At 49.2% G+C, this 56014-nt stretch overlaps 1 protein-coding gene and 1 long non-coding RNA gene across 7 annotated transcripts; one reads left to right on the plus strand and one right to left on the minus strand.

Moving 5' to 3' along the window:
* Positions 1 to 5694: 5694 nt before the first annotated feature.
* On the minus strand, positions 5695 to 7551 carry LOC120617284 (uncharacterized). The gene is made up of 3 exons (XR_005656869.1): positions 7441 to 7551; positions 6031 to 7335; positions 5695 to 5948 (listed from the first exon to the last, which is right to left on the minus strand). It is a non-coding gene; the product is annotated as an uncharacterized LOC120617284 (long non-coding RNA).
* Positions 7552 to 12170: 4619 nt separating this feature from the next.
* CEP43 (centrosomal protein 43) lies at positions 12171 to 40941 on the plus strand. Of its 6 annotated transcripts, XM_039881469.1 has the most exons (14): positions 12173 to 12369; positions 12944 to 12997; positions 16270 to 16324; positions 16792 to 16880; positions 17533 to 17670; positions 20077 to 20157; positions 22278 to 22337; positions 24140 to 24235; positions 28941 to 29167; positions 31084 to 31196; positions 32439 to 32507; positions 36715 to 36754; positions 37633 to 37729; positions 38948 to 40941. In XM_039881469.1, exons 1-14 carry the CDS (start codon positions 12268 to 12270, stop codon positions 39026 to 39028), a joined length of 1302 nt encoding a protein of 433 aa, XP_039737403.1. In that variant the 5' UTR covers positions 12173 to 12267; the 3' UTR covers positions 39029 to 40941. The 6 variants fall into 6 exon arrangements, with proteins under 6 accessions (XP_039737425.1, XP_039737442.1, XP_039737403.1 ...); XM_039881472.1 differs by lacking the exon at positions 24140 to 24235 and having other exon boundaries at positions 12174 to 12369; XM_039881480.1 differs by lacking the exons at positions 22278 to 22337; positions 24140 to 24235 and having other exon boundaries at positions 12175 to 12369.
* Positions 40942 to 56014: the final 15073 nt, after the last annotated feature.

Below are 56014 nucleotides of genomic sequence, written 5' to 3' on the forward strand. Positions count from 1 at the left end.
CGCCCGGGTTCCCTCATTTGTGGACTAGAAGCAATATTCTCTCCCGGCGCGTCATGATGATTGAAAGGGAAAATGTCAGCTGTGGCTAAGTGTGAGCCCAATGTGCCTGGTGCACGTCTAGGGCTCAGCGCTGCTTCGTCTCTTATTGCAGGATGTCTGGACGCTCCCCTGGGAGGGAAGGACAGCCAGGGGGTCCTGCTGGGAACTCTGAAGAGTCTACCTCCGGCCCGAGCTTGGAGTTGGGGTTTCACTTCTAGAGCTTGGGGGTTAAAGGCGTGAGAGGAGTGACTTTGTGCCCCGTCTCGGCTGCATCCGTGTAGGATGCTCAATAGCTTTGTCATGCCTTCAGGACCCTTCCCTTTGCCGCTCCTTTACAGTCTAAGTTATTTTTATACTGAGAAAGTTGGGACACATCGGCCAGGCTGCCCTGGTATCAATTTGGTGAAACTGGTTTCTTCTGAGATATGGCTTTGACAAAACAGGGACAGGAAAGGAACAAAGAAAGCCACTCCAGCGTTTCTCACAGTACGATTTTTCTTGAAATGTCACTTTAATAGGTGGAACCACAGGGACAGAGAGTAGGGCTAAATCAAGTCAAACAGCATGACACTCTGAAATACAGGGATGTGTTACCTTTCTTCTTTGATGACAAATGTTAGACCTCAAGGCCAAGGCCAAGGAATCATCTCCAAATTTGTACCTAAAAAGTCTAATTACTTTTGATATTTCTGACTCCTATCATAAAAGACTCTGAAAAAGAAAAAGAAAAAAAATGAGTTTACTCGCTCACGCATACACACGTGTGCATGCCCCGCACTCACACACTCCTACGTGGTATCAGGAAAGGTTGTTTATTTGGACCGTTTCCAAAAATTATTTCTCTTAAAAAAAAATAAGTAGACGTCCGAGATTTTACTACACAGCTGAGCTGCTTTTCTTTAGACAAACACTGTGTTCCAATAGTCGAATATTACATTGACAGTTGATGTAGTAGATATTCAATAAATACTTGGTCTTGACCAATAGTTTTTAGGAGCTGCTATAAATACATCATCATCATCGTCATCATCGTAACAACAACAACAATGTCCAGACATGGTGGAAAGAGCGCTGACTCCAAAGCCAGCCATGACTGGCACCAGTGCTGTCTTCATTTCCAGCTGTGTGGCCTTGGACAAGTTCATGTGAGGTGCAGCCGTGAGCCCTAGGAGAGTGCCAGGCAGGTGGGTTCCTTCCACCGACCCCGACCTTCTTCCTAGGAAGACCCGCTGAGTGAGCTGGGCAGAGGGACCCCGCAGGCTACGCAGGAGGTGGCCTGCAGAGAGGACGTGGAGCTGGCTGTGGATGTAAGTCCCATCATAACTATTCCTTCTATAGAAGCGTTTAAAAGTCGATGTTTCAAAATCTCAACTCTTTCAAACGGGAACAGGCTCCCTCTTCCCCCAAAGCAAACGGGAGCTGTGGACCTCATCCGGCGTCGCCCCTCGGTTCTGGGTCCAGTTTTCCTTGCCGGGGCCCACTTCCTTTCTTGGGGTGCCCGCCCCCTCACCACCACCACCACCATGCACCCAGATCCAACCACCAAGAATGCTATTTTCTCACTTTCTCTTTTCTTCCCCTGTCTTTAAGTGTTTAAAATGGAAGGGCGAATGAACACCTCACTGTAATACTGTGGCCCTTCATGTTTTCCCAAAGTGGCCATGGCGTTCTTTCCAGCGCAGGGACCCTTCCAGGCAGATGGCAGAGAGAGGCACTGTGTGTCTTCTGAGGTCAGGCGGCCACCTCCAGCTTCCTCTCCCGTGACTGAGAATGCTCGCTGTGAGGGAACCAGCCAGCAGGCCGTGAGGAAGTGTTCGTTCGCTGTGTGTTGGGGGTGGGGGAGAGGGGAGAGGGCGTGGAAAGGCCCTAACAGGCTCAGAAGGAAATTGGGCTCCTGTTAGAAAAATGGAATGATTTTTGAGAATCAAGAGAAATAATAATTGCAGTGGGTTGAAATACATTGAATACGTTAAAATCCATGAATGCTTAATGATAACTCCTAGGGAAAAAAATCCCATAAAATTATATAAATTATACACATTTTCTAAATTTTATAAATTTCCCTTTGGTCACCTTTAGAGACTGCAAGGGAACCCACTCATTAGTCTGAAAACTTGTGAATCAAGAGTAAGAATCACTCATTTATTCTTCCCTTCCTATATGAAATGCATTTCAGGTCATTCAAATCATTGATGAGGGACAGCTCTCGTTCTACAATTCCAGCTAAAAAACAAACAAACAAACAACGAAGAAGGAATAATAGTATTACAATATTACCACTTCGTAGCCTCCCTCCCCCAAGAAAAAAATAACGAATCTGTGTGACAATCACCAAAAGAAGCCAAACCATCAGCAGAAAAGCCGAGAGGGGAATTTACATGGACAGATCAGTCCAATGTCCCCTGAAGCTGTGGTCAAGGTTGACATCATGGAGAGACGACCAGACATGACCTCTCCTGAGCTGATGCCACAGGAAATACACAGCACCGCCTGGGACATACCCCGCGTAGTCCAGCATGTCTGTGTATTTTGGGGGGTGATCGTTTGGTGCTCTAGCTTCAGATTTTCTTTTGTAAAGAAATATAAATTTTGCAAATTTCGCTTTTATAATTAAAAAATGTCCCTTTTTGTATTATAACACGTTGGCCCCAAATTCCATGTCAGTTAATACACATGTTGCTACCTACTCCTGCCTTATTTTGTTCAAAGAACCCTGGTTTCCCTTAGTGGAAATTTGCATTTGGAGACCACGGGCCTGGCGGTTATCGCTGTGGAGTTAGTTAGGCCCTGCTTCCTGCAGCGGACGGAGCTAGGAAATACGTTTTGTTTGTCCATTTCTTTGTTTTTCGCTTGTCTTAAAGAAAATACGTCATGGGTTCATACCAACATATCTAATTTAGGATGACAGAGCTTTCTTATTTAGTCTTATTATTTTGACATATCTTCGCATCTCCCTTTAATCTCTTTCCAAGCATTTAATTGGCCACAGATTAAAAAGGGGACTCTATTTAGTCTAAATACTATCTTGCTCCTTCTTCAAAACAGAGGCAGTCTTCACAGTAATCTACCCTTTCCCCCGGGGCCGATTCTGGCCTGGGAAGCCGATTAAACACGGAGTGTTTCACCTGCCCCTTATTAATACTACTGACTCCCAACTTGCCTTAACCGGCTTAAACAGGACTGCAGCATAATTTGGCTTTCATCTTCCCTTAAGAAGTGTGTTGTGGGCGGCCTTTGACTCATGTTAATACTGACATGCTGCTTGAACATCAAACACAGCAGGGGGAGGACTGGGTCCTGGGGAAGGGAGGGAAGGCTGCTTCCTGCCAGACCAGCCCAGGAGGGGAGCCTGGAAGTGCCCGCAATGAAAGGGCCTCTGGGCAAGCGGGTGGGGCTCCCAGACCCAGCTTCTCCCAGTCAGCCTCCGGCTGTCCCAGTGGAGGGAATAGGTGTCACCTCAGCCACGCCGGGAGCTGCCGCCCCTCCTGCGCTCCATCGAAACCTGCATCGTGGCGACGATACTGGGTGGCACATTTGGAAGCTGTTAAGGAAGTAGGTCTAGGAAGTTCTCATCACGAGAAAAAACCATGTGACTCTGTGTGGATAGGCGTTAACAGACGTATCGTGGTGACCGTTTTGCAGTCCAGCTGACCCTTAAACAACACGGTTCGAACTGTGTGGGCCACTTCTATGCAGGTTTTTCAACAAATACTGTGAACCTGTTTCCTCTTCCTTATGTTTTTCTTGACAATATTTTCTCTAGTTTACTTTGTTGTACAAATACAGTATATAATACATAGAACATACAGCGATGAGTTAATCGACTGTTTATGTCAGACGTAAGGCTTCCGGTTAGCGGTAGGCTGTTAGTAGTTAAGGTTTGGAGGAGTCAGAGGTTATGTGCAGATTTTGACTGTTAGGGAACCCGAACCCCCACATTGTGCGAGGGTCAGCTATACTGTATACACAAATATCGAATCATTATGTTGTACACCTGAAACTCATATGATGTTACACATCAATCATAGCTCAATAAAAAAAAACAACCTTATACTATATTTATCAAAGCACAACTCACATTTCTTGTTTTTCTTGAAATTTGCCCCTTTCACCTAATCCCTCTAGTTCCTTACCTGAACTTTCTCTTGCCGTCTAAAGCCGGTGACAATACCCCCTTGCGTATTGGCGTCAGCACTAACACGAAATTATAAACTCAGGACAGAGCCGTGCCTCATAATTCTTGCAGGCCACGACTCTGCTGTGACCAGGGTAGGCATTTAATAGGCACTTGCCAATTTATCGTGTTAGCCTCGCTTCATCCATTGGGCTGAAAGCAATTTGTCTACAGAGGTCCCCCCTATATCTGCTAAAATAATAATAATATAATACATTTACACAGCGATTTCTGGATTAGAAAAGACGTTACTGTAATGATCTTATTTAGTCTCTAACAACACGGAAGGTGACAAAGTGGGGGTGTGTACCTCTTTCCCAGAGGAGGGGGGTGGCCTTGAGAGGCTCGGCTTGTGTTGAAGAAGACAGTTCCTCGGCGGGTAAGCCCAGTGTCCAGAGTCCCCCAAGACTTTTCTCCCTCCAGGCGACAGTGGTTCTAGAAAGTACTTAAGAAATGTTAACTAAAAATTGGAAATAATGCAAGAGGGTGATCGCAGGTCCTTCCCGTGTCCCCTGGGCCATCGTTTGACGGGCCTGGCCAATGGTTACTCTGTTCTCGGTGACAGCGGTCCTCAGACGCCTTGGTCTCAGGACACCTTATTCCCTTAAACTTATTGGGGACTCCAAAGAACTTTCGTTTATATGTGTTATATTTAATAATATTTACCCTATTTGAAATTAAAACTGAGGACATTTAAAACATGTGTTAATTAAGTTTAACATGAGGGGAAACCCATTGCCATAAATAACATATTTTTTAATAAAAATTCGTATATTTTCCAAAACAAAAGCAATTTAGCGGAAAGAGTGGCATCATTTTTACATTTTTGCAAATCTCCTAAATGTCCGCTTTAATGAAAGAAAATATTTGCTTCTGCATTCAGGCCATTGCTATAGGTTGCCTGGTTAAAGTCTATAAAGAAAATTCAACCCCACTCAGACATGTAGTTGGAAAGGGGAAGAGTATTTGAATAGTCTTTTAGATGCTGTATAAAAACTCTAAAATGTATAAAAGATCAGCTGCCGTGTGTAGCATGACACTGGATGAACGAACTCTGCACGCCTGGGAGCCGCGGCTCTATCTGGAGCTCGATCCGGCTTTCATCCCTGTGTAGTAGGCAGAGTAAAGGTCCCCAAAGACATCCACGTCCTACCCCGCTCCCCCCAACCTGGGAATATGTTACCTTACATGGCAAAAGGGACGTTCGCTGATGTGATTATTAGGGACATTGAGGGGGAACTACATCGACAGCAGAGGGACAGACGCCCTGTGGCAAGGCCCCAGGCCACCGTCGCTGGCTTCCCAGATGGAGGAGGAGTCCGTGAGCTGGAAAAGTCAAGGAGCATTTTCTCACCCGGAGCCTCCAGGGTGGAGCGCGGCCTGGAGGTGCATAACCCCGGCTGGAACAGGTTTTGCTTCCCCAGCTAAGGGCGCACAGTTTTATTTCATTAACTTTGTAATTTATTTATGAAGCTGTTTATTAATTTTATTAAGAGGTCTCTTTTGCTGAGAGCGGCAGAGGCGGTGCGACTCCGTGAACGGTCTTCGCGCCCACGCACGCATGTCCTTTGCTGAGTTGGCACGTCACTCTCGTGGTCGTGCTCCGTAGGCTGTGACCCACCCAAGTTCCATTACCGCTAACGGCGACATTTACCACGGCAGTTGGGACCCGGATCCCGTCCCTTGGAAGTGTCGATGACGGAAAGCACGTGAGGGGAGCCCGGAAGTGAGGAGCCTGAGTTAGGAGAAGCTTTGATCAGAGACCGCTCGCTTCCTGCCTGGCAGAGGCGCGCACTGCAGGCCGGCTACCAGCTTACCTGAGAAAACCCGAGGGCGCCTCGGTGGACAGGAGACTTTGAAAGTGGCTCTAGGGAGCAAGCCCTTGACCCTAGGGGTGATAAGTTGGATCTAGCTGCAAACGGGTTTGGCGTTTCTTTCACAGAGGCCTTGGGGAGAGGAACTGCTTCTTGGGGCGGGTTCAGGGGCTTGTGCGGCGGAAGCCAGAGGCTGGCCCTGAGCACCTGCTCATGCTTCCTCCGCTCCAGGCGTCCCTGTGTGCAAATACTAAGTAGTTACTGTTATTAAATATTAATCCACGTATGCCGCACTGAATTGTATGCAAAGCCGAAAGTGAGCAGTGTGGGGGTGGAAAAGGTCCACCTCTGGACCCGGCTTTGCCCCCACTTACTAGCCTGGGCTTCTGGAGCCGGCGGCTTAGTCCTGGGTGTGGTCTCCTTGGTTGCAGGCGCCCTGTGGCGCTCACACATCTGTGACTGAGTCAATGATGTCGTGCACGGAAAAGTGCCGAGTGAAAGCAGGTTGTAAGTCAGACTGTCTCAGTGACAAGCAGCACCGTTGCCCCAAGCCCAAATCTGTGAGTCTAGACCCAGCCAGGCGGCCGGCCCCCACTGCCACCTGCACTGCGTCAGTCACACCTGCACTGCGTCAGGCACGCACGCACTGTCAGCTCTCCGAGAAACGCCCTGCGCTCCTCGCCCTCCTCCCCAGGCTCATGTCCCTGTCCCTTTGCTGCAGAAGAAACCGCTCGCGCTTTGCGGCAGGAGCCAACAGGGATTTTGTGGGGTGGAAGGGCCCGGCCCAGGGCTGTCCTTGTTCCACAGCACGCGGGGCCCCTCCTGGGAAGAGAGGCTCAGTGGGCTTCGATTGGCTCACATGGCCGGGGCTGGAGGATGCCCGGCCAAGCTGTGCACCCGGGCCGGGGTGGCTGCAGGATGGCCCGGCCAGGACTGCCGGCCAGAGCCTCTACCCGTGTCCCCTCCACGTGCTCGGGTTCCCCCCAGCGTGGCCGGCGACCAGGAGGGGTCCCGTGGGATAAGTGCCCACGGAGTGCCAGATGAAAGCTGCAGGCCCCTCCCCGGCCCACTCGGAAGTCACGTGGAGTTCCTTCTCTGCTCCGCTGGTGGAAGTGGTCGCCAGGGCCTGACGCCAGAGGAGATACAGACTCCAGCTGCAGTGAGGCTCAGGGAGAATCCGGCTGCATTTGAAAGCGGCCCGCGGTAGGGGAGGGTAGGTGACGCCCCTCGAGACTCGCTGAGGTTACGCTCCAGGCCCGTCCCTGTCGCACTGCTCTGGGCCTTTCCTCTTCCAGTCCATCCACACCCCTGTGTGAACGCGTCTTTTGTCTCCTTTCGGATGCTCTGACCTCCAGGGAGTTGGTGACGCCGAAGAGGCCGTCCCTCCCAGGGCTAGAGAGAGTGGAAACTCACCTTAGATCGTGCCTTTCACGTGCAAAGCAGCCGGCCGCAGCCCACAGGCCTACCGCCTCCTCCCTGGCTCTCCACTAGCTCCCTGCCCTGCTCAACAAGGGCGGGGCCCAGACGCCCCAGAGCCTGCTGGCGGCGTTCAAACCTGCCCGTCCTAACCCTGCCGCCGCTGCCTCACCGGGTTCTTCCCACGGAGGCCGCAGTACGGGCACTCGGCCACGTGTCCCCACTGCCTGCCTCCTGACCCACCAGGGCTTCCCCGTGTGGCACTTATCCACACCTCCACTGTCACATGGACGCATTGCTGCACCTGTGTATTTCTCACAGACGATTTACAAGTGTTTGTCTCAGCGGGGCACAGCCCTTTTAGGAAAGAGGCCTTTTGCTTTCTTACTTATTTCCCCCAAGGGGACACCCAACACAGAGCAAGACAGGGCTGTGTTGGTGGGATGATGACGGTGTCATTGTTTGGAGACGATATTTTTCAATGAGCACCCACACACGCGGTGTGTGCACGTGCTGTGTGCGCGTGTGTGCATCTGTGCGTGTGTGAGCACCCACACATGTGGTGTGTGCATCTGTGCGTGTGTGAGCACCCACACACGCGGTGTGTGCACGTACTCTGTGTGCGTGTGCATCGGTGCGTGTGTGTGCATATCGCACAGGCAAAGGTTTTTGCAAGAGGAACCGGATGACAACTAGAAAATCTCTAAGTGTTTCACTCTTAGCCTCTGCCGTAGCCCTCCCTCCTATTTCAGTCCGGCTTGCTCAGATGTTTGAGTGGATCTTAGGATAGTCGCCTCGACAAACAAACAGCACAGAAAAATCGAGTTCTCTGTACCTTAAGGTTGATACCAATTTTATGTAATTTAAGTAATTTAAAGCTGAATTTCTCAGCCTACAATTAGGGTTTTAAAGTGTCCACTTTGCAATTAAAATAGTACAAGAATCTAACGGTTTTAATTAATTTATCTTAGCCCTGATATACTGGCCAAGTCTGAACTTGAATGTTAAAGACACTTAGGTAGTGGGTTAAATGGCTCCAAGTAGCACAGCTATACGAAGTCCTTGTAAAATCCCCCATTCTTCAAGTATGAGTGGTACACGCTTCTGAAGCACTGAGGCTGTGCATTTGCAAGGCTTGAATGTACCATTGACTGACAGCTACTGCTTCTGCAACAACCAGTTATGTGCAGACGTGCACTTAGCAACAAGACAATTAAATTCATAGCGAGGGCTACGGATTGTAAAGCTAAGAGTAGGACCGGGGAAGTGGAGGGGCAGGAAACCGCTTTCACATCGTTCTCAGCGTTGAGAAACGGCTGATGTGAGGGTGCCGTTTAAGTGCAGAGTCCTTTAGCTGACCGCATCAGCTGTCCACTTCCGTCACATCTTCAAGCCGTTAATGACAGTAATGTAGAACAGGCCCCAGTTGTCCTGGTGCACACTGCCCCCTGGTGGCAACAAACGTGTCTTCCGGAGGGTAGAGTCACCTTTCCTCTCTCCCATTCTTTACCTCCTTCATTCAATTATTTTCTTCTGAGTAATTTTCAAACTTAGATATAGGTGAGTCCCAGCCAATTCAAAATCACTATCACCATCATCACCACCACCCCCCGCCGTACCACCACCACCATCGTCATCACCACCACCACCCCCGCCATCCGCACCGCCACCGTCGTCATCGTCATCGCCACCACTGCCACCACCACCACCACCACCACCATCGCCACCACCGCCGCCATCATCACCACCACCGTCATCGCCCGCCGCCATCACCATCGTCGCCGTCATCATCACCACCACCACCACCACCCCCACCGTCGCCGCCACCCTACACCATCATCATCACCACCAGCACCACCACCACCAGCACCGCCATCACCACCGCCATCCACCACCGCCACCATCGTCATCGCCACCACCATCGCCATCATCGCCATCATTATCATCACCACCTGCCACCACCCCCACCATCACCACCACCCCACCATCATCGTCACCACCACCATCACCACCACCACCACCACCATCACCACGCCCCACCATCATCACCACCACCACCACCACCACCAGCACCACCACCACCAGCACCACCACACCATCATCATCGTCATCTACAGATCGCGGTTCTCCGGCCCCTGAAGTTTAGTAACAAATGGTGGGAACGCGATGCGGGCTCCATTCAGTGGCATGGATGGCAGCTCTTGGTGGAGGACGCTCTGAATACACACTGCCATGCTGGGTAATAACAGCTTCGCAAAAGAAATATGTTGCAATCTCTGCCTGACTTTTAGAAAACTACATTCCTTTTTTAAAAATGTAGAATAATGTGATTTTATTACTTCTTTTATGACATGGCATGTAGCAACAGATTCAAGGAATTTTGAGCTATTCCACATAGCAAGAAGTTAATGAGATATTTCTCCTCGATATCCAATGAAATAATGGAATTTACACAGCAAATTTGGGTTAGAATGCCTCCTAAATGATTAGCCTTCTTTTTGAGTAGAGTCCTGGCCCATCTTATTGCTCCCCTGGTTCCTGGACTAGTTTTGTTGCCTCTAGAGTCACTACATCCAACTTAACCCATCCCTCGTTGCTTCTGGATGCTTCTAAAACCCAAATGAGCAAATGTCACATTCCTTTAAAACTGTTTATTTAGTACGCTATTTCACACTTTCAAGATAAAAGTCAAACTCATTTTATTGGTGGCTGAAGCCCTTGGTCATCTGGCTACTTCCTGTGTCCTGCCGGGTGCCCCACTTGCGGTCCTTGCACAGAGCACATTGCCCTGTGGCCCTTGGCCTTGGCGTTCTGGTCTGTTCGATTCTGGAATGCCCCCTTCTCTTTCAGGCATCAGGAAACCTCCCACTGGAACTGTGTTTATGTGTCATATTAAGTGTCATCTCCTCCATGAAGCCATCCATCTCCCTTCTTGGCCGACAAGCTGCTCCTGTCCCCCTTTCAGAGACTTCACCCAGGCGTCTAGACCTGTCATTGGTCTGGGGTCCCTGAGACTGCCAGCTCCTGGCCTGCAGGAACTGGGTCCTGTTTCCTCACCACCTAACAGATCTGAGTTCAATCCAACGTGCCGAATAAATGGATTTCAAACTCTCCTCTGGATATGCAAACATGGGGATTCCGCTGACACCTGAAACTCTTCCCCAAATAACCCATCGTCACCTGCGTGGGGCCAGCTGCCCCTGACTCTGCTTCTGCCACTGACACTAACTTTGGTTTCTGTTCCGTTTTCTCCCCCCGCCCCCATAACACTGGCTCCCCCACCTGAAGTCCTATTCTACGGTCTCCTCCCCTTTTTTTCCGGATCCACTGGTTCCCATTTTCTCTTGGTGTCCTAATTCCTACAGATCAGACCCATGCCCGGCCTCGTGGGCCACCTTCCCAGCCCTTCTCGCCTGCACGTGCACCTCGCATTTGGGATGACCTTCCTTCTGCCACATTCGCATGCCATCACTCTCCTCCTTCAGGCTGATCTCAAAACCCAACTTCTTAAGGGGTCCTTTCCTGTTCTCCGAAAACAGCTGGGATTTCCAACAACCTTTCGCAATACAAAAACTCCCTGAGGTGGGTTAATACTTCACAACGGAGAGGGCTGGGGCTTGGGAAGGTCTAGAGGCTTTGGGGCTTAGCGAACGGTATAAGTCCTCAGATTCAGGAAGCTTCCTGAAGGCAGGGGTGTGATAGCAAATGTTAAACGTCTGGCTCTCTTTAAAAATAAAAAGCCGTAATTTATAGTATTTGTCAATCTCCAGGGTTTTCTACCTTAGTGGATTTCAAGCTACCGGTGCGTGTCTGGCTCGCAACAACGGCTTCCGCACCACACCCCAGGTGGATAGACCGCTGGCTTGAACCCGTCATTCTTTCTTCAGCGCTTTTCTAGCATCAAAAAAAAAACAACAAAACTTCTTCGGCCCCCTCTATCTTAACAGACTAGAGAGTGCACCAGTCAGTGCCCCTTCCATGTGGGTCCCCTCCCACTTTGTCCTAACAGCAAAGCCACCGCGCTATATCAGGGTCACCGCCACGCCACTTACACCAGCAGCGGGTCCTTTTTGCCACCTGGCTGGTCAGGAGTCCGAGCCCCATCCTAGGGTCTGCTTCACACGAGCAGGTCTGGGGTAACTGTCTTGGTTTGAGTGCCCCGGAAGCAGAGCCGGAGGCAAGGGTAGAGTGTAAGCAATGTATTTGGGAGGGGACCCCGAGAAACACTAGTAGGGAAGTGGGGAAACTGGACAAGGCCTGGAAGGAAGCACCAAGTTCACTTCCGTAGGCAACGTAATTTTAATAGCGTTGCAACAGGTGCGGCGTCGCCGAGGGGCCCGGCACCCCGCCCCCAACCCCCAGGTGGTTCGGGGTCCAGGCTGCGGCCATCGCCACGCCGAGGACTGAGACCCACGACCGGCCAGAGACCCCCGTCGCCCCAGGCCGGGCTCCCACACCGGAGACCACGCCCGGGGTCCAGACCGCAGCCCCCGCCCTGAGGCCGCGCCCCTCAGCAGCAACCCCAACCCCGCCTTTCCGCTGCGCCACCCGCCCCGCTCGGCGCCAAGCAACCGCCTCTGCAGACTCCGAGGCCCCGCCCCCGGCGCCCACCCACGTGCCGAGGCCCCGCCCCCGGCGTCCGCCCGCGTCCTGAGGCCCCGCCCCCGGCGTCCGCCCGCGTCCTGAGGCCCCGCCCCCGCCGTGGGGGCTGGCTGCGCACCGGCGCCGGGGGCGGGGCCTCGGCAGCGTAACCGCGCGCCGCGAGAAACCGGCCGCGGCCGTTGGCCGTTGGCGCGGCTTGGGCGGTTGTCTTGGAGAAGCAAGATGGCGGCGACGGCGGCCGCGGTGGTGCCAGAGGAGGACACGGAGCTGCGGGACCTGCTGGTGCAGACGCTGGAGAACAGCGGGGTCTTGAACCGCATCAAGGTGGGCCGGGCCGGGCGCGCCCGCGGGCGCGGGGCCTGTGTGGGCGGGGCGTCACAGAGGGACGCGGGCGCGTCGGCTGGCAGCCCGGGCGGGATCCTGGCCCGGGGACAAGGTGGCGACCTCGGAGGTCGAGGGTCACTCGGGGAGCCCTGGGGCCGCGCGGCGCGTGCAGGACAGGCGCCCGACCACGGGCGTCCGGGCGGGGGTGTCTCCCGCGGTTCCCCGGGCGTCTCATCCGGTCGCCCCCTCCGGTCGCCGTGACCAACGGGCTGCCGGCCTGGCGGGGTGCTTTTCCGAGTGTCCATCGCAGACGCTGTGGGGACGAGTGGGCGCGGCCAAGGACGGGGAAGCCGGCTGGACCGGAGGACCCGCGCCGAGACAGCGACCCGTCGGGACGCCTCCGCACGCGTCCGGCCGCGCTCCGCTCCCGCCCACCCGCAGCGGCGTCTCGCTGCTTTGCGCTTTTGCTAAAGTGGCGTGGGTGGTGCCTGGGGGATGTACGTCGGGTGCTTTTCTTGTGAAATTGTCTGGAAGCAGTGTCGGTTCCATCACCCCCTCCCCTTTGTTTTAAAAGGCCGAACTCCGAGCAGCTGTGTTTTTAGCACTAGAGGAGCAAGAGAAAGTAGAGGTATGAATCTGCACGTTTTAATGTGACCGTTTTCATTTACGTTTCATTTTTAACTATGTAAAAGCCGTTCTGCAATACTGCTTAAGGTGGTGCATAGCCAAGGATAATTTCTAACTAGTAAAGACTACATTTGTTATAAAGGGAGAGTCACAATTATTCTTTTCGTGTATAGTTCAGAATTTGGGAACAATCTCAAGAAAGTTTAGGACCTTGGTAACTCTGAGGCCAGTACTATCTTCAGTGTCATAGATCCCCTCTCGCAGGGGAGACCTGAAACACAAGATCGCAGCGGTTTTTGAAGAAAAGCTTCTGCTGTCACAGTGTTTACTGCAGGATTCCTGAGGACCTTGAACACGCTTGTATGCATTGTGAATCCCCACCGGGTGGGGGTGATGTGGATGCAGTTTTTCCCAAAACTATCAGGCCACCCACTTATTTTTAAATGATGTAGTCTTTATCTTACTGTCCCAAGTCCACCCAGCTCTCTGTATTTAAGCGTACTTAGTTTTTTCTCTACCAAGTCCCACCGCCGTCCTGAGTGGATATGCGGGAAAACGTCCACACGAATCGCTCCACCATCGCGGTCTTCTTGGTTTTCTGTGACATCTCCTCGCCTCTCCCTTCTTTAGACCTAGATGCCTGCTCCTTTTTTACTTCCTGAAGCTCAGCAGTTCTCGTCCAGGCATCAGGCTTCTTCGCTGCCTTTCGGTCCTGACCGGTCTGGTCCCCATGGTCCATATCTCAAAAACCTTGGCTACCTTGCCTTCTAGCCATACTTGGTCTGGAAAAAATCCTGATGGTCATTTAATTCAGCAAACTCAGCCCCTTCCCTGTTTGTACACGTGCACGCTAGAGCAGAGTCACCCAAGCCTGTGGATTGCTGTGTCACTGCACTGTGGGCACAGCCTGAGCGAGATCCTGAGCAGCCCCGGGCGCTGCCCTGCGCGGCGACAGCGCCCACTCCAGCCCGCCTCGTCCCCCGCCCCACCCGCTTTTCACTCTGGACCCGCGCGGTCTTGCCTCTTCCCTTCGCGGGCAGGTGAAGCAGTGGCCTCCAGCCTCCCTGCGTCCGTGTGTGTCTGGCTGCCCCCTTCCCGCTCCGTGGAGGGCTCTGTGTCTTGGCCAGGCGTGCTCTGGGTTTCCCTGGCGACCATCGAGATTTGCTGCGTCTTTGGCCCCTTCCTCTTCGCTTGCTTCTCTCTCGAGTGGAAACAGGTTTCTATCTCAAGGAGAGAGCTGTTTCCCTTGGGTCGTGCTCTGCTTCTGATACTCTATGTTTTTCCTTCACAGCCAGCTTTCAAAAGAGTGAGCGCGTCTCATGCTGTTTTTCGTGTTCTGACGCCCTTCAGTCCGCAGCATCTTAAATCCGTCTCTGCTGTGCCTCAGGTGTTTCTTCTGCTGCGGTCAAGAAGAAGCCGAATTGAGTGTGTCTCAGTCCTTACCTGCCGCAGGCGCTCTTTGTGGCGTTTGACATTCTTAATTCCTCCTTTCTTCCTGAAAATCTCCTTGGACTTCTGGGACTTTCTGTTCTGCCGTTTTTCTTGTCCCTCGTCGGCGGCTCTTCGGTTTCTTCTGCGCGATCTTTTCCCCGTGCGCCTCCCTCGACTTCTCGCAGCGGTGACTCGTGGTTCCCATTCTGCGTTCTGTCCCTGGCAGACCTTAGCCACACAGGACCTTTAGCCCCGAGTCCCTGGTCCATAGCTGCCTCTCCACTGTGCTTCACACCTGTGTGTCAAGACTGTCGGCCACAGGACGACCGCCGCTGCTGCCTTAGTGGCATGGGACGCTACCTGACCGGAAGCAGAAACCCCGGGAGACCGCCTCCTTTCCCACGTCCGGGCTTCATCGCAGCCATGGTTCCCTGTGTAAGGTCGGTTTCTCGGCCGGGTCATTCCTGTTATGCCTGTGCCTAGCTGCATGTATGTCTCTTCTCTCCTGTCATTCCTCCCGGCCTTGCTCCTGACACCACCTCCATCGGGCTCCTGGTTATTGTCCATGAGACATCTCAGTCTTTGCCTCCCTCATTTTCCCTCAGTGCTTCAGCTGGCTTCTGTCTTCACATTTCTTGGGCCAGCTCACTTGGAGAGGACCTTCACAGAAGCCTTCCTAGTCTCCTTTGCTCTTTTTTTAAAACTTTATATCGAGGTAGAATTGACGTACAGTAACCAACAACATATTTAAAACATATACGCATGTGATAATGATGGCGCGTGCGCGCCAAGTGGAACTATCAAGGCAGGAACATGCCCATAACCTCAAAAGTTTCTCGTTGCTTGTGTGATAATTCCTCACTCCCCTCTGACTCTGGCACCCGTAAGCTAACAGCTGTACAAATGGAACCATACAGGACGCGGTTTTTTTTTTTTTTTTTTGATCTGGCTGTGTTCATTCAGCATGACGCATTTGAGAGTCGTTCACATTGTTGCTGTATCACCAGTTCATTCCATTCGATTCATGTGTAGCACTCCGTTGTATGAACACGTGACTGCTTAGTCGTTCACCTGTCAGTGGACATTCAGGTCGTTTCTAGTTTTCAGCTCTTAGAAGTGACGTAGCTGTGAACGTTCACGGACCTCTTTGTTGGGGGGTCTGCTCTTTCTTTGCCAGTGAGGAAATGCCTGGGCTGGGTCATACGGTTGCGGTCCTTTGACTTGGTGACACTACCAGACTGCCTTCCAGGGCGGTTGCACCATTTTCCTTCAGCTGTGCACAAGACTGCCACCATGCCTGTGACTCGTGGGGTCTGCTTAGAGGACTCGGATGTGTTAGTGTTTCTCTTTATTCAGATAAATGTCTAATGACAAAAGTAAGTTGGTCTGTGCTCTACGTAAAACCATCGCGCACACTGCTGACGGGCTGGGAAACGCACACGTGTCAAGTCCTGTTCGCAGTGAGCCTGCCACCACTGGTGGGTGTCGGAGATGACAAAATAGCAAACTATATGCTTGAAATAATGAATTGTCTCTGTAAGCAAATTTGATGTCATTTCACAAGTATTTGAAGGTCTAGCTTCTAAAGCAGTTTAACCAATTTGTCAAACATTTAAAGTTAAAAAATGCAAGCCTTTGTGTACAGTCTTGTTTTATTAACTTTGAGATGTTATCAAGTAGCATGAAGCAGTTCTTTCAGTAATTAACAGTTGTGAAATGGGGTTCACCATAATTTTACGAGTGACAGTATTTTACTTAACATTTGCCAAAAAGTTAAACTAATGCACATTTTGTGGCTGTTCTTAAGATAAACACATGACACAGTATTTTATTTTTTAACAGAACAAAACTCCTTTAGTCAATGAGAGCCTGAAAAAGTTTTTAAATACAAAAGATGGTAAGATGTTCACCTTTTCTTATTTCTTTTGTCTGTCTCTGAATTTTCAAATGTTGACTCCATTTGGGAGAAATCAGGAATTTCAGATTAGTTTTTGAAGTCTCTGATTCTTATAGGTCTTTATGTTTAAATTGCATTTTATTAGACAGCAGTTAAGTTGCTTGAAATAGTATTAATTATGGGAAATTGTGAGATAAAACCAATTTTACTATAAGAAGCAGAACACTAGTTCACTTATGAAATGTCACATTATCTTACCTAGTAGTTACTTCTAGACTGGTGATCCAAATGAAAAAGAGACTGAGACTTTCATTACTTAATTATATTATTCAAAGAGAAGGATTCATGAGCAGACAATCCAGAGACCTCTTCTCTCGCACTGACTTGGTCAGTCCCGTTGACAGTGTCAGTGAAGAGGCCTGGGCGCTGGAGGACGCACTCACCCCCTCTGCTCTCCCCCTTTGCAGGCCGCCTGGTGGCCAGTCTGGTTGCAGAATTTCTTCAGTTTTTTAATCTTGATTTCACCTTGGCCGTTTTTCAACCTGAAACTAGCACAGTAAGAATGATGATTTTTATATCTACTTTTATGACCTTTGATAGAAATGAGTTCATTATAAGTTGAAAGTTAACAGTTGAGAACTTATAGTGTCTTGTGTAAGCGTTACTTTAGTTATCTGTTTTTCTTAAAAGCCATGAGTTGTCAGCTGGCACCAGTGTCCCTGCTTCATGTAGCCGGAAAGGAGTGTTATCGTGGAGTTAATTTGTTACGATGTTAGACCGCACCTCTTTACGCAGGTAGAGACTTGGTAAAAGGATTATATAATTTAAAAAAGTGACTACTGCATTTCCCGTATGCGGAATTCCAAGTAGAAATTTGCTCATGTGGCGGCATTGTATTTTATGTGTTTTTAACACACACGAGCAACTCTGTGCTTCTTGTGAAAGGAAAAAATGTCATTAAACAGCGCGGGTATTTGAAGGCACTGATCCATTCCGTGCGTGTGTATTTGGGAGTAAGCCTCGGATGGGGTGAACTTGTGGCTCCCATGGCCACTCTCGGCCCCTCCAAAAATACGTGTAATTTTTCAAAACAGACATTTCATTCATTAGCAAAAACGGTATCTGAGTTTAGATATGTCTTTAAGTTCTGGAAATATCTTTAAAGTCTGAAAAGAATTTTGCTATATTTTGGTGACCTTCTTCTCTAGTTTCAGAGTCTCGAAGGCCGAGAGAATTTAGCCCGGGACCTGGGGATCGTCGAGGCGGAAGGCACAGTGGGCGGGCCCTTACTGCTGGAAGTCATCCGGCGCTGCCAGCAGAAGGGGCGAGGGCCTGCGGGTGTGGAGGTGAGCGCCGTCCCCTCTCCTCACCCTTCCTGCCTCAGGCGGCGGCTCCCCAGTGTGCCATGCGGTCACTGCACACCTAGTGAATCGGGGCTTCAATAAAAAAGGCTGTTCCTTGAAAACAAAGCGAAACAGACTGAGGTTGTAGAAGCACACAGCTGTGGCCACCGCCTCTTCTGTGGCCTGACACGCAGGAGTGTGGGGCCGGCTGTGCACTGCCCGTCCCAGCCTCTCCACTGACTGCTGCTGCTCCCCCAAACCCCAGCCCCCCCGTTCCTCCTCTGCGGGAGGGGGCAGCGGAGCTCACCGTGGGCGCCGAGGCCCACGCACGGGGCGGCACGTGTGAAAAGCCGAGTGCGCTCACCTGTCCTGGGCGTCTTTTTATTACTCTTTTAAACAGAGAAGGGCTGCGTTGTAGTCTAGTTGATTTTTTTTTAACAGAGAGGCTGTTTAAAACTAGACTTAAAACTGTTTAAGCAATTGATTTTGCTTAGTTTCCAAACATTTTCAAATTTGGTTTTTTGAGTAGCCATTGCCTTTCTTACCCTTACCTTTTCTTTCCAGAAATGCTGCTGATGAGGCTAATGGTCTGATTTCTGTTTACACGCTTTAGCTTTGTGTAAGGACACTGTTCGCAGGCGCAGGCAGCGTCCCATGCGCTCCGGACGTCTGGTTGAATGTGCCTTTTAGTCACAGGGTCATAGGTGAGAATGCGGAGGGCGATGGCTGCCATTCCCTCCGTTCGCAGGCTCAGTGTATTTTCTGTTAGAATCTTTGAAAATCAGTGAAGCTTCACTGCATCTAGGAGCAATAGATTCTTTTAACTGAAAGGTAAAACATCTCGCGTTCTAGAAGAGTTGAGAGCTATTCGAGATGAGATGCCTTCGCAAGAAAATGGGTATCTGATGGTTTTATGATTATCCGTTTTAATAATAAATACTAAGCAGGAGACGAAGTATACGATAAGCGATCAGTTCTAAACATTTGGTGTAATAGTTTTTAGTTAAAAGGGGGCAGTGGTGGCTTCGTGTTGGAATTCTGTGAAGTTCAGCGTTCCCGGGGGGATTGGGAAGGTGTTCCAGAAAGGGCTTGGATGCCTGAGGGAGTGAGGAGCAGAGCCACACCTGGGAGGGTGCGTCAGGCAGTCAGCCTGTCCAGAGCACGATTGTCACCGCAGCTCATGCTTTCACTGGCACTCATTCCTGATGACTTGACCAGTGTTTGCTGTGCGCTTAATCATATGGTGGGCACTGTGCTAGCTGCTAGTGACTGGAGGACCCATGAATTTGAGGAACCCCGCCCGAACAGTTTGGTTCCTGCCCTCTCCTGAGTGTGCACTAGGTGGCAGCGACATCTCTTTTGGCCTCGGTGGCCCTGACTCTGTCTCTGTCAGCCCTTTCGTTTCCTTTCCTGGTCGCTCTCGGCTTCACCTCACGCAGTGGTGGTTGCCCACATTTTCCCCCTGGCTCGCTGTCCCTCCGCCAGCCTGCCAGCTGCAGCCTGACTCTGAGCCAGCCTGCTCGGGGCACCTCCCTGCCCTGTCCTGCCCTGCGCATTTGTCATCAGTCAGCCGGCCTCCCCGGGCCTCAGGTGCCTCGCCTGTGACATGGGGCTTATGCGGAGCTCTGGGAACGGTTCCTGGCACGTAGTGACCGTGGAAGCGTTTGCCGCCATTCTTGCCGTTCCCGCTGCTCGGATGACTCCGTAAGGCCAGCTCGATCCTCTCCCCGGGCTTGAGACCCGAGCTTCAGACTCTTCACACAGTGCCCGCCAGTTATCCCTCTGGGAGGCTGGACCCTCTGCGAACACTGCTTCGTTCTCGCTTTGGACAGCGCGAAAGCCACACAAGACCAGCTGTACCTCCCCATCCCGTCTGCACTCTGCTGGCGTTGCGTCTGACCCTCTCCCTCCCCATTCAGCCCCAGGCTGCCTCTCCCGCCCCTGGAGGTGTGTGGAGCTGTGCGGGGCTGTGCGGGGCGTGCCGCCAGCCCTGCCATTTGAAGAGAGTGACAGGACAGCGTGGCTCATGACAGCTTTGCTGCTGGATACCTTCTGTTGAGAGGAAACGCGGGAGGGATGCAAGTCCGGGGAGCTCTGGGGAGCACAGAGCGGGGAGGTGTGTGCGTGCCCCAGAACGGGCAGCGCGCGCGCCTCGGCGCCAAGGAAGTTGGGGCGTATTTACACGCGGGCTGGCCGAGCGGAAGGACGTAGGTGATTGAGATCTAAGTGCATTTTGCTTTGTTGATTTCTTAATTAAAATTAGGAGAAAATGTAATGAGGATATTTATGTTAATTAGGAGGAAATAAACATTCTAGCACATGTAGTGGTTTTAAAGGCTAAATTCTGTTGAGTTGTATATTTATGTTTGCTTTTAAATATGTTTTCATTTTAAACTGTGACTATTTTAGGGTGCACTAGATCTGTCTGATGCACATTCCCCACCAAAGTCACCGGAAGAGAGAACAAGCCCGCACACAGCTCCCAGTAAGGTGAGTGGCGCACAGGGGTCCGGGGCCCGCGCCGCCATGTCCCGGTGCTGGTCAGTTCCGGGGCCGCGCTCGTCCTCCGATGAAGTGTGTCAGAGAATGGAAACGCGGGGAGCCGCTTGGCTGGGAGTGCGGGATGCTGTGCCAGAAGGCAGAGCGCTGGGACGTGCCGCACTCACACAGCGGCGGGGTGTGCCAGTGCTCGGGGTGGTCCCCTTCGCTGAGCAGGGTGTTGCGCCCGGTCGCTTAGGAGTCCCTGTCTCGGGAACATCAGGCTCCAGAACGGCAAGTCGTGTGTTCGCAGTTGTAAATCACGAGCCGTTTTGAGGATTCGTAAGGAAAGCTGCGTGCCCTGGTGACGTTTGTGTGTGCGGCTTATGAATTTTTAAAATGAAGGCCTCTGATTGCGGAGACTCGGGATCGCAGAGAGATGAATGGGGTGGGACACGTGACTGCAAAGTCGGGGGTATTTGTGCCGATAAGGGGACTGGGTGGGAAGGTGGTCACCAGGGAGCGTGCTGCCTGCTGCGTCTCGTCCGAGTGGACCGTGCGTTGACAGCCGGCCCGGCCTCCCGAAGGGCGGCTTTGCAGCAGGTCGCGCGCTGTGGCGGGTCCTCTGGCTTCCGTGCCCAGGGCGGGTCCCTGGCACTGTGCTGGCTGCCACATGTGGGTGGTGTGTTCAGTGAGCGGACGCGTGCAGGGCAGTAGTCGCGCTGCTGCGTGTCCTTTCAGACGCCTGGGCTCAGGACGCTGACGCACGGTCCCTGCCGTTATTTGTTTCCGGTTCTTCGATGTCGCTGTTCCTTTTTATCTTTTACATTTAGAAATGAAAGGGATGTTCCGCTTTATTTCGGCCCAAGGAGAGCGACTGTGGTACTGTGATAGTGGTTCCTTGTGTCCTGTTGGCCTGTTCTGTGGGGAGGGTCGGTCCCTGAAGGCTTCTCCCGTCGATGCCATGGGAGGCCGTGCCCATGGTGACAGATAGAACAAGGTCATGAGTACGTTTAAAAAGCCCCTTTAACTGAATTGCCAGATGGAAGAGCCTTTGTGAAAAAGCTTTGCTTTCTGTGAAAATATCTGGCTTTAGAGGGGTTCAGATTAACAGTTTCAGAATACTCATCAGTACCTATGGCAGCGAGCTGCTTGGCAGTTCTCTTTTTATCAGATTATTTGTTTTCTAAAGCAAATTAGCAATACCAATCTTCCACGTGTGGTATGTCTTCAAGGTAAAATGTTAATGTCTGTTAACATTCTCTCTGAGATTTAAGAATGGCCGTAGGAGTCTTGAGCGTTAAGTCGGGTCAGTAAATGTCGCTCTGAACAGCCCCAGAGGCGCGAGGGCGATGCTACGTTCAGGTGCGTTCAGAGAACAGCAGTCTGTCCCCCGGGGGGGGCCTCGCTGCTGCCACCGTCAGAAGGTTCCCGCGCCTCGGTCCTCAGCCATCAGAGCTGGTCCCATCAGAGCTGGTCCCATCAGAGCTGGTCCCATCAGAGCTGGTCCCATCAGAGCTGGTCTCGCAGGGGCCCGGGGTGGGAGCTGCTTTAAAGTCAGTCAAGGCCTTCCGGGGCAGCTGAGTGCAGTTCCCCTGTCGCCCTGAAGGGTTTGGGTCTGCGCTTCCAGTCCTCTCCTGGCCCTTCTCTCGCCTGGCTTCCCCTTTCTGTCTGGTCTTTGGGAGGCTGGGGCTAGGTGGGCCCGCGTCTGAGGGTGCCCGCCCCGTCCGGAGGCCCTGGGAGAGCACTAGGGACTCGGGGCTCCAGCCCCTCCCTGGGCTCCTGCTCTGTGCGCCCTGAGGAAGGGGCGGGGGGCAGGCCCGCTCTCTCAGAGGCTGCCGAATGGGGCCTGGACAAGAGGCTCTGCACATGCGCAGAGCGGGCGGGGCGCGCCACGTGCCGGCATCTGGCCAGGTAGCCTCTGGACAGAGGGGGCGAGCACGAGCCGAAGCTCTTGCACGAGACAGCTAGGAAAAGGCCAGGAAAAGTGGGTTTTAAAAAGGAACATATTAATTTGATTTTTCCATTTTTAAGAAATGTTCTAATAGGAATCTCTTTAGTTTCGTTATGAATTAGTTGACTTTTAAAGATTTATATGTTGTGGTAAAATGTCATTTTATTCTCATGCTCAGATACCAAGGTATAAAGGACAAGGTAAGAAGAAGACAAGCGGGCAGAAGTCTGGTGCCAAGGTAACATGCATGAGGGCGGAGGGCAGAGCAGCCCGTGGGGCGGACCGCGGCCGTGCGGGCCGCCTCCGGGCCTTGAGTTCCTATTACCTGGGCCCGTGCGGGGCGGACCGTGGCCGTGCGGGCCGCCTCTGGGCTTTGAGTTCCCGTTGCGGGGGTGAAGTGTTCTTTCGAGGTCACTTTCTTTTATCTGTGGCAGAACATGACAAAGTCACGGTGGCATAAAACAAGTAATTTGACTTTCACTTTTTAGCCAGATGAAAAGTCATACTGTTGTAGTTTTAAACTATGCTGTCAGTTTTATTTTGAGAATTCCTTGAGTTTTGGCAATAAAAAAGTTGAAAATATTTATGTTTTTAATGTCTGGTCATGTACACATTCCTGATATGATTTCTGTCTGAGGCGAATAAGAGCATCGTACTACCTTTTGGATGAGTTCCAATAAAAGCTAAATTTAGTTTCTTTCAAGACGGTTTTGTGCTTAGCAGCTTATGAACCATTGCACGTTGGTCCGCCCCTCGGAGCAGGCACACACAGGTGAGGAGGGCAACTGGCTGCTTCTGTTTCCTCCCCCAATGACCACAAAAATTGTCTAAACCAGTAGATTAGCTCCTTTTAAAATTTAAATGCTAGAGGTCTTAGAAGCATTATGAATCAGTACAGTTCTCATAGTTACTTTGAATAAGATAGTTATTTAACTTGTAATTTTGTGAGATTCACTAGTCCTTGTCGAACTTTTATTTATGAATAAATTATCGAGGACCTCCAAAGTTAGAGTTTTTAAAAACTGTTCACTATGTTAGCTGGCTTTAGTTTTCTTGGTTTCAATGGTAAATTGCTGCTATTGTATGTACTCACTATTTTTTATGCATTACTACATCAGAGGATGTTTTAGAGTGTTACTTAGCAAGTGCGTGAACACTGACAATCATGAGAACCATCGCGCTGAGTGCTCGGGGCACGGGGTTTGACACAGCCCTCCCGTAAGCAGTCTGCCGTCTGAGCGGAGAGGTGGGCACTCCTTGAGAAAGATAACAAAACGTAAAACAGCAGGTTTTTCATAGGTACTTTAAATCAGTTGATTAGACTTTTTAAAAAAATTAAGCACGTGTTTCATGGTATTGCATTTTTATAACCTTGTTAGTGTCGCGGGTTATGAAGAAGTCATCGCCCCGCAGAGCCACAGCGCGCTGAGACGCGCATTCACGCCGTGAGGACGCTTCCTCCGTCGCTTGCTTGCGGCTCTTGTTTCTGAACCGCTCTGGGAGAAGCCTGTCGTACGCAGCCTTGTCCCATTCCAGCCTGAGATAGGCCTTGAGCTCCCCACCCTCCGTCTGTCTGCTTGGCCTTGTGCATGCCGTCTGTCTGCGCCATGTCCTAACATTCTTTGGCTCGTGCCACCCAGGTCCCAGGCTGCACTTGGTGGCCGAGCTGTATACAGCAGGACTTGGGGGGACCTATTTGCTCGGTCGGTGGGTGGCACTTCCCCGGTGGGCGGAGCCCTAAGTGGTAGCCCGCCAGTTGGTGACCCAGGCCTGGAGTGTCCTAGCAGGGGAGCCCAGGGCACTGAGCAGGCGCTGTCACCGTGTCATGTGCAGAAGGCGCCCGTAGTAATGGCTCCCTCAGAGACCCTCGGCTGTTTTCAGAGAAGCTGTATTCATATTACAAATGAACTTTACAGTCATTCGTGTACGTATAAAACTGATTCGTATTTGCTGTTATGAACCCGTCAATAAGCAAAGCAAAATCTAAGGTTTTTGAACGAATTTAAATAAATTAGTAAAAACTGGAAGTTACATTTCTAGGTTCGTTACTGTGAGACGGTAAAGGAAGGGCGGTGGACTCGGAATGCAGCGTGGTGCCAGGCGGGCAGGCCTTTCCTTGACGGGTCGGTTCTAAGTGTAAGTTGACACTTCCCGAGCATCGCCTGTCTCACTGGAAATCATCGTGTCCTACCGAACATGGTGCTAGTTGTTAGGAAAAAAGTATCAAAAATTACCACAGACTTTTTTGGTAGGCTCTACTAACTTAGGTTTTTACCACTCCATTGGAAAACTGAATAAAAGATTTTCTTTTCTGGTTTTTAATATTTAGAATAAGATGCTTTTTATCATCACATTAAATGTATTATGGAAGGTCAGCCTTTTTATAATCAGTTTTCATATGTGTTAAAACTAGTGCGTATTGAGGTATTTTTCACTTCAAGTTCTTACAAAAGGATATTTCTTAATTGGTTGCTCCTTGTTTTCAAAATTCTGGGGTAAGCCCAGCTTTATGACGATTCAAGGCTGTGATGGGGATCATCACAGTGTGTGTGCGTTTGGGGGTGGTTCTGCGTCTTGCAGCCCCTCAGGGTTTTCCAGATGAACCAAGCATTACCATGCCCTACGCACACATCCACGCACCCGGACGAATGAAGACTCACTGAGAGCCAAGTTCACGCCCAGCCCCAGCCTTTGGCCCTTCCTGCTCTGCCTGGCCAGCTCTGGTCTCACGGCTGCTCCAGCTCTGAGACGTGAAGTCTGGCACTGCTTGTCCGCTCAGCCCTGAGCTGCCGGCCGGGCGGGGTCGTGGGGCAGTGGGACAGCGGGGGTCACAGCGGATTTCAGAGCCCAGGCTCTGGTTCTCTGTACACCTGTAGGAATCAGATCGCTTAATGAGCATAAGTTTCTCTAGAAAAACTTGAGTTTTCAGAAAGAGGCTTTTACATTTTTATGGTTCTAGAATCCCACAGCGTTTCCTTTCTAGGTGAACGAATTAAACTTTTAAATGTGTGTTTTATAGCTGTAGTGAAGTTACTTTCCTCAATCATTTCTCAGTAAGACACGGGTCAGAAACCGCCTTTGTGGGGGCTGGGGAGGGGAGCTGGGCAGCTCGAGGCTTGGGCAGGAAGAGTATTGCGTGAAGTCTTGAAAACTTGCAAAACTAGGGTATTTCTTTGGTTTTGATGTTTCTCTGTTATGAGCACTGTAGATTAGGCCTTTAATTTGGAAGAACATTTTTTTCTAGGTTTCTAAGATATTCTGGTGATAACTCAAGTTTTTGGCTACTGGAAAATTAGTAGTTATTTTCACCATGAAACCTCTCTGATACTGCATTTCTGTTCATCTAGAAATGGATGAAGTTTTGAGTGTGTAAAGGTTCTAATAGGAAACTAGATATATACTAAAACCTCCTTATGATTTTACTGTGATTTATTGCGAAGCTTATTAGCCTTGAGATCCAGCCACGGGAATTCGGCGTCTGCGCTTGTGCAGCACAGTAGGTCTGTTGCTTTGATGAAGAGAGAACACTTCATGAGTTTTAGTTATTTGTCATAACACCTCTGTTAGTGTCTGTGGCTGCTGTAACAAAGCGCCCCAAACTTGGTGGCTTACAACAGGAATTTGTGGTTCTGGAGGCTGGACGTCTGAGGTGAAGGTATGTGCAGGGTTCCTAGTGAGGACTGCGAGGGCTCCTGGCCACCCTCGGGGTCCCTTGGCGTGTGTCTGCCACCACGTGCACGTTCTGTTTCCCCATGCATGTCATCTCCTGTAAGGACGCCAGGTGTGTTGGGCTAGGGGCCTGTCCTACTCCAGTGTGACCTCATCTGGCCCCCTCTCTAGCGACCATGTTGGTCAGCGCTGGGAGTCAGGGCTTCAGCTTCTTACTGGAGGGATGCAGTCTGACCCATAATAGTGTCCGAGGCCGCGGGGCTTGTCCGGGGGTGGCTTCCAGCAGCGTCGGGGCTCTTGTCATTGCTCACATGTCTCTGCTTCAAATACTTCTTACCCAGAGCTGTTCAGACTCATCCTGAGGCTTAACTCCGGCGTATCCGCAGCTGCTCGGTAGAACCCAGTAACCGGGGTTTCCATGAGGGAGACGAAGACTGGTCTGAAGCCGCGATGCAGGCTTTCGGCAGATCCCATGGTGCGCGGCGTGATCTGATGAGCTGTCACTCAGCAGACTCGGTCTTCCGGGGAGGCTGCTCTTACGGCTGTACAGTCCTTTCGTTTTAATCTGCACAGTTTGATAACTCTTTCTTCTCTTAGTGCGGTTTTTTTTTTTTTAATAGTAAATATATTTAGAATTAAGTTTAGTGAATATACCAGTGACCCAGTTGGATAACGTGTCTTTGGTTATAAAGTAATGACACTTTTTTCTGTCATTAGATGTTGGTTTTGACAATTCAAAGCAGATTGAGTGTTTAAAGTTTATTTTACTCCGTAAAAAGAACTATAGTTTTAAAACGAAGTAATTACTATTTTCAAAAATACATTGTGTTGCACATCATAATGTGCTTCTCAATGAAACCTGTTTTGCTAAAACTAGTCTTTCCATAGTAGGAGTAGTGCTAAAACCAGTCAAAAAGTAATCACGGGTATACATTGGTTACTAAGTTTAGTTAGCTCCTTAGGGGACCTAAATTATGTTGTAACGTGAACCGTGGAGAATAACTCTGTCCCGTGGAGAATAACTCTGTCCCGTGGTGTCGCTGCACATTGTTTCCATTCGTTTCCTGCCAGTTGTCCTTTTAAACCTTCTCAGGAGAGTTTTGAGGGAAAGAATCAATCTATCACTATCTTAGTACCTATAATTGGGAATGTGTTCGAATATCATAATACTTGATATTTATTTCCAGTTGCGTGTGCCTTTTGAAAAGATGTAACTCAAGTTTTAAAATATTTGTAAATCAGAAATTACAGTGGGCATGGTGGATGGTGTTTATATTCGATAATATGTGCCAGAAAAACTTCATAAAAGTTGTTAGGTAATTTTTGAAGTTTCTGCTTCTTTGAAAATATCCTATGTTGTTTAAAAGAATGGTAACTCGGTATTTATTTTTCTAGTCATCTGTTTTTACAATCACTGATTGCTGTGTATTAATAACACGTTGGGTGTGTAACTATACAAGGCCTAAAGACTGTACAGCATATATCTTGCCTGCTGTCAACTAATCGGAGCCTCTAACTGGTGTAAACGTAGAGACGCCTGTCTCAGTACGTACACAATGCAGCTTGTCTGTGCACATACTAAAACCAAAAGCATCCTTCGGGAGTGTCTCGTCAGTCATTTGTAACCCCGCTTCAAGTCATTAGCTGTTCAAACCCAGCTTCCCATCCCTTCTTTCCTGGCTTCTGGCAATAATTTGCTTTGGAAAATACTGCTCTAGTTCAATTCTTGAGGAAATTCATCCTTGGGGACATGAATTTCTAAAGATTATGTAGTTAGAGTATGGACCACACTATTTCAGGAGGGGACTTTCCTGGGATGCCACGGGCCTCTCACACAGCACTGCTCTCTTTAGGGCGGAATGCTGACTCCTGGGAAATTTTTAACCCACAAAACTGCAATTTCATATGACTCAACCTCATAGCATAGCGTACGTGTTGAGAGCTAACCTCTAGAATCAGATTCTGATATTGACCTGACCCCTTAACCCCTCGGGGACCCTGGCAAGTGACTGAAATGTCTGCAGGACCCTATCCATACCTGCAGAGAGCGTGGGACCCGCGCCCAGGCCGGAGGGTTACTTTGAGGGTTAGGATGGCATGGTGTGGGAAACGTTTGAAAGCTTTTCATAGCGTTGACTACTTGTATTATTATCATGATATTTTGTTTTCTGTTACTGTTATTTTTGTTGTTGTCGACATAGGCATGTCTACAGGCAGAAAGGAATCTGACGAAGGATAGACTAAAGTTAGGTTGCGAAGGTTAAGGCTCACTGAGATCGAGGCCGTACCGCGCTGTTTTGTGCTGACGACACCAGATCAGTAGGATGTTTAAAAATGGCTGAGAACCGTGTCCACTGGTTTAATACACAGGGCCTCTTGAGGGAAGTGTGGGTTGGGGAGTTCCTGTGAGAGACTGAACGCAGACCCCCACTTCCCTGGTAGCAGAGTTCACATCAGAGACGTGAGCGGGAGAGGCGAGATCTGTCACCTCGATGGCTATTATGTCTGAAAAACTATTTTTACTGAAAAACGCTTTGTTATACTTGGTTCATTTATGTGAACTGATCTTCCTCCTCTGCTAGTCACCCAGTCTTTGATTTGCTAGTTGAAAACATTGAGGTGACTTACGAAGCAGTGATAAGAATGTAAGAGGACGTGGGAAAGTTACTTATAGATGGGGCAGGTGTGTAAAGATATGTCTGTTTTAGGGAGGGTGAAAAGAAATGGCATAAAACGGGTCCCCAACTCCTGGCCTGTGGACCGGTACTGTCCGTGGCCTCTTAGGAACCGGGCCGCACAGCAGGAGGTGAGCGGTGGGCGAGTGAGAGAAGCTGCATCTGTGTCTGCAGCCGCCCCCAGCGCCGGCATCACCGCCTCAGCTCCGCCTCGGATCCTCAGGCGTTAGATGCTCAAAGGAGCGCTGGGGGCCGCTGGTGTAAAGATTTCTTTGACATTTTCCCCCTTCAAAAGTTAGCCATGCCATGAAGCCTGGGGATGAACTGATAAGTTGTGGGGTTACTCTGGACCTCACGCATTTGCAAGAATCCCCCCAAAACACACACAAGTGCTGATGTGCACATGTTCATATGACTTTTTATTATTTAAAGTACCTTACTGTGAAAGTTTTATTTCACTAAGGAGACCTTTTCTCTTTCCCTTTCTCTCTTTCTAGAAGGCCAGCAGCGATGCTAGTCAGAGTGACACAAGCATCTCCTTGTCGGAATCAAAAAGCAAAAGTAGTCTGCACTTATTGGCTCATGAAACAAAAATTGGATCTTTCTTAAGCAACAAAAGTCTAGACGTCAAAGACAAAGCTGGTCATTGTCCAGATGGAGACGATATGGAAGGAGATTCTTTCTTCGATGACCCCATTCCCAAACCAGAAAAAACTTACGGTTGGTGAGTAAACTCTGTTTTTTAACAATCAGACTAGAGTCTTAAAAATATAATTTCTAAATGTTGTATATTTTTAAAAGATGAGCTACCGAAGGTTCTATAATTAGTGAATTCATAAGCCTGAATTTGTGCTGTTAATTCTTTCACATCGTAATACAATTCAAGGTTTGAACAAATGTAGGTACTGGTTTCCGTGGGCAAGGGTCCGCTGCACTTTGAGGCCTTGTGGGCAGCGGTGAGCAGAGGCCGCGCCCCGGCCCCAGGAAGGCGGCAGCGACGGGAGAGTCGCCGCGGGGTGTGTCGGGTGGGCCTAGACTGCGAGGGGACAGGCCGCACGGGGCGTTTCAGCCAAGAGCTGCAGCTCTGGGCCGGGGAGCAGCACGCGAAGGGGTGTGAAGGGGTGTGACAGGCCGGGAGGGCGGGGCGTTGTTGGAGGTGGGGCCGGATTCCGCGCGCCGTCTCTGTCTCCAGAGCAGCTGGCGCTGGGATTCGGGGCGCGGGCGCAGGCGTCCCGGTCCAGGGGATGTGGTGGCGGGCACTGCAAGTGGGTGGTTTGGGGACGTGTTTCGAGGTGAGACCCCCCCCAAAGGCTGTGCTGGTCAGTGTTAGAGGCACCGGGCTTTCCGGCTGGGCAGCAAAAGGTAGAACACGCTGCTGCGTGAGGCGGGCGTGGAAAGAGCAGAGCGGGCGTGCGGGGCGGGGGCGCAGCCGGCTCGCTCCCCACCTGCCGAGGCCGGGCAGGCTGTTCCTGGGGCCGCGACCGAGTCTGGGGGCTAAGGGACAGGTCTGGGCTAGGGACGCGCCTTAGTCGTGAAAGCTGGGACACTGAGGGGGTCATGGAGGATGTGGTCAGCGACACGGGAAGGAAGCGTGGAGAAGCCGCCCTTAGTCGGGGACGAGGGGTCGGGGGGACAGGCCAACCGAAAGGCGGTTCTGGAAAGTGCCACCGGGCGCTTGTTCGCGATCTCCACTGGAAGCGGCCAGGTCGGCATGGTGGCTCGGGTTACGCAGAGGGGCCGGCGCTCAAGACGGACGGAGGGGAGGGGAGGGGGAGGATCCGGCCGGGCGAGGGGCGTGAAGGGGTGCAGAGTAAGGGTGCTGGCTGGAGGCTGGGGTGTGGCTCGAGGACAGTTAAGCAGGAAAACACCAGCGCAAGCGCGGCAGCTTCTAGGGGAACGGTCCAGTTCGAAGTGGAAAAGCCAAGGACGCCAAGGGGCGAGGATGGAGGTCGCTCAAGGGCCTCTGGTTGGGGTGCGCGGTTGTGGTGGGTGACTGGGGGGCGGGGATGTGGAGAGCGTCTGGCACGCGGGGCGGACGGTGGGTGAGCCGTGGGTGGCGGACGTGCTGGCGGAAGCCCCGGAGGTTCTCTGAGTTCAGAGGGAAGGATGGGGGAGGGGCTGGCGATGGGGACCCCGCAGGAGGCGTGAATCGCTGTACGGGAAGGTGCGGGGCACGCTGTTGGTCGGGTACTTACTGGGGTGTCAGGCGTCCATGTGGGGGTGTGATTAGTTCTGAAGGGAGGCTCAGCGGCGAGGCTCTCGGTGGCTCGTCTCCACAGTGCTGCCTGCGGAGTCGCGGCCTGTGCCGGCAAGCTCCGTGCTGTCCCTCGTCTGCATCTCTGGGCAGCGGGCGGGGCTTCTGGTAGAGTCACAGACAGTGAAGGCGAAGAAGAGTGACTTGATCTCTAAGATGTCAGCATTCTAGGGAGAGGCGAGTGAGGGCTCAGCGGTGGCTCCCCGCGGGGACTCGCGATGTCCTCATCCGCCTGGCGTCTTGGCGCCGTGGACTTGCCTGCGGTCTTTGCTTCCTGGCCCCGTGCAGGGGAGCCTGACCTCAGCCGCTCTGGTTTGGGGTGGAATCAGAGTGCCGTGTCACCGTGTCACCGCGCCCCGTTTTTCGTTTCTCTCGTTTCTCGTTAGGGCCAGCGAGCCCAGTAAGCAAGGCGGCAGCCTCGCGTCGCTCTCGGACGCCCCCTCCTTCAAAAGCGGACTCAGCGCCCTTCCTGGAGCCCCCTCATCGAAAGACTCGGAGAGTGAGTGCCGAAGCCCCTGCCTAGATTTGCCGACTGACCACCTGGACTTGGAATCCTGATGATCATAAGACTAGCCCGTAGTTTTACCATTCAGTGATATTTGCTGTTAATCTTGTGTTTATACTTTGGTTTCTTTTTAACGTGGTCTGCCGCTTTTCCTATGTCATCAGAATACTTTTGGGAAATTGGCTTGTTAGCTGCCTGTCATATGATGCGTAGGTAGTGCATAATTTTTAAACCGTCTCTATTTTGTTGGACATTTAGAATGACTTGAATAGAATTTAAATTCAGTTTTTAAAAATTTGTCATAGATTCTATGATACCGCAGTAATGATCATAGGGTGTTGGACCTGACGTGTCCTCGTGTAGAAAAGACCGGGACTGTGAGGCAGGTGGCCGTGTGCTACATGGACGACCGTTTCCCACATGGTGCCGAGACCAACGACTTAGACACGTGCAGATGTGTGGATGAGCTTTGTACGATACCGTAGTAAATAGAGGGTTTAATTGGCACCATGTTTAAAGCATATGTGCCTTTTCTGAGGTTTTCTAAAAAGATCTTTATCAGGAAATTGCAGAGTGACTTTGCGTGACTTTGTAGTACATCCCAGCCTTTCGTATTACATGATACAACTGTATGGTGTCCCAGGACACACAGAAGAGATGGCGTGTGGCTTCTCTTCACCATCTGGTTAACTAGCCATGTATTTGTGAAGTACATCACAAATCAGTCTCCCTCCCGTTCTTCTTTCCCAAGGTTATTGTCACCTTCAGTAAAGGAACACAGAATGTCATGGTCATGACCATGTCACTTAACACTGAGTAGAAAAGGAAGACGTAGGACATTGAAGCTAGGCTGGAGGAAAGCCAGTGAGAAGTCGGCTGTTAAGTGAAATAGTGATTAAAATGAAACAAAATTCAGAGGTTCAAAGGAAAAATAAAATCAGTGAGAAGAACCATTGTCCATGAGTTCATGCCCAAGGGAGCTTCATAAGAAAGAAGGTGATATCTGATAGCTGGGCAAAAAGTTATTTTGATGGTCAGCTTCTAATAAACAATAATAACATGCGTGAGTAGAAAGGGATGTGATGCATAATACGGGCAGCGATTAATCCCCGCTCGTCATGTTCTCTTAGGTTATTATGCTTCTGTCGTAGAGAAGCTTCTGAAAAAAAATTGATGTGTTTTAGAAACTTGTAGTCTAAATGTTGATTTAATGTGACTATTTTTTCCTATTCACAGGTAAAAGGGGAAACACAGTTTTGAAAGATCTGAAGTTGGTCAATGATAAAATTGGATCACTTGGATTAGGTAACTGGATTTCCAATTTTCGTGTTGATTGCTTGAAGATTTTATTATATTTTAGAATAAAATCTTAAATGAAGTGGCTAGGCCAGCCTACAGTGAGCCCCTCATGAGCACATGTTTGCTTGGTTTTTGTGTGTCCAGGCTCACTCCACATGCCAGGCGTGGACCCTAGTGGCAGCCACAGCAGATTCTGCTGGAAAATGGGGAGTAGGCTGACCTAAGCCAACCCAGGCATTCCTGAAAGGCCTGCCCTGGGCCAGCAACGCCTCTGCTGAGACCTGAGGGGCAAGGGAGAAGGGACGAGATTGATTCGGACTGAGCACGGTTCGTGCAAAGGCAGAGTCGCTCGGGGGTCCTGGAGGCCCTAGGGAGTTGGTCTTATGGGAGTGACAGACACGTGACAGAAGCACGAGGGTGTTGGGTGCAGTTCTGTTCTGTGGGGCAGCAGTCTGTGACCCCGAGTAGGTACGTCCATTCCTACCGGAGTCAGAGCAGCAGTGTAGACACTGCAGGGCCCTGGGCCACTCGCAGGGCGGTGTCCACCCGCGTTCCCGCCCACAGAACTGCTATGGCTGTGACAGGCACACTGGGGCCCCCCTCCCTCCGTAGCTGACAGAACCGGCTCCGCTGGCTTCTCGGTGGCTGTTTCCTTCGCCCTGGGGGACGTGAGTGTGTGCCTGAAACAGCTTAGGCGCCCCCGGCCTGAGGGCCGCTCCCTGCGTGAGCTCTGGGGCGCGCTCCACAGGCGGGCGGGGAGAGGGCGGCTGCGGCCCTCCGCGCGCTCAGCCCCACGACTGCTCCGAAGCACCTCTCCCTTTTCTGGAGGAACATTCTGGAGAGGGCAGGCACTTGGGTTTAGAAGTGCATGGGTCTAAGTAAGATCCCGTATGTGGCACTAACTGTTAAGCACTGGGTCAGTAAACCAAGCTGTCCCTCCTCCCCTGTCAAGTGGGACCGATGGAGTCTGCCTCGGGCTCAGGGTGATGACATCCAGACTTGTGAGCCCCCGTCCAGGCCTCGGAGGTGCCAGCTTCCTTTCTGTGCTCGCTCTGCCCTCCCGTCTGCAGCCACTCGCAGCGGAGTGGATGTCCCTGAGCTGCCAGATTCTGTTCCACAGTGACCTGGACTCGTGGTGACCGCTGCGTTGGTGGCAGCTCGCTGGCCAGCGGGGTGGGCCTGTTCGTCTCCCGCTCTTTGCCTGTCCCTGTTTTCAGCTGGACGCCCCTCCGCTCCGCCAGACGTAGGGTCTACTTCAGGCTTTGCCCCAGTGGGTCGCCACACCCGGAGTCCTGTCCCTGACCTCCGCACGGCAGCCGGCCGGCCCCGTCTGCTCTGGTTTGGTTTGTGTCCCGCCTTTGCAGCGTCCCACTGTGTCCCATCGTTCTGCAGAGCTGTGGGGCTTCTCTCTGCTCTGTTCCCACCTGAGCGAGGCGGCCCCATCTGCTGAGGGTCCCCCCGGGTCAGGGAGGGCCTGCTGCACCTCGCTGCCTGGCAGGAGCCTGGTGGACCGGGCTGGGAGTGTTGGTCATCACATGGTGAGACTTTCCAGGTCACTGAGGCAGACGTGTGGATTCAGAATCAGTAAGCAGTTCATTCAGTTCTGTTTTCTGTTTGTTTTCATTTTCATTGTAAATATACGTTATTGTCAGTGTTTTAATAACATGTTCATGTCAGTGAAGCCCGTCACCCTAGCCGAGGGTCATAACGATGCCACTGACACTTGCCTGGCGCTGGACCAGGAAGTCATTTTTAAATTCTTCTCCGTGAGGTCAGATGAAGAACCTTGGTTAAACAAGGTGCCCAGAGCACAATACTTTTAATCCTGACACAGCAAGGGACCCTAACCACTATGCTTTACTGCCTCGACGGTATTTAGTGGAAAAGAAATTCTGAGTTCCAAGAGACAACTTTGGAATAAATCCTTAGCGCACAGCTTGCTCTGGTTTGCTGGACCAGCACGAGTGCCAGGCCCACGGCCGGAGACAGGCACTGTGCGTGTTTAAGGCACAGATCACCACACTTTTTCTGAAAAGGGCCAAATACACCTTTTAGTTTTGATTTTTGTTTTTTTATGATCTATGAAAATTGTAAAAGCCAATTTTTGCTTGGAAGCTGTGCAGGAACAAGTTGTTGGCTGGATTTGGCCTGTGGGCCCAGCTTGCATGTAGCTGTGGTCACAGTAATGCGAGGCGGACTGTAACGGTGCCTTCAGCACAGTGGCTCAGCGGATCTTCTGTCTTGAGTTGGCTGGAAACGCTAGGAGGCCAGTTAGCTTTCTCTGAATCTGCACGGTAGCACAGCTGCCCCCGCTGTCTTGGCTGAATTCTCCCTTCTGCTGTCCGCGTTGGAGGTCACGTGGGGACACCGAGACGGGGCCTGGAGGCCTCCTCGCAGTCCCGGACGCGCCCTGCTGTGCTTCCTCACGGCACCTGCGAAGCAGCCACCCGTGTTCCTCGTTTAGTCAGATGGGTGCTGCTCCTCTTGCTCTCTGTGCTCCCGACAGTTGTCGCTCTCGGCACTGTGGACCCCTTAACCCTCGAGGCCACGAGTCGTCTTGGCTGCAAAAGTAGGTGGACTGAGAGGAAGCAGCCCGGGAACTGGGCGCCTGCTTGCCGCTGTCGCCGGGGCTCCTGGTTCGTGTTGGCGGGGGTGTCCGGGTGCCGCAGTGCGACACGTCCTGTGTCCTTCTTTTCCTGACACTCGGTGCCAACCATGTAGTCCATCTCTGCTGGACCTTTAGGGCACTTGCCTTCCCGCCATTATCTGTCATCCCCGCCTGGGCCTGGGCCTCCGCCCCAGTGGTTGGCTTGTCATCTCACCTGCCTCTCTCGTTCCCTCCCGCCCGCCCCCTTTGCGTTCCGGAGGCCTTCCTGATCAGGACCTGCCAGCCTCCCCGCTCTGCTCTCTGTCCCCGCCGCGCCCCGCCCCGCCCCAATGCAGAGTCTGCGGCCACGCAGGGCCTTGCACGTGCTCCGTGGGAACTCTTTCCCCGTAGCGCGGAGGTCTGCCTCCTCTCGGGCTCCACTCCGCTGTCCCCTCAGGGCCGTCCTCCAGCCCTCACCGCGTCCGTGCAGCAGCTGGCGCCCCCTCTTCCCGCCAGGGTGGCCCTGCAAGTTGAGAGTGCCCCTCGTGTGCCGCCGTCCGCAGCCAGCCTGGTTGTCAGGCCTGGTTGTCACCCCCACGTTGGGCAAGCGGGCAGAGCCGTTGCGGGTTTTCTCAGGAGAGTGTCGCCTGCCCTCGGTGTCCATGCAGAGCGCCGTCCCCTCGGCAGGCCCCAGCGTGGAGGTGGCCTGGCGTGGCACTCCGAAGGGCTCTGGGCCTCACCCCTGGGCGCCTCCGATGGCTCGTCGCTGAGCCCGCCTCCTCTCCGTGGCCTGCGCTCTTCGCGGGGGGCACGCGTGACGCGGCGGGTCTCCCCATGCCAGCCATCGCCGTCAGGTCCGTGGGCCCCTGCGTCTCGGCTCTGCGGCTGACGAGCCGTTTCCTCGTCTGTCTGTCGTCAGGAGAGGTGGTAGGAGCGAGGGCGAGGCGGGGGGCGGGTGCCCGTCAGGCCTCATGGCGCTGAGACCCTCGTGGCACAGCTCCGTGGCTCGGCGTCCCTCCCTCGTGACGTCCCTGCTCTTAGGTGTTCTCTGCGTGCTAATGTCTCTGTCGAGCACATCACACACTTGGACCCCTTGGGTCAGCGCTGCCTGGGTGGGGGCGGCCCCCAGAGAACTCTTCGGGCGGGCCGGACTCGAACCCAGGCCTCTCGTGGGCTGGCCGCGGCCTCTTCACACCTCGTGCTCTTTTTGTATTTTACGACTGTTGTTAAAAACCGTCAACAGTTAAAGACGGTAAAGACGGTAGCCGTAGGGGTTGGCTTTTCCTATATCCCGCGACGTCAAGTATTTGGTTTTAATATCAAATGACATTGTAAATAGTAAACGTACAACGCGATTAAGATTTTTGAGTACTTGGAATAAAAGACTAGCTATTAACTGTTTTATGATAAGATATAACATTTTATTCTTTCTTAGGTAGTTTATTTTGTCATTTGCTTTCGTACTATATGTGGTAAAATTATTTCTGATCTTTGAGATTTCTTTTTCCATGACGTAATATAATTCAGTAATGTAGTTCTTTGGAAGGAAATGTGCGTATTTACTTGTAGATAAATCGTGAAATGTGGTTATATAAATATAACATGTATCTTTTCTAAACTTATCAGGGACTGGAGAAGATGATGACTATGCTGATGATTTTAATAGGTAAGCGAAATAATTGAGCAACGAAGATAAAAATTATAAACGACTTCTAGACACAGGGAAATAGAGCATAATCATATCGGTGCTTCTTTTAGTGCATCTGATTCTCCCATTCATAATGATCGAAGGTGAATAAAAGATAGTTAATCCCGAATTATACATTGGGCTTTGAGGCGTGGTTTTGATTTTCCATTAGAATACGGAACATCTGTGTTATGCCCGGGGAACTCGGTAAGAGTGAGCTGAAGAACTGGCACCGAGGACCTGCTCTGAAGTCACTCAGACGCCCGGTCACCGGTGCACACATGCGTTTTCCTCATCTCTGTGGTGGGGTTTGCTGCATCAACTTCAAAACTGCCCTCTCAAATTACTGTTCTGATTCAGATGACGCTCCGTAACGTTTCATTTTACATAACTTTTATATATATAATCTGTGCGCTAGCTGATAATTAATTTGGAAGTGGTAACTGTGGTGGATAGGATTAGAATTTTTAGAGTCTGAGAATTTTATATAATTGAGAGGGGTTTTCTTTCAGTTGGAAATTTATGTTTATTTTTTAACAGAACGATTTATTATACAGTTATTTTTGAGAAGATGGAATGATACAGATAGAATTCTAGAAGCCCGGCTTTGCGTCTTTCTTCCTGTCGTGACGAGGTCGCGGATACGGGCCTTAGCTTCCTCGTCTGTTAGGGTCCCCTCCCTCCGCCCTCGCTGAGTTACTGTAGGGTCGAGTGAGAGAATACGTATGAAATTAATGCTTTGCAATACATTATTACATTTAAAGGGTTAAAGTAAATATTTGAAAGGTCGAAGAACGATAATTACTCTGTACACGTTTATCCTCAGTTCTTATTTTTTTTTTCTTCTCTGAGATTAGTACGAGCCATCGCTCAGAAAAAAGCGAGCTAAGTATCGGTGAGGATATCGAGGAGGACCTTTCCGTGGGACTGGACGACGCCAACACCAGTGACAAAGTACGGCTGTGTGCATGTCCCATGGAGCGCTGTCCGTGCCCGTTCACTGCCTTGGTTTACTGTAAAGCTTCCGAAATTTACGCAGATTAGCAAAACAGTTGAAAATCATGAAATTTATGGCAGAGTTACCTGGTCCAAATCGAAAAAGAATGTTTTTAATGAATGTGTAAGATTGTCTTTGATTGTCGCTGAGGTGACAGCACCTGTGTGGAGGTGTTGGGGCACCCCGGGATGGGTGTAGGTGGCCACCCAGGCCAGGACTGGACTCAGAATCGGGCCCTCTGGTGTGGACAGTCAGTACGGGGCCGGAGGGCATTTGCAGAGAAGTCAGCACAGGTGACTGGCGCATGTGTGCGGCCGTGAGTGTGGGGCCATGTGCGGGGCAGGCGCTGAATTCCCCGAGACAGGCAGCACCCGTGTGCTCGGGCGTGACGTTGAGTCCGTCCTGGAGCTCCGATCGGGCGTTTTTATTAGGCAGGGAGCAGAATGTGCTTAGGTGTGTGTTAGACGTGGACGGAAGGGAGCGTCTCGAGACCGTGTACCGATGCCCACAACGCGGGACCCCGATCCGGGACCCCGATCCTGCCTTCCAGGCCGTGGTTGCTCAGCCTGGAGACGAGTGTCGTTTCTCAGAGTGAGGACCGGCCTGAATGCTGTGATGGTCATTCAGGCGGTTGCGTGCCGGCAGGAGGGGCCCCTGGGAGAGGCAGCATGTGATGACAGCCCCATGTGGGCCAGTGCAGTCTGGGCTGGGCTCTTACTCTGTCACGTGCCGTTTTCTTGGGCAGCTTTTAACCTTTGACCCTCAGGTTTCTTGCTCATGAGAGGGAAGTGTTAATGCCTGCCTCATGGGATTGTTTTGAAGTTAACCGATAATATGTCAAGAACCTTCTTAATTTCTGACACATGACAGCCTTATAAAAATTTCTCTTGCCTTTTCACCTATGTCATCCTCAAGAGGCCTGAAATTGTTGCTTTAAAGTTACCAGAAGAACTACAGAGGATTACTTTAACAGTCAGTTATTAATGTTGAGTTCAACTGTTGGTATTATCACAAATTTCAAAACGGGAAAAAGAAAGTGAGGAAAAGGGATTTTGAGTATGACGCAGTTTGTAGAGTTTAAGATAATATTTAAATTCTAGCAATATATTTTAAAAATTCTTTGGGACTCTCTCTGCATTCTGACACTAATCTTTCCTTTGTTTTGAACAACAAAGCTTGACGACCTGACACAGGACCTGACCGTGTCCCAGCTCAGTGACGTTGCAGATTATCTGGAAGACGTCGCTTTCACGTGAAAGGAGGAAGTATTCCAATCCACAGAAGATGAAGGACTCCGGCCCGGCCAGTTGTTTTTTAGACAGTCGCTGCCGGAATGTCTGCTCCCTGTTGGTGCCTTGTGTTTCAAAAAGACTGCAGATATTTTAAAAAATTAACGATTCGTTATACTAAACAAAATACTTCCGAGTCGAGCCCACGTGTGGAAGATTTAATATTCTTAATTCCGTTTACCTACGCATTTCTCTGTGGAAATTGATCGTACTCAGATTCACTGCAAGGAGCAAACCCACGCAGATGCCAGTATTCAAAGCACAGTGAGAGGTGTCAGCAAAGCTGTAGGTCCCCGCCACTCTGCGTGCATGTGGCTTTGGCCACTTGGAGCCAGGGTGGACTTGGCATCAGGTGGTGCTGCAGACAGGTGGCGAAGCAGCCTGGCAGCGCTGACGCCGCCACCGTGTCGCACTTTCTTCCGTTTGGAAGGTTCGTTAGACCATTACGGTTGCATCAAAATCTGGCTGTGTGTGTGCTACTTGGTTCTGCTGGTTTTTAAAGAAATCTAGGGACAGTTAAGATTTTTCATTAATGCCATTGTCCCTGACAGCATTTGTGGTTGCTGCCTCGTGTCCACGTAAGAAGCTTTAGTCACGGCTTCTCTTTGTTACAGCTCTAATTTATTATTTGTAAAGATGCCTTGAAACATACTGAATACCCAGATGCATCTGAAAGCATTAAGCAGTGCTTTCGTTTCAGATCTGTAAATCTTTTACGTTAAAGTCCAGATGGGACCGTAGCAGTAGTAATGGCCTGAGACCAGACCCGTCTGCCGAGCTCGCTGCCCCGTGCGCAGCTTCACCGCAGCCCCGGAGAGTGCTGTCGGGAGCGGCGTTTGGGGCAGGCCCGCTGCTGCTGTGCTCGTGTGCGGTTTGGAAGGGACAGTTGGAAGCGACGCGTGCACGCTCAGATGTGAAAGTAAGGCTGTGATCGTACGTTAAATTTTGTGATTTCCTTTATCAGTTAAATTATGGCTTTTTATTTAAAGTCGACTTTGTTAATAAAAGGAGCAAATTAGACCTAATTCATGGATCTCAGTAGGTGAGCAGACTCGATGGTTTGTGTAATGGCAGCTTTTCATCTTATATTAACCTCAGTTTTACAAAAATATTTGTGGGGCCCTGTTACGTGAAGGGAATGATGATGTAAGGATTAAGGTTACATCACGTTAGAATTCGAGTCTGTACAACTTAAATGCATGAACCGTGAACGCAGGAGGAGGTAGGACACGTGGGCCACAGGTCAGCCTGCCAGGCGTCCCGTGTTGACCGTGAGCAAGCAGCTGTGTGACCATGCCTGTTGCTGAAAGCGCCCAAGGTGCTTGTCACAAAACGCGTTTTCCTGGATGTCATCTGTAAGCGGCCGCTTTCTGTAGAGCATCATGGTTCTGCTCTGGCCTTCTGGGATCTGGGTCAAATGTGATTCATTTTTGTTATTTGATAGGAGTTGGATTTTAGTGAAATGACTTGGAAGTGTAGTAGAATGTGGTATTTTAAATTTGTGAAAACTTTTGACCGGTAGCATCTGACATTTACCATCTTCTGTTACCCAGAGTCTGACCCCGGCGATCCCGACCATCAGGGAGGGTTTGGCGGGGGGCGGGGGACAGGAAACTGGCATCCGCACCGGGCACCTCTGATCGAACAATTTTAAATGAGTTCAAATCTGGCCGTGAAAACATCTTATTTCCATGTGTGTTCCTTGATTAGGTAGGTTTTGAGTGATTTGCGTGTGTTTATTTTTAAGAGGTGCGTATTGAAACATTAACCGCTGAAATACATTTTCATGGTGAACTGTGTTTTACTGTGCAGTTTTTGAAGTGCTAGGTCTCATTTTATTGGTGGTAACTGAAAGTGAATAAAAAGCTCACACCTCTTACGCTTCGCAGTGTGTGACGGTCACCGAGCGTCCTGCCCGCATGTCCCCGTCCTGCCGCGGCCCCAGCGCAGCCCCGGCGCCCCGCTACCCCCCAGTCTGGCTCGTTTCCGCCTCGTCATCAGAGGCGAGCGCTCGCCTGTCCCTTTGCCATGTCTGCCCCTGTGCTCGCTCCTCTCGCCACTGCCTGAAGGGGGCGCGCTCCTGCGCCCAGGCGGCATTGGAGGAGGGGCTTTCACCACGGTGTCCTCGGTGCCTGGAACAGCGTCCGGCCCACGGCGTGCTCCGTGGGGCCCCCTTTCAGCCTGGGCGGGGGGCGGGGGATGCCGTTCCCCCCAGGACAGCCCCACACGGCTGTGGGGGGCAGTGGAGTTGGCCCGCGTTTCAGCGGGGCCTGTCTGACGGGCAGAGGGTCCCTGGCACCCTTTCATCACCAGGGCAATTTGGGACCTTGGTCTCAAAGGAAGTGGACAGCTGTCCTGTCCATGGCATGGTGTGAATGCTGACACAGGAGGGAAGCAGAGGGGGACTCGAGGGACTGGGCTATGACCCCGCAGGATGAGGAGGAAGCACCGCACTCCCCCAGACACCCACCCCGGCCGGATGCAGACCCTCCCGTATTGGGTGTCAGGCTGGCTGGGATCCCCACGCATGCTCTGCCCGTGCGCACCAAGCCATAGGCCCTCGGGATTGGGTCTGCACTGCTGGCTTCCATTCAAGGAGGGGGGAGATTGGGGTTCAGCTCAGGGGAACCAGGGCAGCCCCCCTTATGAGTTGACCACGCTGCCTCAGAGCAAAGGGGGGCTTCCTTACCTGCAAGGATCGCAAGCCACGCCTTACGGAAGGCTGAGGCGAAGGCTGTATCTCGGAGGAAACCAGAGAACAAAATTAACACCTGAAAACTTCACACCACCTAAAATGGGAAATTACTTTTGTACCCAAAAGAGGCCACAATGAGAAAAACGTGTAATCAAAATGATTTTTAATGGAAGGGTGGTGGGCTCTGTCATTCCGTGGAAGGGCTGAGTGATGGGGCAACTCGCAAAAAGAAAAATTAATAACCTCAAAGATGAACAGCGTGTGTTTGGCAGAAAGACCATGGTGGGGACACAGGGTCACTTAGGGCCTGCAGCATCAACGTCCAGGATGGGAGCCCCGGAGGCTGGGAACAGGCAGGCAGACGCGGGCAAGCTCGTGCCTAGGGCCAGGGCCCCCCGGGTGCTGAGCTGGACAAGCTCGTGGCCTGCGGTGGACGGATCCTCGTGACCCCGGACAGCGCTTCGTGTCAAACTTCCAGGAAGCTGGCAGCAGGGGAGAATGAAATCGCCTGCCCTGGAGGCTAGGTGTGACAGGCAGTGACACAAAGCGAGGAGGAAGACTGGTTCCGGACGTGGAATTTCCTCCCTGCTAGAGGAACCTTCTGCCCGTGGGAAATGAACCCGAAGCCAGTCCCACCAGCGGCGCCGAGGGCCCGCGGGGTCTCCCCGCCAGCATGCGACTTTTCCATAAATGTTTAGTTTTCAAACACTTGTAGTTGCTGGCAAAGCCGGTTTGGGCCGGTTGCCAGACCGCCGGACATAGGTCTCAGTCCTCAACTAACTTAGAGTTTGTCAACCAAACTTGAAGCATGTGGCACTGCTCACCGCGTTCTCTCTCGGTCCAGCGGTATGAGGTTTGCGTCTGACCTGAGTTTTAGTTTTGGTCGGAAGGGCGGGGCGCTGTGTGCCGCCTTAGGCCCTGAACAGCGTCGCTTTTGCCTGGGACGCTGGGACATAGCGTCCCAGCCCCTGCCTCACACACGCCCTGGCAGCTCCTGGTCCTCCCCCTTCGGGGGCCCGGGCCACAGAGCACGTGTTCTGTGTGCCAGGTATTTGTCACCTGTACCCTGTTACTCCCTGCACGTCGTCACGGGTGAAGTAGTGCCAGACTTTCTACACACATTTTCCAGGGTTCAGAGTGCTGGGGGTGAGGTGCCAGGCCCGGTGAGGGTGCGTCTCCGCCCAGTCCGTGCTGGGCCCGTGCACTGTGCCAAGGGCCGGCGGAGGCCAGAGCGAACTTGGACCCTGCGTGGGCAGTGGAAGAGTCACACGCTACTACCAGGAAGATGACGTCTGGGACGATCTTTGAGTTTCGGTACCTGGGAAGCATGGCTGACGGGGTTGGCCCAGGGTGGGTGGAGCCGCATGCACTGGGCCAGGGCCATCCTGAGAAGGACGCGTGTCGCCCAGCAAGGCGGAGTGGGTGAGCGTTTCGAATCTGCTGCGTAAGTTGGCATTCTGGACACCCAGCTCACCGCTGAGTTCCACGTCCTCGGTTTGCTCTTGTGAAGGGAGAGAATTCGCCCTGACCAGGCGGCTGCCCAGAGCAGGCTGTGCTCGCAGGGCGCTTAGCATCCTTGGCAGATGAGTGACTTGTGCCGAGAAGGTAAGAGTCACAGGACACGTGCTCCTCGGCTGTTGCGGGAAGACGAGAGCGTGCCTCGGGTGACAGCTCGGTTTCTGCCCAATTTCTGTTCCTCCTCTCAGGCCCATTCAGATGCCACTTCCCCTAAAGTCCCCCTCCCCCACCACGCTGCTTCCAGGGCAGGGCATCTTCCCGATCCGGCTTTTCCCACGTCCCTGCCAGTGATCGGAACCTGGCCTTCCGGTCATGACTCTGCCACCCCTTAAAGGAGGCGGGGCGTGTGCATGAAATGACAACCACACCAACACAAGACTAGGGTACGCCAAAGAAGTTTATATCGAATTTGACTTTAATGCCCCCAAATGCATTGTAATTCTATTCCCAAGGGAATTACAGGGTTTAAAAAGTCACACCTGTTGGTGCGCCGAGCTATCCAGGGGTGAGGTGCCAGCTTTTAGGCCCGCTGCCGGGGGGTGGGGGGCGGGGCGGTGGCCTGAGTGACAGTGCCGAGCAATAAAACACCAGACGTTATCCTGACACCAAAAGCTAATTGTCACAAAATATGTTTCAGATTGTACCATGAGTAGTAATTCATGAGTTAAATTTTGAATCGACAAAATAAATGTGCTCTTGTATCATCTGATAATCCAGTTAATGAATGTATCATATAAACACGTATAAATACTTTATTAGCGATCTGACATAGAATATATAGAAGACATAAAATTATAATATGCCACTATGACAAGGACATTAATGAAAAGTTGGTGAATGAATATAAGTAAAGAATCTCTATTACTAATAGTTACCAGTCCCTGAAAAATAATTTAAATGCTGTAAATCCTAAATGCATTTGTGAAAAAACTTGAAAAAGGTTTCCATAATTTGACAATGATGAAAACTATGACATTTCCAAAAATGAATTGTAAAGTTTGATGAAACTCTTAAAATATATTAATTGAAAAACCATTTTGATTATTCTAGAGTAAAATTACTTTTATCACCATAGAAAGATTTTCTAAAGTCATTCCAATATGAAGAACCGATACAAAAAAGAATGCCGTTATAGCAATGCAGGAAAAGTGTCTTATAAAGATATGTCAGGCAGTTACTAGAAGTATTTTACTTTAGTACATTTGGAGAGCATTCCATCTCCGACTCACCTTATTAACCAGGATTTTACCTTTGCAAGTATGGCTGAACAAAGGCTGATGGACGTGTACAGTATGGTTGCTATTACATAACAGGACACAGTCACAGCATACACATTATTTCTAAAACCACAGAGGCCAAACCACAGTGGAAAATTCAGCGCCTCTGGAGAGAAACAGCAAGATAATCTTCTGCAAAGTTTCCTATTTCGGCATGCATTCTAAGGTGGCCTATATTTCTAATGCTTTGTAGAGCCCACATAATTAAGGAGGAGTTAGTCTTTATGCAGAACATACGTGTGTATGTAGATATATATAAATTTAATGTTATGGTTGTTAAAATTGGGAAGAGATGGTATATTAAATAGTGCTTGTAATACTATGCTTTGTGGAAAAGAATCACTTATTCCTTCCTTTATTCATGCTTTTAATACTATTAGGTATCTACCCTGTGCTCTTGTATTATCTGGTATCTACCCTGTGCCAGGTATTTTACAAAAACACATCCCTTCTGTTAAGTTGTTTTCTTGTTATTTGCTTTATTCCTAAAGATAATGGATAGAAATAAATTCTGGTAGAATGTTACTTTTTAGAGGGATTCAATCAAATACAAGTTTTACCGAATTACCGGAAGAGGTAAAATAACACATTGGAGAAAATAATAAAAATAAGTTTTTTGTTGGTCAAAGAGATCTATTAGAAAATCAATAGCAGAACAGTGATGACAGGTGAATGAAGTGGTGAACTTGAGGACTGATCAACAAAAGTGCATAATTTGAACAACAGAGGAAAAAAGAGAAAAAATGAACAGCGAGGGGACTTTGGGATAGTACCAAAAGGGCTCACTCACATTTGTGTCACTGGAATATCAAAAAGAGATGAAAAAAGTGTGTACAGGAAAAATATTTGAAGAAATAATGACTAAAAACTTTCTAAATCTAGCAAAACGTATAAACCCACAACAACCTCCAAACAGAATAAACCTAAAGCAATCCATGTCTAGACACATCATAGTTAAACTACGGAAAACTAGACACAGAAAGAAGTCTTGAGAGCAGAGTGAAACGACGCATTCCCGACAGAGGAACAAAGATTCAAACGAGTTCAGATTGCTCATTAGAGATCACGGTGTCAGGAGTTGGTGCGGAGATCAAGGGACTGTCAGCCACGAGTTCTATGTCCGGTGACAATGTCCTTCAGGAGTAAAGGCACGATGAAGATACTCTCAAGCGAAGGAAAACAGAAAATCTGTTCACTGGACACCTGCTCTGAACGCGCTGCTAAAGGAAGTTTTTTGGACAAAAGAGAGAATGCTACCAGAGGCAAACGTGAAATACCAAGAATAGAGAGAAACATTAGAAATGATAGTTACATAAGTAAATATAAAAGACTAATCGTCTCTTGAGTTTTTAAAATAGGTTTGATAATTAAAAACAAAAATTGCACCATTGCCCGTTGGGGTTTTTGGTGTATGTAATGTGTGTTGGTGTAACTCATAATGTAAAGGTGAGAAGTACCCACATGGTGATTAGGTTTCTCCGTTCAACTTGAAGTGGTAAAGTATTGATTTCAAGTAGGCCGTGAAAGTTAATTATGTGTAGGGAAACCCCCAAGCAACCACTAAGAATATATACAGAGATACAGGAGAAGATAAATAACAATAAAATGCTATAAAGTGTTCAAATAATCCAAAAGAAAGGAGGAAAGAAGAAACAAATGAAAAACAGAAGGCAAAAAATAAAATGGTAAACGTGAAGGCTAATAAATCAATTCTATTGAATGGAAATGATCCAGAGAGAGAGAACCTAGCTCCATGCTGTCTATAAGAAACTCACTTTGATTAGAATGATGTAAGTAAGTTCAGAGTAAAAGGATAGGCTGCATCTTTTACTTTTTTACAGAGCAAACACTGACAGAAATAAAGTGAAAAATAACAACAGCTGTTGCTTATCTCGCTTCTGGTAATCGATAAAAACAACTAGAAGATCAATAAGCAAACAAATTTTTGAAAAACACTATAAACCAACTAAACCTAACACATCCATACGATATAATATACACTCATCTCAAGGGCACATGGAATATTCTCTAGGATAAACCATATGCTAGGCAAAAACCAACCTTAAATAAATTTAGAAGTCTAGAAATAATAAGTATGTTCTCTAACCATTTTGAAATAAAATTAGAAATCAATAGCAGGAAAAAATTGGGGAAAATCACAAATATGTGGAAATTAAAAACAATAGTACTAAGTAACCAATAGATCAAAGAGGAACTGAGAAGGGAGATTAGAAAATACCTTAAGATGGGTGAAAATAGAGACACAACATACCAAAACATGTGGTGCAGCTAAAGCAGGGTTTGGAGGAAAATGTGTAGCTATAAGTGATCATATTAAGAAAGAAGAAAGGTCCCAAATTCATAATCTACACTTCTACTTTAAAATATTGGTAAAAAGACAACTAAACCTCAAGTTCAGAAGAAAGGAAATAATAAAGATTAGAGTGGAAATTAATAAAATATAGTAAAGAAAAATAGTAGAGAAAATCAATAACACCCCAAACTGATTCTAAAAAAGTAATCAACAAAATGGACAATTCTTTGGATCGATTGACTATGAACAAAAGAGAGAACATTCAAATTACTAGAATCAGAAATATAAAACATTAATCATAATTTTATAGAAATAAAAAGTATTGTAAAGAAATACGAACAATCGCATGCCAACAAATTAGATAACTTGGATAAAATGGGAACATTCCTAGAAAGACAAACTACCAAAACCGACTCAAAAAAAAAAATCAGAACACACCTGTAACAAATAAAGAGATTAAATTATTCATTAAAAAATCCCACAAAGTAAAGCCCAGTCCGAGATGGCTTCACCACTTAATTCTACCAAATATATATATTTTAAATTAATACCAATTCTTTTACAAACTCTTTCAAAAAAAGGAGAACATTTCCCAACTCATTTTATGAGGTCATTTGTCCTCATACCAAAAGCAAAGATCTCACGAGATATGAAATCTATAGACACACATCTCTTATGGATATGGATGCAAAAATCCTCAGTAAAATACTAGCAAACAAAATTCAGTGACATATACGAAATGAATTATCCACCATGACCAAGTGGGATTTATCACAGAAATGCAATTGATTGGATATCCGAAAATCGGTTAATGTGACATATCAACAGAGTAAATACAGAAATCACATGATCATCTCAAAAGATGCAGGAAAGCACTTGGCAAAATGTTAACACGCTTTCATGACATAAACACTCAACAAAGAATAGAAGGGAACTTCCTCAACCTTATGAAAGGTACCTATGAAAAACCTACAGTTAATTATCATTCTTAATGGTGTAAGAATGAATGCTTTCCTCCTAAAATCAGAAACAAGACAAGGATGACCACTCTGCTTTTCTATCTGACATTGTACTAGAGGTTATATCCAGTGAAATTAGGCAAGAAAAAGAAATAAAAAGCATCCAAATTAGAAAGGAACTAGTAAAACTAAAGTTGCAGATGGTGTGATCTTGTCTATAGAAAATTCTAAGGAGTCCACTAAAAAATATTGGAACTAATAGACAAATTCAGCAAGGTTGCGGTATATAAGATCAGCACACGAAAAGCCAATTGTATTTTTACGCACTCGCAATAAAACAATCTAAAAATAAAATTAAGGAAGCAGCTCCATATCCAAAAGCACCAAAATGAATAACATTTTTAAGAACAAATTTAACAGGAGTGCAAAACTTATACTCTGAAACTGCAGAACATGTTGAAAGAAATGGGAGTGGTAAGTAGGAGGGACTGCATCCCACGTTCATGGAACAGAATACTTAACGTCGTTCAGATGGCAATACCCTCTCGTAACTCCTTTCAGAATCCATTCTGACTTTTTGTGGAAATCGACAAGCTTATTCTAAAGTTCATATAGAATTGCAATGGACTCAGAATAGCCAAATCCCGAAAAAGAACAAATTAAGAAATTCCCACATTGTTCCTGATTTTAAACTTTACTACAAGGCCATGGCGCTCCACACAGCATGGTACAGGGACAGATACAGATCAACGGAATAGAATTGAAAGTCCAGAAGTAAACTCATAGCTCTACGGCCAGGAGCCAATACCACTCACTAGGAGAAATAATATTCTTTTCACAAATGGTGCTGGGACAAATGGATAGCCACATGCAAAACATTGAAGTTCAACCCTTACCTCACGCCGCATATAAAAATAACTTAAAATAGATCAAAGACCTAGATGTAAGACCTAAGATTATAACTCTTAGAATAAATCATAGGAGTAAATCCTTATGATCTTGGAATTGGCAAAGGATTCTTAGATTCGATATCAAAAGCATGAGGAACAACAGGAAAGAATAGATTAATTAGGCTTCATTAAAATTAAGAACTTTTGTGCTTCAGAGAATACCATCAAGAAAGTGCAAAGACAATCCACAGAATAGGAGGAAACACTTGCAAATTTTATATCTGATAAGGGACTCGAATCTAGAATATACAACCTTAAAACAATCATAATAATACCCTCCCCAATCCAATTAAAGATAAGCAAAGGATCTGAATACATTTCCTCGCGGAAGATGTGCAAGTGACCAACAAACACATGAAAAAAATGTTTGGCATCCTTAGTTGTCAGGAAGATGCAAACCAAAACGACGGTGATACCCCTTCTCATCCACTGAGATGGCTAGAATGAAAAAGTCAGAACATAAACAATGTCGGAGAGAATATAGAGACATCGGAACCCTCATAAACCGTCACTGGAGATGTGCAGCTGCTTTGGACAAGTCTGGCCGTTACTCATGGTGACACACAGTTCCCATTTGACCCAGCCATTCCACTCCCAGGTATGTACCCAAGAGAAGTAAAAAATAGGCCCACATAACGACTTGTTCACGGATGTGTACAGCAGCATTTTTCATATCAGCCGAAAGGTGGAAACAACCCAGATGCCTATCAGTGGATGAATCGATAAAGAAAATGTGGGCCATACACGTGGTGGAAAATTATTCAGCCCAAAAAAGGAACGAAGTACTGCCACATGCTGTAACTTGGGTGAAACTTGAACACATATTCATGAAGTCCATGTATTATATAATTCCATTTATATGAAAGTCCAGAGTAGATAAATCTGCAGAAACAAAGTAGATTAGAGGCTGCTATTTAGGGAAGGTGTAGCAGCGAGCAGGAGTGAGAACTAAAGGGAACGAAGTTTCTTTCTGAGGTCATTAAAATATTCTAAAATTGACTCTGATTACGTGTGTACACATCTGTGAATATCCTAAGAACCAATCGAATGGTATATTTTAAATTGATAAATTGTGTGGGAGGTGAATTATCTCCCAATAAAGCTGTTAAAAAAACACCAACAAACAAAGAAGAGAGAGAGAAAAAGAAAAACCATGGAAACAGATTAGACTACAAAAATATGCAGAAATCAAAAAACAAAACCGAAGTGATTAGTGTCACACAAAACAGACTTCAGAGTAAAGACAGTTACCGGAGATAAAGAGGACTCACATCACGACAGAAGTGTCAGCTCGCCGAGAAGTCACCTAACAACGGAGCTTCAAAATACGCAAAACAAAACCTGAAAAAATGAAACAGGTAAAAGACAAATTTACAGTAAGAGTCGGAGACGTGAGCTCTTGCCTTAGTGATTGATGGAACTGATAGACAGAAAACCCGTAAAGATCTAGAAGAACCACACGACATCCAGTTGGGTCTAACTGACGTTTGTAAAATACTCCACCCAACAATAGTAGAATAAATGTTCTTTTCAAGAGTGCATGGAATAGTCACATAAATAGACCACATCATGTTATTATAAACCTTTAATGAATTTAATGGAACTAAAATGATATGAATATATTTTTGCCATTAATGATATTAGATTAAAAATTAGTAAAAGGAATATTAATGTTATTATCGTTAATATTCTTGGGGTTTAACAGAAACCATCTATACGCCTAGAAATTAAATGGTGTATTTCTGTGATCCATGGGTAAAAGAGGTAGTCTTCAGAAATGTTGGAAAATATTTTGAACTAAATGAAAATAAAAGTACATTACATCGAAATGTGTGGGTGCTTAGAAATAAGCCACACAAGCGGCGTTTAGAAGAAAATGTAAAGCTTTCAGTACTTATGCTAAAAAAGAAGGGACTCGGATCAATCAATTTTCCCCCTTAAGAACTAGAAACAAAGAAAATGAATGCAAGGATGATAAAAGTTAGAATCGATGAAATTGAAAACAGAAAAACAATAATCAATGAAACCTAAAGCTTGTTCTTTGAAAATATCTGTAAAATTCGTTAAGTTCTAATAAGGAAAAAAAGAGAGAAGACATAAGTTATTAATACGAATAAAATATAGGACCTCACCACGGACTGGACAGACATTAAAAAGTTAATGAAGGAATATTGCAAACACTATGCACATGATATTGACAACTTAGACAAAACAGACAAATTCCTTGAAAAACACAAACTGTCAAAACCACTCAAGAAGAATAAACCCGAATGGTCCTAAGTCTGGTAGAGAAAATGAATTTGTAGCTAAAAATCTTTCAACAAATGAAACTCCAGATCTAGAGGATTTCACTGGTAAATTCTACCAAATATTTAAAGACAGAAAAATACAAATCCTTTACAAAGTCTTATCAAATTCGGAGGAGAGGGAGCATCACAACTTGTTTTATGAGGCCAGCATTACCCTAACGCCAAAACCAGATAAAGACAATGCAAGAATAGGAAACAACATGCCAACGTCCCTCACAAACATAGATGCAAAAACATTCAGCGAAATACTAGCGAATTGAATCCAACAATAAATAAATAATATATGATGAGTTTATCTGGAGAATGCTGAGGCAGTTTAATATTGGAAAAACTATTAAAGCAGTGGGACTTCTTTAAAGGGGTCGACAAACCTCCTCCTTCAAAGGCCTCGCGGGACAGTGGCCAGGGATCCCAGCGTGGCAGAGCGCCTCCCAGCGTCTGCCCCTGAAACCCCATGAGCTCACGCCGGGTGGGGCGGCTGGAGCGGTCTGAGGTGAACTTTCGAGACAGCGAGACGGTCGCACTTTCAACAGGGGGCTAGAGACGAAGCAGGTGACATTTGGACACTAGCAAACATTGTGTCTAACAGGGACGAGGGACGGCAGGATCGTTTGGCTGGACTCAGTTTCGCAGTGTCCCGGACAGGCCTCGCTGCGGTTAACTCGGTCCTAGCTAGACTTTGTCCAGGACGGTGGGGCGACGCCGTCCCGTCCTGTCACAGGCGTCAGGCAGCTCCCGAAGGCGCTCGGCGTCGGCTTCCTCTCCGGGCAGTTCACCCACAGCCCTTCCGTCGGCTCAGCTCTTTCTGAGAGGAGGGATTTCGACACGTGTTTTATAAATCCCAGTTAGCAGGTTTCTTAACTTAAAGTTTGGGATCGTTTTAGTCCAAAGTAATAACTCCTTGATTTTTAATTAAAAAGCAGCCAGGATAGAAATCAAGTTGATGCTTCAATTTCTGAAAATGTGTCCTCCAGTCGAATGATTTGTTGGGAGAGCAGGCTGGCGATCATATTGCCTTTTTCTCTTGCAAATGAAATCTCGCCAGTTTATCTAAAAAGCAGTTAAGTCTTGATTTCTCCTTAAAATAACCCGGCCAGTCAGTGACCTGAGTCAGATGTGAGCAGAAAACAAAGGCGCTTCACTCGGCCCCGGGCCTGACCTGCTCGGCGGGAGGCGTTCGAAGCGGTGGCTTCCGGCGGCGCCCTGGGCCGCGTTCCTCGTCCCTGGTGTCCTGCGGCCTCGCTCCATCCGCAGCAGCTGGCCACGCGCCTGCTCTTTCTGGAGACTTCCAGAGGGACTTGCCTTTCTGTCCCGATTCTGTGAGACCTCGCATCGTGCTGGGGGAAAGAAACGGCTTTTAGGAAAAGCTTTTTCTAGGAACTAATAATCCGATAACAATGGATTTGGGACCTGTACGCTGGGAGCCTGGAGCGGTGACCTTATCTATAATGAAAACCTGTCGGTGTTTAATACGTCATTTGTGCTGCTGAGACACGGACAGCGAAATCTTTACAAAAAAAACAAAACAAAACAAAAAAAGAGGCAACAGGTTCCTGGAGAGTACATTCCCATTTAAATAAGACATCAGCAGAATATTTTTTTGGTGGCAACCTTCGTGCTAACAGATGCCGTCAAATAATACGCCGTGAGTCCTGTGCTGTATGCGGGAGTCGGTCTTTCTTTAGGTCCTTACGTCATGCAACCCCGCGTGCACATTTGCCAACAGGCGGTGACTTCAGAAGACATCACCAGTTGGCTGTAGCATCGACTGTGTCCTCTGATTGAAATACCACTTAATGCAGCGGAGCATCGAGTGGGCTGTGAGTCATGAGAGAGACAAAGACAAGGCCAGTTGCTGGCAGGGCGGATGCAGGGGAGTAGAGGAAGGATGAGACGTATGTGGACTAAACAAAGTGGAATTTAAGACTAGTAGATTGATAACATTTCCCAGGCGTGTGGTCACACCTTCGTTCGTACAGGGTGCACCAGCTCAGAAAAGTAAGTCGATAATGAACACGAGATAACAACGAACCTGGGAATGGTTAGCCCTGGTCTGGCTCCGCGTGGCTGCTTGGTAAATGCTGGCGTTTGCTCACGGCTCTGTCGGCTGGAGCTGCCACTGGTGACTTTGCTGTGCATCGATCTCTGGGGAGGCCCGGGGACGTGCCAGTTCTCCCAGCAAGGCCCTTCATAAAAGCCGCAGTTCGGGTCCTCGGGGTGAGACATCCTTGCGATAACGTGTGGCGCTTCTAGCTATGCGTCCACCCTGCACAGAGCGTATGAGCCGGGGGAGGGCTGCAGACGCAAGGTGCCCAGCGGACCTGCCTCCAGCTCGTGGTCTGCGTTCCAGAACCTGCTGCTCGAGGCGCGGTCCCCACCCTGTGTCAGCATCGTGTCACCCAGAGCTTGTTAGAAATGCAGCCTCTCGGGCCCCGGCCCAGCACCATGGTATAGAACCCGAGAAATCACAAGATTGCGTGAGATTCGCACGCGCATTCAAGTTTGAGAAGCACCAGCCTCGGAAACAGCTCAGCTTTCCTTTCAGATTAGCAATGATGCTGTTCTGGGGTTTCACTTTAAAGTGGGGGCAGACGCACAGCTAATCCACTCCCACTTCTGAACTCCTGGTGGGGAGCGATGGCTTTCTTCCACACCTTGCCCTCCACTGACCGCAGCTGGAGCTCCTCATGGAGCGGACCGGCGACACTGGGGTCACCCACAGCGATGGCCTGAAGACAGCCTGTGCCTGAACGTTCTGCTGTCTCTGGTGCTTGGACGCGTCTGCCCACCTCTGTTCTGGCCGTCCGGAGTCCGTCTCCGTTCAAGGTCAGCACTTACAGCCTTCCGACTACGTCGGCCAAGGAAGCGGCCCAGTCCCGCTGAGGGAGAACCAGCGGAAGTGAGTGACCGGTCCCAGGCCGTCTACGGGCTGTTTCCTGAAATTACGACTCTGCCCATCTTTTGATTTTAACTGTCTGCTCTGGAGGTGTATTTCTTTGATTTGCAAATGTCATTGCTTTTTCTCATGTTTTTGGCCCTGTACTTGAGAGCCAATCCCTGCTTTCATCTGCTGCCCTTCCTTGGGACATGGCCTGTGACCCCTATCGTCAGGCTCCACTGAGACTTTACCCTGGCGTGTCACCTCCCCAGTCTGGATTTTACCCGGCCCCAGAATGAGGGAACTCGAACACGTTACTGAAAGGTGAGCTTCTCAGGTGAACGGACGAGTTTATTTGCCACAGGCCCCAGAATCACACAAATGTGTAGTATTAAGTGCCAACTACTAGCCGTCTGCCTCTTCCTACTACGTAGAAGCCTCAGGAGAGCATTGCTCCTGTCCTCACGATCAGAAATGCCAGGTCGTCTACAAAAATCACAGCTTTCCTCAAGCCCTTCAAGGTGCTTCAGGTGCAAGACAACTACGTGAGCTGAATTCCAAACAAGAGAAAAGCCCCTTCGAGGAGAGATGAGATGAACTATGCCCGGCTTGGCAGAAAGGGAGAAAGAGGTGGCCGCCAGACCACGGGGAAGAACAAAGCAGTTAGTTTAAAAATATCGGGGTAATGGATCAGGTTCAATAGCGGGAGGCCTGAGATGCAGGGGAATTCACGCTTGTCTGCGGGCCCTTTTCTACGGGACTCCCCGAGAGAGTTTGTGGGCGGGGCAGGAGCCTGGAGAGAGCCCCTTTAGCGCCGCGGGCTTCTAGGAGGCCATTGGTGGCTCCCGGGAAACAGACAGACCTCTGCCCTTCCCCGTCGTCTTTTTTTCTGCCAGGAAGCAAAAGCCGGGAACTACCAAGAGAGGGAAAATAAAGCCTCTCATCCCAGGACAAACACGAATATCCAGAGTTGCCAGGTGAGGACAGGAAACTTCCTCCAAGACTGACCGCAAGCACAAGGCCGAGTCCGGCCTCCGTGGGAAGGAGAAGCAAGAACGCTTTACCTCTGAGGCCCAGATCCGCAGGGTTCGCAGAAGACTCGGAACCACAGAAAATCCCTCCTTCGACCACCAGCAGCCCAGCTCACGTAATGAGCCGTCTCTTTCTGCGGGAGGGGCGAGACCAGGAGGGAGAAGCTCTGCCTGGCGCGGGCATCCAGGAAGGGAGAGGGGAGCTGGAGCAGCAACAGGGAGCAGAGCCCGGCACTCAGCACACTGAAGCTCAGGCAGCTCAGAGAGTCTCGAAGCCTGTGGTGCGCAGAAGGCGAGGATTAAAGACAAAACAAAACTCAAACCCAGCTCAGCTCCTGACTAGACCGACAACTCCCTTGCCCCTTGCACCATACCTAAAATGATTTTTATAGGCGTAAAACCAACTCCAGTTTCTACTATGTATGCATGATTTTCAGCAGTCGATCAAGAGGTAACACAAAAAGCAAAACCAAACCAAAACCAATTCATCGCCAATAGACAAAGCAATTAACAGAACCAGAATTAGAGATGGCCCGGATGTTGGAACTCTAAGACAGGGACTTTAAAATGACCATGATAAATATGTTAAATGATTCAGAGAAAAAGGTATACAGCATGCATGAACGGATAGGATATTTAAACAGAGATATAGAAACTATAAGAAAGAGACCAACGGGAATGCTACAAATAAAAATAAATATGGAAAGCAGAAATTATTCTTTTGGCAGGCTTATCAGCTGAAGAAAGATTAATGAACTTAAAGATAGGTCAATAGAAATATAAAGTGATACACACAAAAAAATAGAATGTCAGAAAAAAAAAATCAGGACATCCAAGAGCTGTGAGACAATATAAAATAACCTGACATATCTGCAAATGGAGTCCCAGAATAAAAGAGAAAGAATAGATTAAAAGAAATAAAGAGATAATGGCTAAGAATTTTTCAAAAATAATGCAAGAGAATAAACCTCAGATCTATGAAGCTCAGAGAACACCAATAGCATAAATACAAAAAAAAAAAA

This window comes from Pteropus medius, unplaced genomic scaffold, assembly GCF_902729225.1.
Source record: "Pteropus medius unplaced genomic scaffold, Ma_sr-lr_union100, whole genome shotgun sequence".
NCBI lineage: Eukaryota > Metazoa > Chordata > Mammalia > Chiroptera > Pteropodidae > Pteropus > Pteropus medius.

What these genes read in the sequence shown, in the direction of transcription:
- CEP43 (XM_039881469.1), top strand. Translation starts at nt 12,268, where the DNA reads ATGGCGGCGACGGCGGCCGCGGTGGTGCCAGAGGAGGACACGGAGCTG. An exon ending in GTTTTTAAATACAAAAGATG is followed by an intron (nt 16,325 to 16,791) that starts GTAAGATGTTCA and finishes CCCCCTTTGCAG; the next exon opens with GCCGCCTGGTGGCCAGTCTG. An exon ending in GGCAGAAGTCTGGTGCCAAG is followed by an intron (nt 22,338 to 24,139) that starts GTAACATGCATG and finishes TTACATTTCTAG; the next exon opens with GTTCGTTACTGTGAGACGGT.